Below are 70,374 nucleotides of genomic sequence, written 5' to 3'. Positions count from 1 at the left end.
ACACACACATTAAAAAACAAACAAACTAGAGATAGGGCCTTATTTAGCCCAGACTGGTCTGGGTCTCATTTAGCCCAGGCTAGCCCTGAATCATTAGGCTAGGATGACCTTGAACTTCTAGTCCTCTTATCTCCACTTTCCAAAAGCTGGGATTATAAAGCAAGAACTACCACACTCAGCCGGGCGGTGGTGGCACATGCCTATAATCCCAGCGCTCTGGGAAGCAGAGGCTTCTAAGTTTGAGGGCAGCCTGATCTACAGAGTGGGTTCCAGGACAGCCAGGGCTATACAGAGAAACTCTGTCTCACAAAAACCAAACCCAAAAAACAAAAACAACAACAAAAAAAAACCTACCACTCCCAACTACTTTTGATTGGTGACTTTATAGATCTAAGTAACTTTAACCACCAAGTTCCAACAGCTCCAGTGTGCAGAACTGAGTAAAATACTCCCTGGGGGGGGGGGGGAGGGGCACTACTGACACCATTTTGGCAGGTCCTTTTATGCTAGTTTGGATTGCTAGTTTGGCTTAGTTTGGTCTCAGTTTGGCCTGGCTTTTGGGTTGTTTATTTGTCTGTTTGTTTTGAGTCAGTGACCTCGAACTCTCCATCCCTTGGCCTCAGCCTCCAAGTGCTAGCACCCTGAGTATATCAGCACCCTGAGTGTATCAGCACCCCCTGAGTGTATCAGCACCCTGAGTGTATCAGCACCCTGAGTGTATCAGCACCCTGAGTGTATCAGTACACCCGACTGAAAGTGTTAGCTCCCACCAACGCTGCCAGGCACTGTTTTTACTGAGACCGTTACAAGACTTCACCTCCTTAATGGGTCCCTGCAAACAAAGGTGAATAGCACCCTTTAGAGCGAGTTGGCTATAATTTCCTACCTGGTGCTTAAACGGCTCTCTGAGTCTCTCTAAATATAAATACTTTATAGGCTAGGGAAACAGTACAGCAGGTCACTAAATACCCGCCAACCATGAAGATCCAACTTCAGATCCCCAGTGACAAAGCTAGTCACAGTGACACATGTCTGTAACCTCGGGGCTCCTCCATCAATAGGAGACTCAGACAGGAGAACCCCAGGAGGCTTGCAGGCCAGTTGGCCTATCTTACATGGAGGCAAACAAAATGGAAGGCAGGGGCTGACCTGGGAGGTGTTCTCTGACCACCACAAGTGTGCCGTGGCATGTGGGCATCTTGCACACGTGCACACACACATAGTTTTAAAATGATAGTAAAGCATCCTTGACCCGTAAAGTACAAATAGTGAGTCCCAGAAACAGCCTGTCCCCAAAGCATAGCCCTGCCATCCTTACCTGTGTCAAAACCTCCACAAGAAAATGTAGGCGCATCAACTATCTGAGAGCGGGCATGAGAACTGGGAGTCCAATGTGCTTTACTGCACACTAAGTCTGTTCAAGGGGTAAACATCTGCCACCCCACCTCAGAGCTGCTCGGTGCTTCCCGCGGCTGCCCTGCTACCGCGTGCTACAATTTATACTATAATCCTGGGTACCACTGACCTTCTGGCCTGGGGTTCTACCAAAAATAAATAAGATTCCTCTTTCTTCACTAACATTTTAGGATCTCAATTTTTTTTTTTTTTTTGGAGAAGACATTTAGTTACCACACCTGAATCATCCTTCAAGTCACCTATCAGAGAGCAACAAAGGCGAAAAAGTGTAAATCTATCTGACTGATTATATCCGACACACAAACAAGACTGGTGAGAAGACAAATAATCTTTCTACTTACCATACCTTTATAGTTGCTTATTTAAGTTCTTGTAGCTATGCAGAAGTCAGCTTTATAGAGGGGACTCCTCTGACTAGGATACACCCCCCCCCCAAAAAAAAAAAAAAAACACTAAAAATGAAAAGCTGGTCTCTGCCACTGAGTGTTGAGGGTTGTGTGCAGGACCGGGCCTTGCTGAGCCTCCACTCCACGCTGTAGGAAGCCACAGGATAAAGCTGCCCCATAAATCACCCCAGGACCAGCAGACACGTGCCAGGAAGCACACAGGCCCTGAAGATAAATCTTTATTCGAAGGCTGAATGAAAAACAGGTTCTTTATAGCCAAGATTCAACACGAATTGTAACATGGTATTCTACTCACGAGTAAATGAAATGCCACCGGGCTTATGGGCAATACGCCTTTAATCCCATCACTCAGGAGGCTGCAGCAGACGGATGGATCTCTGCATTACAGGCCAGCCTGGTCTACAAAGCAAGTTCCAGGGCAGCCAAGGCTATACAGTGAGACTGTCAAAAAAAAAAAAATTCCAGAGCAATGTAAAACTATATATTTATAGTTATTTAGCTGTTTCTTTTTCTTTCTTTGTTTCTTTCTTTGTTTCTTTCTTTCTTTGTTTCTTTCTTTCTTTCTTCTTCTTTTTTTTTTTTTGGTTTTTCGGGACAGGGTTTCTCTGTATAGCCCTGGCTGTCCTGGAACTCACTCTGTAGACCAGGCTGACCTCGAACTCAGAAATCCACCTGCCTCTGCCTCCCAGAAATTAAAGGCGTGCACCACCACTGCCCGGCTATTTAGCTGTTTCTTTAAGAGAGATCCCAACTAATCATGAGCTGGTAAGTGTTCATCTAGAGAAGAAATAAATAAATAAAGAAGCTAACCCCAGCACTTATTCCAGCAACTTAAAAAAAAAAAATCCTATTTTCTTTTTTTTTTTTTTTTTTTTTTTTTTTTTTTGAGACAGGGTTTCTCTGCAGCCCTGGCTGTCCTGGAACTCACTCTGTAGACCAGGCTGGCCTTGAACTCAGAAATCCGCCTGCCTCTGCCTCCCAAGTGCTGGGATTACAGGGGTGCGCCACAACGCCCGGCTAAAAAAAAAAAAAAAAAATCCTAAAACAAAGGCTGGGAATGCTTTAAAGTCAAGCACCATTCATCAGAATGCTAGACCAACAACTAACACTGCCTGCCCCAGACAGTAACACCACCCTCGCCATTCACAAGACTTGGGAAACTGGGGATCTCTCTTCCAGGGGGAAGGCTCACTCTGCTTGGCTACTGCACAGCGCACTCAGTGCTTCAAGCCTCTGATCACGCTGCCCACATCGAAAGCTTTCTAAACCAATCCGATCCCTGGCTGTCCTGGAACTTCCACTGTAGACCAAGGTTGTGTGTGTGTGCACTAGGGTGTGTGCAGAGGGTAACTCCTACCGGGAATGGATGCTCTCCCTTTCCCACACTGGTCAGGGACCTGATTCAGAGCATCGGGCGGGCTCAGCAGCATGCTCCTTTATGCACTGAGTGCTTAGCAGCAAGCGACTTCGCCCACCTCCCCAGCAGCCTGTGTATTTTGTAGTTTGTCATTTCACCTGAAACCTACCTTCCTTCCTTCCTCTCTTTCTCTCTTTCTTCCTTTCTCTTTTTTTTGGGAGGGGAAAGCAGTTCAGATCCTCCTGGAACCAGAGTTACAGGCAGGTGTGAGCCTCCTTGTGGGTGCTAAAACCCAAACCTTTGTCCTTGTGAGGGTAGCGGGTGCCCTGAACTGTCACACCATCTATCTCTCCAGCCCCGCATCTGTTAGGGTAGAGTAGAGGGCAAAGCCCGACAACCTTGAGCAGGAAGCATCTCTCAGCTCCGCAGCCGCAAAGGCAGAAGTCCCTTGGATTCTATTTTAAGAAAATTAGAAATTAGCATCTACAGCAGAACAGCTCCGGGAGACACATCTCCAGGCTGGCCCAGCTCTCAGCTGAGGGTGATGGCACTGGATCCCAGGAAGGATCCCAGGCAGCCTCAGATCCCTGCCACAGCCAATATTTCCACTGATCGCCGTCCACGCTGAGCTGCCTACCTGTGCTAATCAAGTTGTCCCACAAGATGACAATGATTGTTTCTGTTAGGACTTGCTTAATAAGTTTGTACAGGTTCACAGTGGCCTGTCAAAATACTGTTTTCTCATAAAACCCTATTATTTGGGGATTGTTCAGAACACACATAATGCACACTGACTAGAATTTATGAGTAAAGCTTCTATTCATAACTATTGATCATAAATTTTCTCTCAAACACATCATTACAACAAATACTCTGTCTGGTAGCTCTGAAACTCAGCTTTTAATTATTAAATATGAACACTTCTATTCTTTTTTTGTTGTTGTTTTTTGTTTTTTGTTTTTTTGTTTTTTGTTTTTTCGAGACAGGGTTTCTCTGTGTAGCCCCGGCTGTCCTGGAACTCACTCTGTAGACCAGACAGTCCTCAACTCAGAAATCTGCCTGCCTCTGCCTCCCAAGTGCTGGTATTAAAGGTGTGCACCACCAATGCCCAGCTGAACACCTCTATTCTTTAAAAAAAAAAAAAAAAAAAGCCAGGATATAGTGGTTCATGCCTTTAATCCCAGCACTCAGGAGGCAGAGGCAGTCAAACCTTCTGAGCTCAAGGCTAGCCTGGTCTACAGAGGAAGTTCTAGGACAGCCAGAGCCATACAGAGTAACTCTGTATCGAAAAACCAGAAAAAAAAATTGGCCCAGGTGTGGTGACATGTCTTTCCTTAATCCCAACACTCAGGAAGCAGAGGCAGGTGGATCTCTGACTTTGAAGCTATGTAATGAGTCCTAGGCCAGCCAGGGCTATATGGTGAGACCCTGACTCCAAAAAATAAGAGAGAAAAAAAAAAGAAGGAATCTTAGTTTCTCTCAGACGAGCCACAAACTCAAGGCTTAACAAGGCCCTCAGTCATTGCTACTAACAAATGGCTGGCTGGTGTCACAAGCTGAAGCACCGAGGAACACAGACCAGAGGTCAGTTCCGCCGAGGACTTTCCCAGACCAGAAGCATTGACTTCATTATCTTACATGGGAGTATAGCTAGGAGGCATACTAACATTCTCAACACAAAGGTAGTACAAAACAAACCAAAGCAGGGAGATGAGACGCAATCTCCAGGAAGTTAGGAGAGTTAAGACCTCTGCAGAGACCTTCCCCTGGGCCCCTCACACTCTCCCATCTTCCTCAGTCTCATAACTGTACATTTCCTGGGGACACAAAGAACCTCTAACACAGCAAACAAAGGGATAATAACTAACCTGGGTGATGTTTTCATTCAGATAACTGTCATCTGGCACAATACCAAGTCCGGTCTCCAAAAGGAGACACGAGTATTTGTATCTGCACATTTGTTGTTGGTGGTAGTAGTGGTGGTTTGGTTCTGTGTTTTCTGAAGGACAGGGCTTCATGAAGCCAAGGCTGCCCTCAAACTCACATGTAGCTGAAGCTAGCTCTTAACTTCTGATGCTCCTGAGGTAGTACCTCCCCAGGTACTAGAATTATAGGTAAGCATGCAACACTACACCTAGCCATGCACACGACTATTTGAACAGAAAGAAAAAAGGCACTTTTTTCTGATAAAAATTAAAAGTGATTTCACCCCCTTTGGGAAGAGGGTTTCTGTGTAGCCCTGGTTGTCCTGGTACTCACTCTGTAGACCAAGCTGTCTTCAAACTCAGAGATCGCCTGCTTCTGCCTCCAGAGCGCTGGGTTTAGAGGTGTGAGCCACTGCCATCTGGCCCCGGGTCACTATTTCTATTACAATATAGCCAGAAAACTCTTAACACTGTTGCCACTGTAGCATTTATCCACATGCTAACAAATGTTTCAAAGCCTACAGGTCTACACTAAGCTCTACCATTACCCCAACTTAAAGAGTTTCACTTCACTCCAACACTGTTTCTTTGCCTGCCTGCCTGCCTGCCTTTTCCTTCAGAGTTTTGCTTTGTAACCTTGGCTTGCCTGGTACTAGCCATGTATTATGTAGCCCAGGCTGCCTTGAACTCCCAGCAACCCTCTTGAATCAGCTTTCTGAGCATGGCAATCAGTCATGAACCATCACACCTGGATTTCATTATTATTATTTTATGGGGCTTTGTCAGCATTAATTGTAGTACGACAATTATCAGTCAAGATTAACTGCTACCCACCCTGGTCTACAGAATGAGTTTCAGGACACCCAGGGGTACACTGAGAAACCCTGTTTCAAAATAATTAATTAAAAGATTACCTGCTACTATTGAGAAGTTCCAATTAGGCATGAATTTAAATATACATTTTACCTGACCTACAAAATCCAAAGATCAAACTGAAGCTACAAATAAACGATGTGGGAAATCAGCAGACTTTCTATTCCGAAGCCCCAAATATGTTTTCTGGTTATTAAACCTCTAGGTTAGGAAAGAAAGGCTCATAGTCACGAATAGTCTTGCAGGACCCTAAAATTTTTCAAGAGTCAGCTCCAAACAGCCTCATGCTATTTCCACACCAGCACCCTAAATAAAGCAAAGTCGCTCTACCTCAGTCCTAAGGACGCACTTGAAGTTGTTCCTAACAAAGCTAAACCACAACAGGAAGCTGAGCCTGGATGAAAAAAAACTGTGATTTAAAATATTCTTTTTATATTAAGGAGAGAAGAGGAGACGAAAAAGAATGAATTGTTAGTATTTAGTCTACAAGGAAATCAGAGGATAGCGGCATAGACACTGGATGAAAACAAACCTCAGACTTCACAACCCTGAGCTATTCGCTGGGGCTGTTAAAATTAGGCAAGGTAAGTAAGATACACACAAAGTGCTAAGCAAAGTCATCACTCAACAATTCTTAACCGTTTATAAACTATACAACAAAACAGTTTGAAACCCCATCCACAAAGTCTTTTCTGGGCACAGCTTGTGCCTATGATGCAAAGAAATCATAAATAAAACACACTTTTTAAACTGCCATCTTGAAGACCAAAAACATAAATAAAAAGGCCTTTCAGTAACTTACAAACTGCTTTCCAAAACTGTGTGGGAGTGTCACGACCACGTACTCACAACCTGGTGAACTGGTTAGAGTTCTAACGCTCCAAACCAGGAATAGCTAAGGGTTAAAGACGCCCAAGCCGGGAGCGATTTGCTCCACCAGCAGCAACCCTGCCTCAAACGGGAAGACTGAAGGAAAGGCAGGCGCGGCCAAAGCGGGGCAAGCAGGCACCTCCTAACTGCTTGCAGAAATCAGGATACCTTCACCTTGGGCAGGGGAATTGCGCCCAAGACCCGGATCTCCGCGGTTCCACCTCCCTTGGCCCCAAGACTCCCCCCACCTTCAACCCAGCGCGCGCACCCCTCCACGCCCGGGCCAGGCCAGGACACACAGGATACTGAACACGGTTCGCTCCCAGGGCTCCAGCATGTAGAGCGCAGTGACCAGCAGGTACTGGTAGTAGAACCAGGACATCTGCTTCCATGCTCGCGCCAGCGCCATGCCCGCCATGCGCCTCCCGCGGTGCAGCAGCGTCAGGCGGGCTCGCGGCCCGCTCACCTCCTAAAGCCCCAGGCCTTGGGGCCCGCCCGCCACCACCCAGCGCCCATTGGTCCTGCCATGCCTGCGCGTCACCGTGTACGCCCAGCCCCGCGCGCACCCGAGCGGCCACCGCCGGCTCCGCCTGGCTTGCGCCTATTGGCCAGGCGGCCACTTCGCGTGCTCCCGTCCCGCCCCGCTCCTCGCTGGAGGGAGCTCCCCAGTCCTTGGAAACGGTCTGGAATTAAGTGCTGGCTCTGCATCTCCACGCGCACGCGTGGCGGTTGCAAGACCGGCTTCAGTCCCCACTGGTGTCCATGCGAGGACGTGCCCTTAGAGGCCGGATCCTTCAGACCAGCCCAGAAGAGTTCCTCTCGAAACCAGTGTATGTAATATCTCTCCTACCTCAGGAATCCCTCTGGGCCAGGAGATTATAGGACTGGGTAAGAATGCTACCAAAGAGTCAGGCATGCAAATAAATAGTGCCCTATGCAAGAGGGAATGAGGGGTCAAAGAGAATGAGAATGTTAAATGACACCCAGCCAAGAAGATGGTGAAAACTATAGAAGTAATATGTTCAGCAGCTCTTACCTTCCCCCAAGCACACGCATGAAAATGCACCTATCTAGGCCACACACACAGTATTCCTTAACCTAAAGACAAAAGAATTGGCCATAGACAGTTGCCAATATTTCGATGGCTGCACTTAGGAAACAACCACGTAGGCCAGGATCAAGAGAAGTGCACTTGATCTAGTGGGTTCTAAAGACAGCTTGAGGTCAGCGTATGATCTCCTAAAGCTACACTCCTATGATTTTTCGACCTGCAGCAGTACCACCTGTATCCCACTCCTCTAAAGCCTATGTACTGTGTGCTTGTGAAAAGACATAATTAAATGGCCTGCAACTTACATGTCTACAAGTTTCAAGCCTACTGCTCTAAGCTTTAAAACTTTCAAGGTTGGCAGATATTAACTTAAATTCCTTGCACTCCTTACAAGCAAAGACCTTACAAACAGCAATAAGCTTGAGATCTGCTTTCACAAAGTGCCTAGTCTACTAGAGAAGGCAGGCAAGGAGACTATAGTGAAGTGTGGAAAAGGTTATCTGTGTTCTGTTGTGAGTACTGGATTGGAAGGGTAAAGGTTTCTGGGAAACAGTACTTGAGCTAACTGCTGGAGGAGAAGTGCTAATGAAAACACTAATGGTAATGGATTAGGAGAAGAGGGTGGCAGGGGTTCCAAGCACAAAAGAAACAGCATCCCCACGTGAAAGTCTGGTGTTTGGTTCCAGGGCCAAGAATCCCACTAGTCCAGTGAGTAAGCCAAAGCCATTACTCATTCTCAGACCTTTAGTTGGTTTTTGTTTTTGGAGACTGTATGTTCTAGTTTGTTTTTCTGCTATTGTGGAAAAAAAACTATAACAAAAATAAAATTACAAATTACAAATTTTTTTTAACACCCAAGTTGGGAGTTGTAGGTTACAGAACATCACTGAGGGAAGCCACAGCAAGGACTCAAGGCAGGAGCGTGAAGCAAAAACCACAGAGGAAACTGCTTAGAAGCGTGCTCTCTCTGGCTTGCTCAGCTTGCTTTCTTCAACAGCCCAGGCCCACTTGCCTAGCAACGGCACTGCCCACAGTAGGGAGGACATTTGTGCCACAGAGCAATCTGATGTTACAGCTCCTCAGCTGAGGTTTCCTCTTCCCAAGTGATTCTAGTTTTTGTGGAAATGAAAAAAAAAAAAAAAACCCCAAAGACAAAAACAAAAATAACCTAACCAATATACAGGGCCTTATTATGTAGCCTAGGCTGGCCTCGAACTCACAGTAACTCACCTTTCTCAGACTCCTGAGGGCTACGATTACATGTATGCGCCACCCACACCGAGCCTGGACCCATCTTTCATGATGAGTAAGAAATAAGCTCAAAAACGTAACTGGATCTGAGCTGAAAGTTTCTTCTTGCTAGTTATCTCCTCCTACCTCCCCTTTCGAGACAGGGTTTCTTTGTGTGGCCTTTCCTGTCCTACAACTTGCTCTGTAGACCAGGCCAATCTCAACCAGGCTAACCTCAAACCCTCAGAGAGCCAGAATTCAAGGTGGCTTTAAAGCCATGCCTGGCTGCTGACGGTCTTTCATTGTGCCAAAAGATATAAACTGCTGAGAGAGACAATTGTCCAGTGGTCCTACCACTGTGAGGACCCTGTGGGTACTAAGCTGCCAGGCAAGACAAGCTCACTGGTACAAAAAAGGCATGACTGTTAGGGTGGTAATCAATTGCTTTCTAACAAGATTCTAGGCCTGCTCCACAAGAGAGAATTCTGATGCTCTAAATCTGGTCAAAAACCCATGGCTGGGGAGGTCATATGCCTAAGGAAGCAATCTATTACTGTTGTTTGCTGAATGTGCTTCTAGTTAAACTGGCTTAAATATCTACATTCATATCCAGCCTTGGTCAGACAAACCTTGGTTTCCAGGAAAAACTCATAACTAGTCAAAGTGCTAAGAATATGTTGAGTGTTCGGCCTTAAACAAAACACCTGTATCACCCATTCCAAGACTTTGGAACATTGTAGAAGAAGGGAAAGAAATGATATAAGAGCAGGGGATAGGATGGAATTATGTGAAACACTGTCTTCTGAACACGAAAGAGGAACTTCTCATTCAAACCACTGCAGGTAGTGAGAGAAGAGTAGCCCCTATGAGAGAAGTCATCTGGGGCGTGTCTTGGAAGAGGCACTAGACCCTGGCTTTCCTCCCTCCACAGCCTCTCTCACAGTTCCATCCTCCCTCAGGGGAACAGTTTGCTACATTGTTACAGGTCCAAAGCAACAAGGTTAATCAGCTATGGACTGAAAACTCCAAAACAGTGAGCCAGAACAAGCATCCCTCCTTTCATATTGACTGTCTCAGGTATTTTATCACAGAATCAGAAAACAAATACAATTAATCTTCACAATTTTGAATATTAAAGAATACTGTCAAATTTCCGAGAGTTACGGTTGTTAATCAGTTCCCAATAGGAATTAGAAGGGAGTGGGGCTGGAGAGATGGCTCAGCAGTTAAGAGCACTGACTGCCTGCTCTTCCAGACATCCTGAATTCAATTACCACATGGTGGCTCACGACCATCCATAACAAGAGCTGACGTCCTCTTCTGGAGTGTCTGAAGACAGCTACAGTGTACTTACATATAATAAATAAATAAGTCTTTTTTAAAAAAGGAATTAGAAGGGAGTTGTCTATTGTCAAGAGGTACCTCCCATGCCTGCTATATATGAGTCTCATACCTCGTCTTCCTTCTTTGTCCCCTAGCCCAGGCCTTTGTCTCTAATGCTGCAGTGAAACTTCTAAGTCTTACCACAACTTACATTGACTCCACAGAATAAGCATACTAAAGGCTCTGGGCTCTCCCTCAGGTACCTGGAATCACAACTGTTTGTAGCAGGAACTCTTTTCCCTTCCCTTGTACTTACTTAAAAAAAATAAGTCTTTTTTAAAAAAGGAATTAGAAGGGAGTTGTCTATTGTCAAGAGGTACCTCCCATGCCTGCTATATATGAGTCTCATACCTCGTCTTCCTTCTTTGTCCCCTAGCCCAGGCCTTTGTCTCTAATGCTGCAGTGAAACTTCTAAGTCTTACCACAACTTACATTGACTCCACAGAATAAGCATACTAAAGGCTCTGGGCTCTCCCTCAGGTACCTGGAATCACAACTGTTTGTAGCAGGAACTCTTTTCCCTTCCCTTGTACTTACTTAAAAAAAAAACAAAAATAAACAAAAAACCCTGTCTATCTTGGGAAGTCTTCTTGTCTCCCTACTCCTGTTCTCTTATTGGATTCCAGTTCATCTATCAAGGATCAACCCCAAGGGCAAAGGACACAGATTCCTACCTACCTAGGAAGGAATCTACCCCAAGTAGAACAGCCCTACCCTGGGGTTCCTGCTGCATGCACTGGCACTGTGTACCAAGGAGGTTGAACCTGTCATTCAATGAGTTCATGGAGAGGGAGTCTGGATTGGTTCATTTTTATACATCTGGCAGTGCCTGAGACGAAGTAGATTCTTGAACTGGAGCATGGCTCAGCAGGTAAAGGTGTTGTTACTAAGCCTGATGACCCCCACGCATTTGACCCCAGAAACCTCTGCTGGTAGTAGAAAATTGACTCCTGAAAGTTCTCCTCTGTGCAAGCACATGTACACTGAAGCTCACACACGCGTGCGCGCGCACACACATGTGTGTACACACATACACACACACACACAAATGTGATTTTAAAAAAAAAACAATACTTTTAAAGAGTTGGGTACGGTGAGACACCACTTTAATCCCAGAACTTGGGCCAGCCTGGTCTACATGTTGAGTTTCAGGACTGCCAAAGCTACATAATAGAAAGAGCCTGTCTCAAAAAAAAAAATTAAATATAAAAAGATTAAGTGCTCCAAGAACTGGGTATGGATCATGTTTGCTTTTTGTTTTGTTTTGTTTTTATGTAGTACTGACAGTAGAACTCAGTACCTCACACTAGCCCAAATCATACCACTGAGCCACAGCACATCACTCCAATATCTTTTAAAACTTGATTGTTTTTTACTTTTTTGTTTGGTTGCCTGATAACTTTCAGACATAGTTTCACTGAGCTTGCCAAGCTGGCCTTGAAGTCATACTGTAGTCCAGACTGACCCAGAACTTGAGCTATTACTCCCTTGTCCCCAAAATAGCTGTGATCACCAGCTACCAGACACAGCTTCTGAGAATGGGTTAGCAAGAATAGCATCAGAAAAAGACACACACCTCTTGCCCCAGCACTCAAGAAACTGAGACAAGAGAATCGCTTGAATCCAAGGTTGGAGAACCCTGAATTACAGAGATTCCATCTCAGAAGAGAAAGGGAACAGTTTCCCAAAGTCATAGCTATTAAAATAAAACTTATTATTCTGACCATACCACTCACACTTTGACCACTGTAAATAATGAAATGCAAGAAACTGAAAAAGTGAGATGCATATTTTTAGGGGCTTTTATCCATATGTTGTTGGGGTTTTTTTGTCTTTTTGTTTTTTTTAACCTGTGTGAATGTCTGTGTACCATGTGTATGCCTGGTATCTGTAGAGGCCCCACAGGCCATTGGATTGCCTGGGACTGGAGCTACGGACAGTCACGAGATGCCATGTAGGTTCTGGGATAAGAGTCCTCTGCAAGAACAGTGAGGGCTCTTAACAGCTGAGCCAACTTTCCAGGCCCAGGTGGACCTTTTTGTTTTGGTTTGGTTTTGTTTTTTTGTTTTTTTGTTTTTTTCGAGACAGGGTTTCTCTGTGTAGCCCTGGCTGTCCTGGAACTCACTCTGTAGACCAGGCTGGCCTCGAACTCAGAAATCTGCCTGCCTCTGCCTCTGTCTCCTAAGTGCTGGGGATTAAAGGCGTGCGCCACCACCGCCCAGCTCTGGTGGACACATTTTAATGTGTTATAGTATGCTTATACTGAATGCTACAGAAAAAAAATTGCATGAATAGAGAGATAGCAACTGAAGAGAAGGTTCGGTGGCTAAGAGCACTTGTTGCTCTTGCTGAGAACTCAGATTTGGTCCCCAGTGTCCACACTAGGAACTCCAATTCCAAAGGATCACATGCCCTCCCCCTTCTGACCTCCTCAGACACATAAGGCATACGTGTGGTGCCAGGACATACAAGTAGACAAAACACTCATACACATACAAATTATATATATGTGTGTTTTTCGAGACAGGATTTCTCTGTGTAGCCCTGGCTGTCCTGGAACTTACTCTGTAGACTAGGCTGGCCTTGAACTCAGAAATCTGCCTGCCTCTGCCTCCCAAGTGCTGGGATTAAAGCTTTATGCCACCACTGCCTGGCTACTATAAACAATCTTTTTTAAAGGTACAAAATAAAACTATAAAAATGTCAGCAAATTGATCCCCTGAATTAAAAGAATGAAAAGAGATATGTCTAAGCAATAATTGTAGCTTATTATGCTAGAAGTTATTTCTCATCCTCATGTTCTAGCTTAGGACAAGTCTATAGATCAGAAAATTTGAAAATCAGATGAGTGGCAAGGAGTTATTTTTTGAAAAGTTTCAGATTTTCTGGTATAATTTCAAGTACTTGCTAGAATGAATATGCACTCGCCTATAAACTAAGAGTCTCCCCCTCCCTTCTTTGCCTCCTCGATTGACTCCTTTCTTGCCTCTTGGGTCAGTACTGGACACTTGTGCAAGTAACACCCTCTCTGACCTAAGAAGCCTCAGTCTGGGGGACACTTCCCAGATGTCACTGTCCTGAAGAGGGGGCCTTGGAGAGCCTCAGATAACAGATGGGAGGCCCCAGCCAGCCTGAATCTCCACCCACCCACTCCCCCACAAAGATCACTGTGTGACCTTCATTCAGCAGCAGACAGTTCTTCACCTTCAAGCTCATTACTTCCACAAGACTTGCAAGTAATGGAACATAGGACCCCCAAGTCCAACTTAATTTTATTTAATAGCAACAAGTCTTACAGTGATCTCATTCTTAGATTCCTTTCATTCTGGTTTAAAAGATGAAGCTGATGGAATCCATCTGAAGGTCAGGATGGGAACAAAGTGTCCAGATATACAGATCTTTACCAGCCCTCAGTAATGTTTACTATAGTCAACTTTTACTATTTCAGGTACCCAAAAAAGCACTTGAGTCCAGATATGGTAACACACACCTTTGATCCTGACATTCAGGAGATAGTGGCTGATAAATCTCTGTGAATTTGAGGCTAGCCTAGTCTATATAGCAAGGTCCAGGCCAGCCAGAGTTATATAATAGAGCTGTCTTAAATTTTTTAAAAATGCACTTGAATTCCGATTCTTTTCAGTTTGGTTTGTTTGTTTTTTGAGACAGGGTTTCTCTGTTTAATCCTGGCTGTCCTGGAACTTACTCTGTAGACCAGGCTGGCCTCGAACTCAGAAATCCGCCTGCCTCTGCCTCCCAAGTGCTGGGATTAAAGGCATGCACCAACCCTGCCTGGCTTACCGATTCTTTTTAAAAGAGCTTTCACTGAGCAGTCATTTAGCAAGAATTAGACACACGAAGATTATGAGAGGTCATTCTGACTTCAGTGTAATTAGACTCTGCCATGCCAAATTATCCAGCTGAACATGGTACATTCATATCACAAACAAAATGGTGATGGCTCAGAGGGAGGGAATCCTTCCAAGCTCTGTGGTAAACTGAAGAAGGAAATGGATCAGGGAAGGCTTCGGGCAGACTGTACAGAGGTTAAGGTGAGCAGGTGTGAGACCTTTGGTTAGTTTATTCAATGAGCATGATATAAAAACTCGTGATTTATTTGGCTGTAAATTCATGATTTATTTGGCTGCAACCTACAAATACTTGGGTGAATGTAGGGGAAATGGGTAGGAAAGTCTGTCAAGTTTAAAAACATGGGTTTGAGGATCTTGTTTTGTGAGAAAATAATGAAAATTTTTTTTAAATATTTATTTTATGTGAGTACACTGTCGTCTTCAGACACACTGGGAGAGGGCGTCAGACCCCTTTACAGATGGTTGTGAACCACCACATTGTTGCTGAATTGAACTCAGGACCTCTGGAAGAGCGATCAGTGCTCTTAACCACTGAGTCATCTCTCCAGCCTCAATAGTGAAGTTTTATGAGGACTATGTGAGTTAGAACTAAAGCAATATAAATCTTGAGCTTAGGAAATGAGACTGGAGACAGAAAGGCCCACTAGGAAGTTATTTAAATCAGACAGTGAAGGAATGACAGCTATTCTAACTATATAGAGTTCACTGAGATGCATAGACTTTGGGTCTGGTTAATTTTGGTATGTGGTATGTATTTTATTTGCAGGTCTTTTTGATGATAAAATTATAAACAAACAAATAAATAAATAAATCCAGTTCAGGAGTCCCAGTCTGTTCCTGCATTGGAGTGCCCCCAAAAGGATCAGGAAACTTCTTGGAGCATAATATATCTTAGTGTTGGGTTCAGGAATCACCACACAAACCATACAAAGACCAATCCCAGAGAAGCAGGAATAGTTTATTGAATGCACACCCTATACTGGTTGGGCAGGTTGGGCACACTGACCGACTCCACCATTACACCGCCGGAATGGCACACATTGCTTCTTTAAAGTGACAGCCTTCAGATACTTCGTGGCTTTGCAGATATGCTTACCCTTGATGGCCTGGACAGTTTCCAGGGTGTTCTTAAGTGAACATGAAGGTTTGAACCTTTTGTTTGTTTGTTTGTTTGTTTGTTTGTTTTTTGGATTTTTTTTTTTCTCGAGACAGGGTTTCTTTCTCATTCTGTAGACTGGGCTCACCTCCAACTCATAAATCCGCCTGCCTCTGCCTCCGAAGAGCTGGGATTAAAGGCGTGTGCCACCACCGCCCAGTTGGAGCTTTTCTTAAGGGAACCTGCAAGCACAGGTTCGAAAGTTTAAAAGGCAAGGAAGGGAACAATATGACATGTTGGCTTACTAGACAAAGTTATTAGCAGCTGAGAAACAGTGGGGACCACAGCATCCAGGATCTGGCCTGGGGCCAAAGGGAAAGGGGCAGGGAGAAAAGCACTGGCTGGGCCCCACCAAGATGAGAGTATCCTTGGCTTGGTCAGCAGACAGTTTGGGTTGGTGGTAGCCATGGCTGGGAATGGCAGGAGGCCTTCCGCAGGAGACTAGATGGCTCTTTAGTGGAAGACCTGCCCCACTACTCCAGCACAGCAGGTCCAGATGAGAGGACGCAGTCCATGGTGGGTGAGAGAGAGAGAGAGAGAGAGAGAGAGAGGCCGGCCATGGCCATGTGGAGAGAAGAACAAGGGGGCAAGAGAGAGGGGGGAAAAAGGGAGCAAGGAGGGGACAAGCAGCCCCTTTTATAGTGACCTGGGTCTACCTGGCTGTTGCCAGGTAACCGTGGGGAGGAGGACACTTGGCAACAGCTGGAGTCCAGACAGAATACCAGGGGCTTGGGGCGTTGCCCTACATGACTGATGGGCACAGAATTATGGAGAGATGAGCTGAGGGCAGGGAACCTGGTGTCTGGGAGCATGGCCAACAAGTCCGTCCCTTATAGAATTAATCTGTGGGGTCACCAGAAGTTAAGCCTCGTTCAACCAGAACACAGACTGCCTTTCACGGTCCCACAGTATAGTATAGTTATTGGTTTGGTTTATTTTGGCTTGGCTTGGTATCTTTTGGTTTTGATTTTGATTTTGAGTTTGAGGCAGGGTTTCTCTGTGTAGCCTAGCTGTCCTGGAACTCTTTCTGTACACCAGGCTGGCCACATACTCAGAGATCTGCCTGCTTCCCTCCCAAGTGCTGGGATTAAAGATATGTATTACCAATGATCAGCTCAATATATTTTAAACTTGCCTTGCTTTATGACTTTCTTTGTTCTGTAAAACTATAAAAAACTTCATGAAATTGTTTCCATTGGACCACAAAATTTGGAGTAACCTAAATCTGTATTCCTGAATATGGCATGGTCACTCAAAATGGCTTCAGAATAAACTACCTCTTATTCCCATTAAGATGAGAACTGTGGGGCTGGAGAGATGGCTCAGTGGTTAAGAGCACTGACTGCTCTTCCGGAGATCATGAGTTCAAATCCCAGCAACCACATGGTGGCCCACAACCACATGTAGTGAGATCTGATGCTCTCTTCTGGTGCTGTCTGAAGACAGCTACAGTGTACTTAGATATAATAGTAAATAAAAATCTTTAAAAAAAAAGATGAGAGCTGTGGTTTTTGTGTTGACAATAGTGAGTTACAGACCATCTAACACTACATAGTAAGTCCTATCTCAAATAAAATAAGATAGAATAAAACAGTAATAAGCAATAGAAGACTCCCACCATTCTCTTCTGGCCCTCACATGTGTGCACACAAATATATACATAACACACATATATGTACATACCCCACAAATACACACCATAATAAATAAACAATCTTTAAAATTAATTGCATCAGTTCAAGTTTTCAAGACAGAGGCAGAATTGTACATAGCTTCTTCACAAAGGTGCAACATAGCCTCTAACCCAGACTCTGATACAGTTCTTGTTCCTCCCTGAAACCACATGGGCTGGGCCTTCACTGCTCATATTTCTCTTAGCATTCTGGTTTTCTAAACTTCCATAAGAATTGTCTGTTAGGCTCTGCTTACAGCATTGTAAGTCTCCTCTAGCCTGTAGCTCCAGACTCTTCTCCATCTCCCCTGCAAACTAGTCCAAAGGCCTAAGAACCATGTTTATCAGTTTTCTACATTAGTTATTTTTCTTGTAACAATGTATCTGATAAAAACCAACTTAAGGAACGCTTTGTTCTGTCTTGGAGTCTGTGGACACAGCCTACTAGGGTAGGGACAGTATGGTGGCAGAGGTGAGATGGTTGGCCAGGTCGCATCTGCAATCAGACATCGGCGAGAGATGGATGTGGGGGCTTAAGTTGCTTTCTCCTTTTTATTCATCCCGAGCCCCCAGTCTGTGAGGTGGTGCCAGGTCCTCCCTCTTGACTTAAATCTGGGAGCACACTCATAGACACACCCAAAGGTGTTTCCATGGTGATTCCAAATCTAGCCATTTTGACAAAGAAGAGCAACAATTACAGTAGCTGACCTCAGATGAATAGTAATAGACAAACAGCAAGAAAGACTTGGAAGGAATAGAAGGAAGAACTTACCTGAAGAGGCAACACTATGTTCTTGAAGATAAAGTTTCACATCCGGGAGGTGGTGATACACCATGACAAGATGTTTTGGGTTTTTGGGGGTGGGTGGTTGCAAGGGTGAAGAGCAGACACAAAGAGATGGGGAAATAAGCAGATTTGGGGTGCATGATGTGAGATGTGAAATTCATAAAGAACAAATAAAACGTTTAGAAAGATAAAAAGGCAGCAAATCAGTGAATCAGTGATAATCAAATATAAGGAATGGGAAGAAGCCACTCAAAAACCATTTACAAAAAAAAAAAAAACTATTCTAATTGAGATGTAGGTGTAGGCCACTGTTTTCTGTGTACAGCTTCCCTAATTACAGTGCCTCTGTCAGGATTCTTTCTACTCCAAATACCGTAAGGATCCAGAAAGCCTAAGGCAATGACCCCTCCCGGGGAGAGTGGGAAGATAAAGGCAAAGTGTCCTGGAGTTCAGATTAGGAACTGAGAAGGAAAAACTCATACTCAATCTCTGCCATAGAGAAACATATAGCATACAGTGTGTGGGTATGTGTGTATTCCTTTGAAACATAAAGTATTTAACAAGGGATTTTAATATTCTGTCTATTTCTACAACTAGAGGTAAGTAGCCTCTGGGAGCTGACAGAACTTCCTGGCTAATCAATCAGCACCAAAAAAAATATTTTTTTTAAAGGAAACTTCAATCCCTCTAGGCCAACAATTGGGGGGGAGGGAGGGCAGGCACTTCAGTCCTATGGCTATAAAGGTGCATGTTCTGCCAATAACCTGATACTTGGAACAGATACTTGCCTAGCCACATGAAAATATTACCTAATGTATATTACCTAATGTATACTGTAAAGGCTTTAAGGTTCCTTATAGCCTTTGTGAGGTAATCTTGAGTAAATACACTGCTTAACTATGGCCAGGCTCCTAATTAAAAAAAAAATTATACGACAGTGGATGTGTGTTTCTCTATGTCTGTGTCATGTTGTACAGCAATAGGGCATGGCACAATAAGCCAAGGGATGAAGGAGTGATTAGCTTCACTGGGATCAGCAAATAGAACTCCAGATCCAAATCTGTTTAAACCCCTTTAAACAAGAATTTTATTCTCCATTTAAAAAGGAGTTAAAGCTAGACATGCTGGTGAACACCTGTCTGTAAAGGCAGCAACACAACAGGGAGGGAGGAGCAGGAGCTCGAGGCCATCCTCAGCCACAAGGTGAGTCTGAGGACAACCTGGGCTACAGGAGACCATGTGGAGGGCAGGGAAGAGTTGAGGCACCGGACGGCCTTAAGTGATCTTCAGAAGTTTATGAGCAACTGCTTAATACAAAGAGAAAAAGCAGTGCAAAGTTAAAGAGGCTACGCTGATAAACACCATAATCTCAGGAACAACACTTACAGGTCAGTTACAGAAATCATCCCAAAGAAGGAAGAGAAAGAGAAAGGCTGGGCGGCGGTGGTGCATGCCTTTAATCCCAGCACTTGGGAGGCAGAGGCAGGAGGATTTCTGAGTTCGAGGCCAGCCTGGTCTACAGAGATCCAGGACAGCCAAGGGCTCCACAGAGAAACCCTGTCTCGAAAAAACTAAAATAAAAAAAAAAATAAAAAATAAAAAAAAAAAGAAGGAAGAGAAAGATACTCAAAGTTGTGCAGGGAAATCGGAGGGGAACACAGTGTCTAGCCCTACTGGCCTTGGGCAGTGTCTGATCTCAAGATCATCTTCTTCAGACACCCCAGAAGAGGGCATCTGATCTCATTACGGATGGTTGTGAGCCACCAAGTGGTTGCTGGGATTTGAACTCAGGACCTTCGAAAGAGCAGTCAGTGCTCTTATCCGCTGAGCCATCTCTCCAGCCCAAGATCTTTTTCTAAATGAAAGGACATCAACAACAGTTGCTAGCAGCGCTTTATTTAATGTGGTTTTAGTAAGCATACAAAACAGGCCTCCTTTATTGTGGCATTTTCATATGCACATAGCTAACTCTGCTCCTATTCGCTGCCCCACATCTGTCTGCTCGCCCCCACACAGTCAGTTGACACCCCCACTTTTCAGGTCCTGTGTGTGTGTATGTGTGTATTTCAACAGACTCAAGGAAAACAGTGTGCACATGAGAAAGCATGTCAAAGTTTGTCTTCCCCATGCCATACATACCTCTCCCTTTAGATCTTTCCCCTGTGTGGCAAATAGTTTTATGCTTAATATATTGTCTATTCTAAATTTTCAATTTATTTTATTTTGTGTATGTCTATGTGATGATTTAGAGTTACAGACAGTTGTAAGCTGTCATGTGGTGGCTACGAATTGAACCGAGGTCCTCAGGAAACGAAGTCAGTGCTCTTAATTGCTGAGCTATCTCTCTAACCCCTCATTTTCAATTTTTTTCCTGGTACTATTGCCATGAACATACTGGGGATTTACAACAAAGCAGCTCCACTGAGTATCGACTTAGTATAAACAGTGCAGGGATTCTCCTCTCTGTAGCTCTGGTCTCTCCCTCCTTACCATCAGCTTACATCTTTATACACTGGGATTCCTTGTTTGTTTCAGCATCATCTTCTCAGAGGGACCTAGGGCAGGCAAGTTTTTTTGCATTTTCTCCAGGTGATTTTTTTTTTTTAAGATTTATTTATTTCATTTATATGAGTACACTGTAGTTGTCTTCAGAGACACCAGAAGAGGGCATCGGATCTCATTACAGATGGCTGTGAGCCACCATGTGGCTGATAGAATTTGAACTCAAGACCTCTGAAAGAGCAGCCAGGGCTCTTTTTTTTTTTTTTTTAAGATTTATTTATTCATTTAATGTATATGAATATACTATTGTCTTCAGACACACCAGAAGAGAGCATCAGAGCCCATTACAGATGGTTGTGAGCCACCATGCAGTTGCTAGGAATTGAACTCAGGACCTCTGGAAGAGCAGCCAGTGCTCTTAACCACTGAGCCATCATCTCTCCAGCACTCTGTAGGTGATTTCATAAGACCCTGAGAACTTCCCACTGGACTGGAGGTGTGGTGCACTAGGCTGGTAGTGACCACCCTAAATCTGAGAAATAGAGCTTGCAATAACAATACCAGAGGAGATGCTACAAAGTTACAATAATCAGACTGGAGTATTACTCTATAACATACTTACATGTGCTAATTTGAAACTAAAAACATTAAGTACATATTGCCTCCATATAGATAACACATTTAAAAATTATCAAATATGCTAGCTACCAACACACTGAAACTAACTTCTTTCCCCCATTCCTTCCCTTCCTGTCTTTCCCAAGTGCTTGAATTATAGGCTACCATGCCCTCAGCACTGGGAGTTTCTTAGGAACTCACTTGTGTGCTTGTGTGTGTGCTGGCTATGCAGCCCAGGGACCTGCACATGTCAAGCATGCACTGGAGGTCCCTTCAGAGAAACGGAGGCGGAGGGGGAGCGAGCACCTATGTTTAGAAAATAGGAAAACCTTCAAGAGTTGATTCTCTTCTTCCACTGCAGATTCCAGGGACTGAACTCAGGTTATCAGGCTTGCATGCCAAGTGCAGAGCCATCTTTCCAACCACTAAAACTCATTTCTTTATAAAACACCCAACCTGTAGTATTTTGGTATAGCGATAGAAAATGGACCAAACACTAGGAAACAAATACTTATTCCAAAACTGTTTGATTCTAGGAAGCTTATTTAATAAATAAGAAGCCCCAAAGTCTCCAAATATGTACCAGAAATGGAATGAATAATCAGTCCAATCATTACTCATGGGAAAATTAAAAGGAAAAGAGATAGAGGTTGATAACCATTTTCATAAAGATGAAATACTGTTTTAATAACAACATCACTGAATGATATGAACAGGAAAGAGGAGAATAAGAGTCTATGTTTGCCTTATACACAGAGCTGGGCAGTTACCTGTCATATTGTTCAAGAATGGCTGGCTAAAACATTGAAAAAATGAAAGACTTCATCCTTGTCATAGACTGCCACTTCAGTTGAACACTCTGTGCACATGACAGGGTGATAGATTTCTTCCACTTCCCTCTCTGCAGGGTCTTCAGGATTAGACTTCATCTTCTTAGCATTCCGCCTTTTCTTCCTGTTTTCTGGATTCTTGTATCTTAGAACCTCTTCTCTGTTGATAGAACAATTCATCACAAACATTGCCCTGTATTGAGTCTTGTAGGATTCATGCCTATATGGAGAATAAAATTAAAGAGTTTGGATGTAATAGTGGTCAATTTTAGATCAAATTTGAGAATACCAAAACCTACACGAATATCCACCAAAATAAAGATAAGCGAATGAAATGTGAATGTAAGGCAATTTGAAAGTGTTGTTAGAATATGGAACATCTTTTATCTCTACTTATTTTTTTGAGACAGAGCTGCCAAAGCTAACCTGGAACTCACAATCCTCCTGTCTCAACTTCTCAAGTAATAAGATTGCAGGTATAAACCACCACTTCATGGAGAAACATATTCCTTAAATGGAATGCAAGGTATGCCACAGTGACACAGACCTTTGATCCCAACACGTGGGAGGCAGAGGCAAGAGGATCTCTGTGAGTTCAGGGCCAGTTTGATCTACATATTGAGTTCTAGGACACCCAGGGCTGCATAGAGATACTCTGCCTCAAAAAACTATAAACAAACAAATGGAAATGTATTGTTGGGCTGGGGTAAATGGTTAAGCATGAACAAAGTCTTGAGATTTAATCTCCAACACTGAAAAAAATTTTTGTTTTTAGGCAGGGTCTCACTAGCCAGGCCCTGACCAGCCTGGATCTCCATATGTAAACCAGGCTAGCCTCATAGTCACAGAAATTCTCCTGCTTCTGCCTCCTGACTACCAGGCTCAAAGGCAGGTGCCATCTAACACGCCTGGCTCCAGCTGTGAAAGTTTGTTTTGGTTTTGTGTTGTATTAGGCGATTAAACACAAGTTCCTTGCTACCTGACCCAATGCTGTTCTGAGTTCCTGATTGAAAGGCACGTGCATACATCTCTCTCTCTCTCTCTCTCTCTCTCTCTCTCTCTCTCTCTCTCTCTCTCTCTCTCTCTCTCTCACACACACACACACACACACAAACACGCACAGCCTTCTACTTAATATGCCTTAAACAGCTCAATGGCTGGGCCATTCTCAAACCTCTACAAGGCTGACACCTCCCCTCCGATACTCCTGAGTTATTACTTACTAAGATGACATTCCATCGTTGCCACCCTAGACCCCATGGGCTTCCCCGCTCTTCCGTGATTGCTATGCTCTCTTCTGCGGCTCTCAAGCCCGGACCTTATTCCTTTTCCAGCATGGCGATTCTCCTCCTCTCCTCTCTCAGTCCCTTGCCTGCAAATCCTAAAGTTCCCTCTCTGTCTCTCTGACCAGCCATCGGCCCCTGACAGCTTTATTTACCAATCAGAACCAACTGGGAGCAGGGACCTTCAGCGGCTCACATATGGATTCTCTCTCCTGAAATTTAGGGATCCCAAATAACATAATGCAAATGTTAGACCAAATCCACAATAGTTTTGTTTTTGTTTTTCGAGACAGAGTTTCTCTGTGTAGCCCTGGCTGTCCTCCACTCACTCTGTAGACCAGGCTGGCCTCGATCTCACAAAGATCCTCCTGCCTCTGCCTCCCAAGTACTGGGACAAAAGGTGTGTGCCACCATGCCTGTCTGAAGATTTGTTTTTAAAAGATATATTTATTTATTTTATGTATGTGAGAACACTGTGGCTATCTTCAGACACACCAGAAGAGGGCATCACCAGATCCCAGCACAGATGGTTGTGAGCCACCATGTGGTTGCTGGGATTTGAACTCAGGACCTCTGGAAGAGCAGTCAGTGCTCCTAACCGCTGAGCCATCTCCAGCCCCTGAAGATTTTTTAAATATACCTTTTTCTTTTTTTGAGTTAGGGTATATGCCACTATGTGTCCCTGGGTTGCCTGAAACTCTCAGGGGTCCACCTGCTTCTGTCACCTGAGTATAAAACTGAATTATTTTTCTATTGCTTTAAAAAACAAGTTTTAGGACTGAAAAGATGGCTTAGCAGTTTAAGAGTATTGACTGCTTTTCCAGAGGTCCTGAGTTTTGTTTTTTGTTTTAAAGATTTCTTTATTATATGTAAGTACACAGTTGCTGTCTTCAGACATATGTAAGACACAGTTGCTGATTCCAAAGGAGGGCGTCAGATCTCATTACAGATGGTTGTGAGCCACCATGTGGTTGCTGGGATTTGAACTCAGTACCCCGGAAGAGCAGTCAGTGCTCTTAACTGCTGAGCCATCTCTCCAGCAGATGTCCTGAGTTTAATCCCCAGCAACAACATGGTGGCTCACTACCATCTGTAATGGGATCTGATGTCCTCTTCTGGCACATAAGTATACATACAGATAGAGCATTCATATGCACAAAATAAATAAACCTTTGTTGTTGTTTTTTAAATATTTTTTAGACTTATTTATTTATTTTATTTTGATGTATAGGGGTACACTGTTACTCTTCTCAGACACACCAGAAAAAAGGCATCAGATCCCATTACTGATGTTTGTGAGCCACCATGGTTGCTGGGATTTGAACTCAGGACCTTCAGAAGAGCAGTCAGTGCTCTCTCTTAACTACCAAGCCATCTCTCCAGCTCAAATAAATAAATCTTTTTTTTTTTTCTTTTCTGTTTTTTTGAGACAGGGTTTCTCTGTGTAGCCCTGGCTGTCCTGGAACTCACTCTGTAGACCAGGCTGGCCTCGAACTCAGAAATCTGCCTGCTTCTGCCTCCCACAGTGCTGGGATTACAGGCGTGTGCCACCAACGCCTGGCTCTTTTCCTTTTTTTTTTTTGAGACAGGGTTTCTCTGTGTAGCCCTGGCTGTCCTGGAACTCACTTTGTAGACCAGGCTGGCCTCAAACTCAGAAATCTGCCTGCCTCTGCCTCCCAAGTGCTGGGATTAAAGGCATGCGCCATCACTGCCCGGCTAAATAAATCTTAAAAAAAAAAAAAAAAAGTCTTAGGCACTAGAGAAATGGCACTGGCTGCTCCTCCAGAGAACTTGGATTCAATTTCCACTGTCCACATAACAGCTTATAACCATCTGTAATTCCCGTCCCAGAGCATCTGACACCCTCTTCTGGCCTGCAGTCATACATGTAAGCAAAACATCAGTATTAGCCCAATGAAAGAGAAAGGCTGGCAGTGGTGGTGCACACCTACACTGAGAAACTGTCTTGGAAGATAAAAGGGGAAAGAACTACTTTTATCCCAGAAAAAAATAATTTATAGAACAATTTTTAAATTTATTTTTTAAATTTAAGACAAAAACAGTGCTAGAAACTTAATGGGTAATATTTAAGGTTTTTTTGTTTTGTTTTGTTTTGAGGCAGGTCCTTACATAACCTGGGCTGGCCTTGAACCTGTCATGTAACTAAAGCTGGCCTTTAACTCCTGATCTTTCTGCCTCTCTGCCTTTCTGGTCTTGGATAGCAGGTGTGCACCACTGCGCCAGGTCTGTATTTGTGGAGGTGGGGGTTGGAAAGGTGGGCACACATCGCAGTGTGTGCAGCCAAGAGGGAGCCACCTCTGCCCTGCACTGGGCGGCTCTTCCAGTCCAGCCCAGGTTGTCAGGCTCAGGAGCACTGCTATCATCTACATCATCTCACCAGACAATCAATCCAAGCTTTGGACTTGACCTGTAGCTGAAATAAGCTTAGAATTCAGGGTCCTCCTCTCTACCTCCCAAATGCTGCCATTATATTATGTGCTGTTCTGTTCAGTTTGAACCAAATTCTAGAGAACTCTTACAGGAGCTGGTAATCCCATTACACAGGAGATGAGAAAGGACTGCCCAAAGTTTGAGGCCTGTCTAGTCTACATATGGAGATGCTATTTCAAAAAACAACCAAGGGCACATCAACCAAAAAACAAAACCACAACAAAACACAGACATACTTTAAAGTGTCTGTATATGCAGAAATACTTAACTGGTTCAAGTCTAAAATCAAATTGGAGGAAGTAAAATGGAAATTGAGATAACACCAAGATACCCAGGCTCAAGGTAGCTGACACTTCAGTTATAATCAGAAATACTTAATCTCCTGTCTTTTTGAGATTTATATTGCTTTGTTTCCAAAAAAAATTTTTTTTGAAGATTCACTTATTTATTAAATGTAAATACACTGTAGCTGTCTTCAGACACATTGGAAGAGGGCACCAGACCTCACTACAGATGGTTGTGAGCCACCATGTGGTTGCTGGGAGTTGAACTCAGGACCTCCGGAAGAGCAGTCAGTGCTCTTAACTGCTGAGCCATCTCCAGCCCCCAAAATTTACTTTTCATGTGTGTAAATATTTTGCCTGTACTTGTATTCACATACATGCCTGACACCTGCAGAAGAGGGTATTGGATTACCTGTAAATTGCCTTCTGGTGCTGGGAATGTGCCTGCTTCTGCTATAACAGAACAACCTGCCCTCACTCCTGCTTTTCAAGCAATACACTACCAAAGAAATGAACTTTGGGCAAACTCCCAAAGTTTAAGTAAAACCCACTCTATTCTTTTGGTTCTTATAACCACATCATATATCATAGTTATCACTTTTTCTACAGTTTGGTCAAATACATTTTCACATAAACAACAACAGTAAAAAGTTTACTTCTAGCCAGGCACGCATATAATCCCAGCACTCTGGGAGGCAGAGGCAGGCGGATTTCTGAGTTCGAGGTCAGCCTGGTCTACAGAATGAGTTCCAGGACAGCCAGGGCTATAAAGAGAAACCCTGTCTCGAAAAACAAAACAAAACAACAACAACAACAAAAAAAAAGAAGTTTGTTTGGTTTTTTTTTTTGTTTTTTTTTTTTTTTTTTTTTTTTTTTAGGACAGGGTTTCTCTGTGTAGTCCTGGCTGACCTGGAACTCACTCTGTAGATCAGGCTGGCCTCAATCTCAGAATTCCACTTGCCTCTGCCTTCCAGAGTGCTGGGATTACAGGCGTGCGCTACCACCGCCCAACAGAAGCTTACTTCTGATTTAAGCAAAGCACCACCAAATTGTTTCTGGTTTCGGAGGAGACTTGCTCTAGGGTCGGGGTACACCCAGTTGTTCCCATGGGGTACGTTTACCTTTGTCCCTTACCTCTGGCAGTCAAGGCACAATGTAGTCATACAGGCTGGGCAATTCAAAACAGCATCACTGTTTGGAACAGGTTGTTGTTTCTGATTCGGTCTCTGCAATCCAAAAGCGTGATAACTAAAACAGAGAAATAAATTTAGGAAGGAAAAAATACATTAATCTACCAAATCCTGGTTTCTTCCTCTTCTTCTTCTTTTTTTTGAGAAACACTACGAAGACAAACAGTTTTATTAATACTTTACATATTTGAGGAGCTCATTAAAAAAACACATTTATCAGGTTTTTTAAAAGTCATATATAAAAGTAAGTAATGGAAAAATACCATTTTCAGATATTTTTTTCCTCATTCCAGCCCCACTCACTCCGGCCCAAAGATTTATTTATTTATTACATGTAAGTAGGAAGAGGGTGTCAGATCTCATTACAAACGGTTGTAAGTCACCATGTGGTTGCTGGGATTTGAACTCTGGATTTCCAGAAGAGCAGTCAGTGCTCTTAAGCACTGAGCCATCTCTCCAGCCCTCAGTTGTTTTTTGTTGTTTAAAAAAAAAAAAAAACACAATTTCATCTGGATCTGGGGGTTTAACTGAAAAATAATGGTTAAGCGCCTTTGGAATCTACAGCTTTAAAAATATCATGTGGAAATATTGTTTGGGGATCTACAGTCCAAGTAAGTTATGGTTTTTTTTCTTGCTACTACAGATTTAATAACATTGTTAGGAATATATAACTTCTGATACCGATTGGACACCAAGAGTCAAACCTAAACTAAAAATGGAAATGGATGCACTAATGTATTACATTACTGATCTGCTTAGCAGCCAAGCTGTCCAATCTTCCTAGAAGGCACAGCGCAGAGCTAATAAGGGCTGGTCCTCCTCACCATCCTCAGGCATTCTTCCTCGTTTATCTCTCCATCCCCAGCACAATCAGCTTCGTCAAGCATCCCTGAACTTCATCTTCGGCTAAGTTTCCCCCTAGCTCCTTGGCAATCCTCTTGATGATATTTAGTCATATGCTTCTAGTAGCATCATCATCAAATAACTTAAAGGTCTTCAGTGTTTCTTCCTTCTCGTCTTTTTCACTTATTTTTACATTCATAATGGCAACCAAAAAAAAAATCTTCAAAACCAATGGTGCCAGCCCTTCCTTGTCTATTTCAGTTATCATTTGTTTAACTTCTTTCTCTGGCTTAAATCCCAAGGCCCACATTGCAATCTTCAAGTCTTTCAGATCTATGGTTCCAGACCCATCAACATCAAAATAAGTCAAAGGCCTCTTTACTTTCTTGCTTTTGGGTGTCATTCAATTCAGTTTTTGCTGCTTTTTTTCTTCCACTGGTCTAAGGCTGTGTAATGGCTAGATGATATGTCCCCTGCCAGCACACTCCTCGCTGTGCAACAGCTCCCAAATCCTGTTTTTTGTTTGTTTGTTTGTTTGTTTGTTGTTTTTTCGAGGCAGGGTTTCTCTGTGCAGCCCTGGCTGTCCTAGAACTCACTTGGTAGACTAGGCTGGCCTCGAACTCAGAAATCCACCTGCCTCTGCCTCACAAGTGCTGGGATTAAAGGTGTGTGCCACCACAGCCAGGCTCAAATCCTAGTTTCTAATGTCACTGTTCAGAAAAGGAATCAGTACCCAGAGAAGTAATTAATTGCATAATTATTATTATTTATATTATTTTACTTTAAGTGCATGAATGTTTTATCTGCTTATATCTAAGTCTGGTGTTCTGGAAGGTCAGAGGTATGGGATCCCTATGAATTTGAGTTAAGGATGGTGGGTCTTAGAACCAAATTTATGTCCTCTACAAGAGAAACAAATGCTCTCAACCACTGAGGCATGTCTCCAGACCAATCTGAGAGAGTCTCTAAAACACAAAAAGAGGGCCCAGGAGGCCTGGGAAATGACTTAGTAAAGATAGTGTGCGCTGTTCAAGTGTGAGGAGCTAAGCCAAGATTCCCGCAGCCAGGGAAAGAGCAGGGCACAGAGGATGGAGACCGGCAGATCCCTGGAGCTCACTAGCCAGCCAGCTGTCACTAGAGAGACTCTGCCTCAACTAAAACTAAAGGCAGAGTTAAAATGGCTTAACATGTAAAGTTGCTTGCCACTAACCTGACAAGCTGAATTCAATCTGGAGAACTTGCATGATTCCTATAGGTTGTCTTCTAACCTCCACAAGCAAGCTTTGGCACATATGCACATAGTGATAAATAATTATAAATGAATGAATGAATGAATGAATGAATGTAAAGTGAAATAAATTCAGAAAGCTTAAGGCAGGAAGAACAAAAGTTCCCAATGCAACGCTGGGCAAATCCTCCCGTGTGCTTCCTCGGAGACCCTGCCTGAGAACATAAAACAAAGGAAGCTGCAGTAACTAAACACCAGAGGGTGCCGGAGGGAGCAGCACAGGAAGGGGGAGTGAGGGCGGTGGAAGAACTGAAGCTAAAGAAGTGTACAGTGATCCCAGAGCAAAGTCAACCCTCCAGACTGGAAAACAGACACACATCCGGGCTGACCTGAAGCCAAGCCTCCTAGGCACAGAGGGTGCATCTCAGCACAGCGCCTGCCTAGCATGTATAAAAGCATATACTCAATATCTAGACCACACGCACAAGCACACAGAAGTTAAAACACAGAATTACCACAAGATCCTCCCAGGTCTGTAACCAAAAAAATCAAAGCAGGGATTCGAACCAGCATCTGTACATCGGTGTTGACCTCACTATTCATGACAGTCAAAAGGCAGACAGAACACAAACTTCTCTCGATGGACAAAAAAATGAGAGACATATGTACAATGGCATTGTTCAGCCATCAAAAGAAGCGCTGTGCTACAATACAGATGAACTCAAAGGCATTCTGTTCTTGGGCCTGCAAGGTGACACAGCTTTTAATCCTAGCACTTGGATTACGAAACAAGAGCAAAAACGCTGGGGAAGCAGAGGTAGATGGATCTCTGTGTATTCAAAGTCAGCCTGGTCTGCACAGTTCCAGGATAGTTTAAAAAAAAAAGGGGGGGAAAATTAAAAATCTAGATGCTAAAAATAAAAATTTAGATGCTAAAACCCTAATCTCAAAATAATGTAAAATGATAAGATAAGCATATTCAAGTGCCAGCCCTCGGGAGGCTAAGCAGAATAGCCCTGGGACTTCAAGGCCAGTCTAGGAGAGCACTTATCTCAACAAACAAAAAAACTTAAAAAAAAAAATAATAATAATAAGAGTGTCTATTTGGGAAAAGTTCATTTTAAAAGACAAAAAAAAAAAAAAAAAAACAACCAACCACTGAAAAGTTAGTTTTATAATCAGGCTTATCAGTGTAGACCATAGTAGCTGTTTCTCAAGTGGCAGAGGTGGGGGGCTGCAAATTCCAGGCTGCAGAGTAGCTTCAAGGCCAGCCTGAACAACTTAAAGAGGCCTTGTTTTCAAAAGCAAAATGGGGGTTAAGGATGCATCTCTAGTGCAACCTCTAGTCCCATGGGCTAAGGACAAGACGGAAGGCCAGGCAGGAGGGTGCATACCCTTAGTCCCAGCACTTAGCTCGAGGCAGGGGTGCAGGCAGCCAGGGCTACACAGCAAGATACTGTCTCAGAAGAACAATAAAAAATATATTTCATTTCTTAAATGAAAAAGTTTAGATTCATCAATAACACAACAATTGTTGTGGTGTCATACACCTGTCACTTCAGACGTCATCTGGAAAGTAGAGGCAAGAGTTTAAGACTAGCCCCAAGTCCATAATAAGATTTGAAGCCAGTCTGGGTTACATGATAGTCTTTTTAAACAAAAATTCAGCCAGGCCGTGGTGGCGCCACAGCTTTGATCCCAGTGCTCAAGAGGTAGTGTGAGGGGGGCTGGAGAGATGGCCCAGTGGTTAAGAACACTGACTGTTCTTCTAAAGGTCCTGAGTTCAAATCCCAGCAACCACATGGTGGCTCACAACCATCTGTAATGAGATCTGACGCCCTCTTCCAGTGTGTCTGAAGGCAGGTACAGTGTACTTACATACAATAAATAAATCTTAAAAAAAAAAAAAAGAGGTAGAGTGAGAAGATCTCTGAGTTCTAGGACAGCCCCATCTACAGAGCAAACTCCAGGACATCCAGGACTACATAGAGAGATCTTGTCTCAAAAACAGAGAGGCAGTCAGTCAGAAAAAAAACTGACTTTAATTTGCTAGTTATCTTCAAATAATCTTCAAATAAAGTATTCAAGTTTTTCTCAAACTTTTTTGATGTGTTTGTGTGAAAACAAAGACACATAAGGTGAAACAGGAAAGCAATGACAAATCACTCTGGTTTTCTCTAAGGATTCTAAGTATAGATTTAAATTCTTACCCCCTCCTCTTTGCATCGACCCAGGCCTGGTCTCTGTTATCTTTCTCAGGATCATAGAGCAGCTCATCGTTGGTTGGAATCCTGTGCTGTTTCTTCTTCTTCTTCTTCTTGGTCACTTGTGTTAGTTTTAGAAAGGTTGAGAATATGAATTAGAGAATATCATGTCTAAAGTTTCCACTTCTTTAATATAAAATGACTCTCCTGTTTCCCATACTATTTATTCTATTTACATTATCTTTTTAAAAGTTGCCTAAACGGGAGGGAGTGACTGGGGGGGGGGGGGGGAAGCCAGTGAGTGGATATAAAATGATTAAGAATTAAATTTAAAAAAAAAAAAAAAACAGAGCCGGGCGGTGGCAGCGGCGCATGCCTTTAATCCTGGCGCTTGGAAGGCTGAGGCAGGTGGATTTCTAAGTTCGAGGCCAGCCTGGTCTACAGAGTGAGTTCCAGGACAGCCAGGGCTACACAGAGAAACCCTGTCTCGAAAAATATAAAACAAAACAAAACAAAAAACAAAAAAAAACAAAAAACAGAAAGAAAAGACACCTAAAGTGTTTCTTTAGCAGTCCCAGCATTTGGAAGGTTGAGGCAGGAGAACTGTCATGCCTGGGCTAAGCAGTGAGTCCCGGGTACCCTGACAACAAAAATAGAGCCTTATCCCTAAAAACAACGCACAAAATTAAACACAGCTCTTCTTCAAATGAGAGTCTTGCCCAATTAAGACACTAGAACAAAAGATAAAGGAAGGGCCAAGTACAAATAATAAAAGTTCAGTCTCACAAGCCCCACTTAAAACTCCAGGGACATGGTGACACGTCTGTAATCCCAGGGCCTGAGATACAGTCAGTTGGATCTCGAGTTCAAGGTCACCTTTGGCTACATACCAAGTATGAGACCAGCTTAGTCTACATGGGACCCTGTCTAGAATAGAAGGGAGGAGGGTGAGATAGCTCATTACCATGAGACTGACAATCTGAGTACAATTCCTGGGACTCAGAGGTGGCAGAAGAGAAAGGACTCTCACAAGTTGTCTTCTACAGCCATATGTGCACTGGAGAATGAGCTCCCATAAAACACATACACAGAATAATTAAGAAAAAAAAAAAAAACAATGCTAAGAATGTGACTTGGGTCTTGTGTAGCCAGAGCTGGTCTCCACCCCAGCCTTTACTTCCCACATACAGGGGTCACAGCTGTGGGCTGCTGCACCCAGTTTTATCCACTACTGAGGATCACATCTGGGGCTTTTTTTGTTTGTTTGTTTTGTTTTTTGAGACAGGGTTTCTCTGTATAGCCCTGGCTATCCTGGAACTCACTCTGTAGACCAGGCTGGCCAGAAATCCGCCTGCCTCTGCCTCCAGAGTGCTGGATTTTTTTCCCCACATCTGGGGCTTTGTGTATCCCAGGCAAGCACATCTCAGTCCATGAACTACTTCTCACATCCAAGATCACCACTAGTTCTCACATAAACCATTTCTACCCAGACGATGGCGGCTCACCCCGTAATTCTAACGTTTGCGAAGCAGAAGCGTGAGGTGAGAACCGCCATGAGCGAGGCCAGCGTGTGCTACAGTTACGTTTCCAGTCAGACGGGGCTGCTCTCTGAGACCATCTCTCAAACAAATACTCAAATCAGAACAAAACAACATTGAGGAACCAAATGGAGCCGGGTGGTAGTGGCGCAAGCCTTTAATCCCAGCACTTGGGAGGCAGAGGCAGGCGGATTTCTGAATTCAAGGCCAGTCTGGTCTACAAAGTGAGTTCCAGGACAGCCAGGGCTATACAGAGAAACCCTGTCTCGGAAAACAAAACAAAAAACAAAAAGAAAGAAAAACCAAATGGTAATCCTTTTAAGGTTTAGCTTATGTATATGAGTGCTTTATGAGAATGTATGTTAAGTACATTGCATGAATGTTAAGTACACTTGCTGAAGCCAAGAGGGACCCAGGTCCTCGGGAAGGGAGTCATGTGTAGATAGCTGTAGGGCGCAATGTGAGTTCTGGACACTGAATCCAGACCCTCTGCAAAATTCGCTGGGGCTCTTATCCTGTAGGCCATCCTCTAGCCCAGGGGTTCTCAGCCTGTGGGCTGTGACCCCTTTGCAGGCTGAAGGACCCTTTCTTTCACAGGGGTCGCTAAAGACCATCAGAAAACACATTTACATTTCAATTCACAACAGTAGCAAAATTAGTTATAAAGTAGCAACAAAAGTAAACTTTACAGTTGGTAGTCACCACAACATGAGAACTGTATTAAAGTCTTTCAGTATTTTCCTGAGAAGCACTGCTGTAGCCCCTTGCCTACCATTCTTAAGGGCCCAGAATATTAAAACAAAACAAAAAAGCAGACTTTGGAGTGGAGAGATGGCTCAGTGGTTAAGAGCACTGGCTGTCCTGCCAGAGGTCCTGAGTTCAAATCCCAGCAACACCATGGTGGTTTATAGTGGTGTCACACACCTTTGATCCTAGCACTAGAGAGGCAGAGGCAGATGGATTTCTGAGGGAGGCCAGCCTGGTCTACAGAGTGAGTTCCAGGATAGCCAGGGCTTTACAGAGAAACCCTGTCTCAAAAAAACAAAACAAAAAAACAAAGAAAGAGAGAGAGAGAGAAAGAGAGAGAAAGAAAGAAAGAAGAGGGCTGGAAAGCCGGCTCAGGAGTAGGAGCACTGGCGGCTCTTCCAGAGGACCTGGCTTGATTCCCAGCATCTACATGGTGGCTCATAAACATCTATGACTCCATTTCCAGGGAATCCAACACCCTATCCTGGCCTCTGAGGGCACTAGGCATGCACATGGTACACATACTGATATATGTGCAAGCAAAATACCCATTAACAGAAAATAAAATTTTAAATATAAATCTAAGGGAAAATCTATTACCAAATAACTGTTAAGGCAGATATTACTCATAAAATACACCTGCTAAGTAAGTAAAAGGTTACTCACCTGCTTTGTCTTCATCCTCAGAATCAGAATCAAAATATATCTCGTCATAGTACTTTGTTGTAACTCCTCCCACTTTGGCACGGCCTGAGGAAGACCCTACCAAAGCAGAAATTAAGTTTACAAACACACCAAACATGACCCACAGGAAAAGCCTCCACATACACTCCCATCACTTCAAATAGTAGTAACTCACTCACAGTCTTGTTAGTACAGTAAAGTACTTTTACAGCAGTCACCTCCTTGATCTCCCTGCCCTAAGCAACTGTAGGAAATCACTCCTTGATGAGTTCTCCAAATTAGAGGAGAATCATTGCCACAACCTAATTAAATTTAAATGTCCTTATTTCTGGGTTTCCACCATACACAGTATGCTTTAATATGTACACCAGCACACCTTTTAGTGGCAATACACCACAGAGAATAAGAAAGGGATATCTTGACTCAACGGGCATTAGGCAGGGCGCGGAACCAAGAACACACTTCCTCTCTCCAGCTTAGGTCTCACACACTTGTGTCCCTGACTCTCCCTCGGCCTCCATTACAGCTTTCAGTTTTTCAAGTTATAAACCATACCAATATGAAAAACAGTTCTGGCCAGGCAGTGGTGGCGCACACCTTTAATCCCAGCACTCTAGGAGGCAGAGGCAGGCGAATTTCTGAGTTCGAGGCCAGCCTGGTCTACAGAGTGAGTTCCAGGACAGTCAGGGCTATACAGAGAAACCCTGACTCGAAAAAACCAAATCCAAAAAACAAAACAAAACAAAACAAAAAAGATTTATTTATTATTACATATAAGTACACTGTAGCTGTCTTCAGACACACCAGAAGAGGGCATCAGATCTCACTACAAAAAAAAAAGAGGCGGGGCTGTACCTAAGTGGTAGAACAACTTGCCTAGCAAACATAAGACCCAGGTTTAAGCCCCCAGCACCACCAACTATTCATGCATTCATCTCACACACACACACACACACACACAAAGTAATTCCTCAACACCTACACAAAGGTCTAGAGACACAAAAGAACACAATCCTTTACAGGATATCTATGAAAACTAAGCCCAAAGATGACCTGTTCCCAGCGAGGATAACTTGTCCTCCATTGTCTTCATGGTGGAGTTTAGTTCAGCTTCCATTTCTTTTTCAAATTCATCTTCACTTGATTCACTTTCTCCAGTAAGACATTCCCGGATGAGTTTCCGCTTTTGGTCTGAGGTTCCGTGTAAAAGCACTTCCACCTCATCTTCAGAACTAGCACACATTTAAAGTACAGAGAGTGTGAATAGTAAAATCAGGGCCTGGGTGTGGCTCAGGGGACAGACTTACATGCACAAGGCCCTCAGTTTGAGGTATAGTACCACAAAATAAAATAAAATTACTTATAACTTCTATCATCATCTTACTGCTTGGCCCAGGGAGTAGCACTACTGGGAGGCATGGCCTTGTTGGAGTAGGTGTGTCACTATGGACATAGGCTTAAGACCTTCATCCTAGCTGCCTGGAAGTCAGTATTCTGCTAGCAGCCTTCAGGTGAAGATGTAGAACTCTCAGCTTCTCCTGCACCATGTCTGCCTGGATGCAATTAAATGTTGTCCTTGTAAGAGCTGCCTTGGTCATGGTGTCTGTTCACAACAGTAAAGCCCTAACTAAGACACTGCTCAACAGCAATTTTAAGTTTTACAAATTTACATGTGATATACCTACCATATTACATATAGGCAATGCTCATTAATAGGCAAGAGATTAGCTAATCCTTCCTATTTTCAGCTTTGGCTTTTGGGGTTTCTTTTTTGGTTTGGTAGACTGGGTTTCACCTTATAGCTCTGGCTAAGCTGAGATTTACTATATAGTAAATTTTGAATTTATACATATTATATATATATATATAGAGAGAGAGAGAGAGCAAGCCTCAAACCTGCAACAATCCTGCCTCTGCTTCCTGATGCTGCAGACACGAGGCATAAGTATAACCTGATCTCGTTCCTCTTGTGTGCGTACAGGCATTCTGCTTGTATGTGTATCTGTACATCAGTTGTATTGCTTGGTGCTCTCAGAGGCCAGAAAGGCATTGGATCCCCAGAGTTACAGTCAGACGCTGTGAGCTGCCCTGTGACTTCTGGGCATCTAATCCAGGTGCTCTGCCAGAACAGCCAATGCTCTTAACCACTGAGCCATCTTTCCAGCTTTCTTTTTGGCTTCTTGTATTATCACATTGCTTTCCAATACCATTATACCAATTCATTAGCTAATTCTATTAAGCTGAAAAAGCTTTCTTCAAAGAACTCAGTTTTATTTAAATAAAAACAATATAATTATATACAATTAATATCCCAACATAAAATATTTCACAGCAATTAAACATTATAATTTAATTTAAAAGACATGGGAGCTGGGCAGTCGTGGCGCACGCCTTTGATCCCAGTGCTCGGGAGGCAGAGGCAGGGGGATTTCTGAGTTCGAGGCCAGCCTGGTCTATAGATTGAGTTACAGGATAGCCAAGGCTACAGAGAAACCTTGTCTTCAAAAACCACAAAAAAGAAAAAAGAAAGAAAGAAAGAAAAAGGAAAGGAAGAAGGAAGATAAAAAGAAATACATCTCAGGGCTGGAGAAATGGCTCAGTGGTTAAGAGCACGGACTGCTCTTCCGAAGGTCCTGAGTTCAAATCCCAGCAACCACATGGTGGCTCACAACCATCTGTAATAAGATCTGATGCCCTCTTCTGGTGTGTCTGAAGACAGCTACAGTGTACTTAGATATAACAATAAATAAATCTTAAAAAAGAAAAAAGAAATACATCTCAGAACCCTGGCATGTACCTCTGGACAGAACGTTTGCCTAGCAGGTACTAAGCCCTGGGTCTGATCCTTATGATCCTTGGCACAGCAAAGAAAGGTAGGGATGGGGAGAACCAGAAGACCCACACAACGTACTATCACAGGTAGATATTCAGATAAAAAGCCAGATGCCCAAGGTTACACAGTGCACAGCTCCACTCCCACCGCATCCCTAGAAATGACAAAACTGTAGATGTGGAGAACACATGTGTGACATCTGGAGGTTCAGTAGGATGCAAGGACAGGAAGGAACTGACAGTGACTACTAAGGAACAGCAAGAGGGAGCTAGGTGTGATGGCACACACCTGTGGTCCCAGTTCTCAGGGGGCAGAAGGGAGAAAAGGGCAGCGTGATGGCAGACCTGTAAGGCACAAGACTACAGGAAGTGTGAGGTCAGCCTGAGGTACACGATGAGCACAGAGGACAGCGGAAGGAGGCCAGTACTGCAGGCAGTAACAGGCATCCCTGCAATGACACAATGTGCTGTCTTCACTGTTTTTAGCATTCACATAGTGTCTGTATGTATGCATAGTGCATTTGGAAGTTGGAAAATAACTCTGAGAACCTGTCTCTTGCTCTCTGCCTTGTCAAGGGTCTTTCTTGTTTCCTGCAGTGTCCTGCAGGCTAGCTGGTCCTCAAGCTTCTGATGACATCCCTGTCCCCACCTCTCACCACAGCAGAGGAGTGCTGGGATTAAAGACTCATACTAACACACCCAGCGTTTTACATGAGTTCAGGGGCTAGCACTCAGGTCCTCAGGGCTGCACAGCAAGGGCCTTTACGAGCTGAGCCATTTCCCCAGGCCCTGAACTATGTTCTACAGTGGTTCTCAGCATGTAGGTCATGATCCCCAAAGAAGCTGCATAGCAGATCTCCTGCAAATCAGACAGTTACATTATAATTCATGACAGTAGCAAAATTACAGTTATCAAGTAGGAATGAAAATAAGTTTATGGTTGAGGGCCACCACAACATGAGGAACTGTATTAAAGGGTCGCAACATTAGGAAGGTTGAGAACCTAGTTAATATAGGAAGAAAACAAGCCAGATGTCTTAGGGTTTCTATTCCTGCACAAACATCATAACCAAGAAGCAAGTTGGGGAGGAAAGGGTTTATTGAGCTTACACTTCCATGCTGCTATTCATCACTAAAGGAAGTCAGGACTGGAACTCAAGCAGGTCAGGAAGCAGGAGCTGATGCAGAGGCCATGGAGGGATGTTCCTTACTAACTTGCTTCCCCTGGCTTGCTCAGCCTGCTCTTTTAAAGAACCCAAGACTACCAGCCCAGGGATGGCACCACCTACAAGAGGCCCTCCTCCCTTGATCACTAATTGAGAAATGCCTTACAGCTGGATTTCACAGAGGTACTTCCCCAACTGAAGCTCCTTTCTCTGTGATAACTCCAGCTTGTATCAAGTTGACATAAAAACAGCCAGTACAGCAGGTGCGGATGCCCCCGCCCCCCCCCCCCACACACACCTTTAACCCTAGCACATAGAAGCAGAGGCAAGTGATCTCTGCGTTCAAGGCAAGCCTGGCCTACAGAGCAAGTTTCAGGCCAGGCAGAACTACACCCTGTCTCAAAAACTAAAATTAAAAAATGAAACATATGGGGCTAGAGAGATGGCAGTCAAGAGCACTGGCTGCTCTCCTAGAGGACCCAGGTTTAATTCCCAGAACCCATGCAGCAGCTCATAACTGTAACATCCATTCCAGGGGATCCGACATCGTCATACAGACATATGCAAAACACTAAATGTACACAAAAATGAATAAATTTTTAAATTAAATATATATACATATACATGATTTTAAAAATGCCGTGGGTTTAATACCCAGCAAGGGGAGAAAAGATAAGTGCTTCAGACTATGTATAAACATTACAAATTCCTCAAGTAGGATAAATACAACCTTTCCAGAATTATCACAGAACTTCATCAGTGCCTATCACAGGTCATCTTCTATGAAAATAGACACTTCCATTTCCCCTAGTTAAGGAAAACAACCCTATGGAAGACAAGAATTTTGTATTTATCTCTATCATAACCAAAAACAAACAAAAAATGCCCACTCACTATTCCCTAGTTCTATTTGACAGTCTTCAAGATAAGCCCTTCATGCTAAGGATTGTGGCCCTCGCTAGCTTAGGATAGTGTCCCACACTTGTATTTCCATTTACAGATGCGAAGCCGAGGGTAACTGACTTGCCTTCAGTCACAGTGCTAGTAAACGGTAAACAGGGTTCCTTCCATCTACGGATCTGGGGGCCCGCGTAATTGCGGAACATCCCTCTTCCCGCACCGCTGTCCGTCCTGGCTCCCTAGAAACCGAGCAGCCCCATCAGGCGCCCCGAGGCTCCCGCAAGTGAAGCGCGCAACACTGCGCCCAGGGACGGCAGACGCGACCAACACAGCGGCCTCAGCCAAGGCGGGGCGGATACGCGGCCCACCTGCTCAGAGTCGGCTCCTCGTCGCTCGGCTCTTCCACCGCATAGGGGTCATAGTCGTCCTGGAGTAGGTTCATGGCGGCCTAAGGACGCCTACACGGTCCGGGTGTCTGTGTACTCCCCCAATACCTTCCCTAAAGCCTCCCGGACACCCGACTTCCGCCCTTATTGCGAGTCCTTCCTGTGCGCCTGCGCAAGCCGTCCCCGGGACAGGGATGTAAGAGACGGAGTGTGCGGAGGGTCAAAGTTACCACGTCTCTTTACGTTTTCTTTTCCGCTGAAAATAGCAGTAATCTTTCTGTTCGTTTTTCTTCTTTCCTCCTCCTCCTCTTTCTTCTCCTCCGCCTTTCTCCTCTTCTTTTTTTAAAGCTTTATTTAGGTTTTGAGGCGGTCTCACTAGCCTAGCCCAGTCTAACATGCAACTAGTTATGTAGCCCAGGCTGACTTCACTCCGCCTACCGTGACCTGGAGAACTGAGATTACGGTTGTGTGTCACTATCCAGTCAGATTTATTACTTCAAAGTTGTTATCTTAGCCTTTCTCTCATGGTTTTTATTAGGTTTAGTGGCTCTGTGTAAATAAATAATGTATGGTAGACCTACTCAGAAAAATACCACGGAAAAACGATTTTTCTTTCACTAGTTAAACTTTTTTTTTTTTTTTTTTTTTTGGTTTTTTCCGAGACAGAGTTTCTCTGTATAGCCCTGGCTGTCCTGGAACTCACTCTGGAGACCAGGCTGGCCTCGAACTCAGAAATCCGCCTGCCTCTGCCTCCCAGAGTGCTGGGATTACAGGCGTGCGCCACCACCGCCCGGCTTCACTAGTTAAACTTAACAAGGGTGAATCTCTGGAATTCTGTCCAATGAAAATGAGTTCCCTCCACTAGAAGAAACTGAATGAGCTAAAATCCTCTTTGCCCACAGCCTGTGGAGCGTAGGCGGGCAGGCACAGGGTCTCCAAGCCTAGGTTTTGATTTCCAGATTTGATCTCCTCCGCCCTACCTAGAAACAAGCCCCGCCCCGCCCCGCCCCGCCCCGCCCCTACAGCCTTAGTGGGCGGGGTCTCATTAAAGAGCCTACGCCAGCGTTCCCGCGACGTCACCACAGAGGAGGGGATTATGTAGATGAAAAACTCGCAAAGGCTACCGGTTCCCCCTAAAAAGTTTTTTTTTTCACGCTATTATGATAATATATTCATTATATGAGGGTACTTTCAGGGTATAATGTGAGAAAAGAGAATAAAATGTAGAGAAAAATGCATTAAAGAAGAGACCATAAATAAAGAGTAATTGTAAAATAATGGAGAGGCTGGTGGCGGGGCGAGCAACTCATACTTACCTGGCAGGGGAGATACCATGATCACGAAGGTGGTTTTCCCAGGGCGAGGCTTATCCATTGCACTCCGGATGTGCTGACCCCTGCGATTTCCCCAAATGCGGGAAACTCGACTGCATAATTTGTGGTAGTGGGGGACTGCGTTCGCGCTCTCCCCTGGCTTTGTAGTTGCAAAAGCAGAAAATACTTACACATTCATTAGTCTTTAACATATAATTTTTTGACAAAGAGTTTACTGATTTAGAGAAGCTAAATGCTGATATTAGGGCTGATAAATACCAGTATTAAGTAGTCAGATACTAAACATTACGTGAAGCAAATCAAAAAGGACTTGAGAAAAGACAATTTCATGAAAACTTCAGTTTGAGAGGCTGGAACATCTCTTGGGGTTTTGTTTGTTTTTGGGTTTTTTTCGAGACAGGGTTTTTCTGTGTAGCCCTGGCTGTTATGGAACTTACTCTGTAGACCAGGCTGGCCTGTTTGCCTCTCAATGCAGGCATTAGACGTGTGCCCTGTCTCAAAAAAAAAAAAAAAAAAAACCCAAATCCAAGAAAACAAAACAATAAACAAAAACCCAAATCTTTAAAAAAAATTGGAAAAATAAAACTGTTAGTGAAGCTAGGTTACAATGTTTACAATGTTTTTGCTACTGAATCTGATGTAGAAAATCTTAGGGAACAATTTGATGTTCAGAAAGGTACACTTTTGTTGTTTTGTTTTGTTTTTTGTTTTGGTTTTTTGGATTTGTTTTTTTCGAGACAGGGTTTCTCTGTATAGCCCGGGCTGTCCTGGAACTCACTCTGTAGACCAGGCTGGCCTCGAACTCAGAAATCTGCCTGCCTCTGCCTCCCAGAGTGCTGGGAATACAGGCGTGTGCCACCACCGCCCGACTAGAGAGGCACACTCTTAATAGTTAAGCGATTATGGTCAGGGACATAGAACAACGGCCACACTGGCTGCCGGGACTCTCACTGAGGCTGGGCTGCTGCTGATTGGGTTCTTATACACATTTTGCCCTCGGCTTCCTGATGTGATTTATTAAGAATTGCTGATGAGTAGATGTGCATTCTGAGGATTTAAGGTAGCTATGTCTCATTTTTATATCAAAGTTTAGATTTGTGATTTTTTGATTCTTATGAGATTACTTTTATGAGATTCTTATGAGATAATACAACAATTAATCCTTTGTTTTTAACTGTACATTGCTGCCTGACAGTAAGAGAAGCTGGCTGAGAAAACTGCCTTGCTTATTTACACTTTGTTAATCTATAACAAGTTGCTTCGTTATGAATGCACGTGGGTCCTTGGGAATCATTTGTTTTCTTTGCCAGTACTATGTAATATTATTTCTTGTGAAGTTATTGGGGAACATCATTTTCTCATAGTCATTCACTAGAAGAAAACTAAAATGTAATCACATTGTAATTTTACACTGCTTGAAAGATTTTGATGAGATGTATAAGACAAGGGAGAAAAATAAAGTTCTGTATGAATATGTGTAAAGTTTGTATGAAAATGTGTTGGAACTATGCTCCATCCAATAAATCTTTATGCATATATGTATGTATGTATGTATGTATGCATGTATGTATATAAAGCTTGCCTGCCTGTGTGTTGGAGCGTGCTTCATCCAGTTGTGTGTATATGTTTGTATGTGTAAAGTGTGAAATTCTAGGAATCTGTTGGAACTTTGTTCCATACACCCACCAGGTATGTGTGCATATGTGTATGTATGCATATGTGTATATATACACATATGTGTATATGTGAAATGCTTGGAATGTGTGAATATGTATGTATTTGTCTGTCAGTCTAAACATTATGTATGAAGTTATTTGAATCTGCCTTTTGTTTCATCCATTCAGTGTGTGTGTGTGTGTGAATTTTATTTTCTTTCCTTTTCTTTCTCACTGGCCTCAAGACTTCAGAATGTTTCGCTGGCCACAGGAGTATAAGCCCCAGTAAATTAAGCTTTGTTCCCCAAGAGAAAGGTATGCTGAATAATTTCTCTAACCACTAGCCGCTTAAGGTATCGACCCGGACAATGTCAGGATAGACAGGTTCCTCTAAGCACTTACCCCTATGGGCTGCTGTGCTTTTATCCACCCCACAGATGCCAAAGCTGACTTCTGACAGGAAATCACGGGGAATTGGGACCGACCGTCACCCCTGGAATGGGTTTATTTACATTTCTCCAAATAATCCTGAAGATTCTGGGGTCGGGGTCCACCTAGCTGACGGTCAGTTGCCAAAGCCCATATGCAGCCTCTCTGGGCGCAGCCTCTCTGGGCGCAGCCTCTCTGGGCGCAGCCTCTCTGGGCGCAGCCTCTCTGGGCGCAGCCTCTCTGGGCGCAGCCTCTCTGGGCGCAGCCTCTCTGGGCGCAGCCTCTCTGGGCGCAGCCTCTCTGGGCGCAGCCTCTCTGGGCGCAGCCTCTCTGGGCGCAGCCTCTCTGGGCGCACACTCTCTCTCCTCCCTGTGCTGGTTGCAGTGCTTGCTCTCGTGACTGGCATGGTTCCCCGTGCCGGGCGAATGTTGGTTTTCCTGTGGTCAGCCGAGACATCGTTTTCTTCCTTTGTGTGCTGGGCCTTCATTGGTAGAAATACACCCACTCGGTGTCCCAGTGGGTGAGTGCGGACCTGGGGCCCTGCTTCTGGATTCGGTCCGGCCCTCACCAGCTGCTCTTGAAGCCTCAATCCAGTAAGGACATGCTGACCTACCTCGCGGGGATGTTGTGAGGTACCATGCTGAAATGTGATGGTGCTGTGTAAACACACACACACACACACACACACACACACACACACGGGGGGGGGGGGAGGGGAGGGGGCAAAGCACACGACGCTTCTCTTACCCGTGGGTGGAGTGAGTGCTCTGAAACTTTTTATTGGATTTGTGCTTACTTTTTATTTACTGTGTAGGAGTGCTTTCGCCTGCCCATCGGTCTGTGGGCCCCATGTGAGCAGTGCAGGAGAGGGCCAGAAAGGGGAGAGGTGGGGCAGAAGAGAACATAGGATCCCCCAGAACCGGAGCTTCAATGTGGGTGCCTGGAAACCGACCGGGTCCTAGGGAGGAGCAGCCAGCGCGCTCAGTCACTGAAACATGTCTCCAACCGCCGAGGTCTATTTTCAGATGAGTGTGTGTAGCGTGTGAGGAGGGACCTGGAGAAGGCCAGAGGCGTGCTTGTGGGAGTCAAATCTCTCCTTCCACCATGTGGATTGTGGGGCTCAAACTCCAGCTGCCAGCAATGGGGCAAGTGTGTTCACCCCTGAGGAGACTTGGCACGCCCAGGATTCATTGTGTGTGTCCTGGGGCGGGGGGTACTTGGTAGCAGCTGCATATACTCCCTTGGGGGCCTTGGGTAGGCCGCAAAGCCTACAGAACTAGAGGAGACTGTGCAGGGCTTTCTCACTAACGCCTGGGAAAAATAAAGTGTGCCGCATGCCTGTGACCCCAGGACTGCTGCTGTGAGTTTAAGACCAGGCAGGCCCCAGAGGTGAACAGCTGCCTCTGAGAACAAGGGAGTGCAGGTGTGGTGGGGCACCCCTGTAACATCAGCTGCGGCGACAGGGGGACCTCGAGTCTCCTGCCAGCCTAGTCTACACAGGAAGTTCCAGGCCAACCAGGACTACATATGTGTGGCACCCCATTCCCACACCAAACTGTGGAGCAGCAGACAGGGTGGCTCACTGGGTAGTTACCTGCTGCCAAGCCTGAGAACCTGGGTTTCATCCCCAGACCCCCTGGGGGGAGAACCAACTCCTAGAAGTCAGCGTCTGACCTGGACACGCACAGCACCCTCACATGCACAGGATTGGGGTTAGTTAATGAAACCCAAAGGAAAACGAATGTCCGTCCGTCCACACAATATACTGTCCGGGGCATAGCTAGGAAAGTATGGTGCACATAGAGCAGGCCACTGACTAGCTCTCTGCTAGTCCCCTGAAACACGCCCACCCACTCTGGATTCACTCCCGACGAGGCTGGCGGGTTTGCCTACCGTCCTGGCAGTCTGGGGAGAGGTGGCACCACCAGCAGTGGCCAGAGGCCCGCAGTGGCCAGAGCCCAGGGGCAGAATTTACCTCCCTGGTTGGGGAGGCCCAGGACATGAAACTGAGCCCTCAACGCCCTGGAAAAGCAGTGGGGATGGGAAGGAGTTGTGTTTGGTAGTGTGAAGAGGGAGATGCAGGCACGTGCACACACACACACACACACACACACACACTAGAACTGCTGGAGGGACTGGAATAGCTCCAGACACCCCATCCAAGAGCCAAGTATTCAGCACAAAAGAGACTTATTTACTTATTTGCCCCAGAGAGACAGAAGGCAGGGAATAAGAGACAGACAGGAGACGGAGGGCAGAGGGGAAGGGCTCCTTATCAGGGTGGGGCGACCACCAAAGGACTCCTTCTGGAAAGAGGAGACAGGCTTCACCCTGGCAAATGGCAGTTTATGGGGTAAAATGGGAAAGCCCACGTTAAAATGAACTGTTTCAACTTGATTGGACGTGGTAATTGGGGTGGTCAAAGGGGGGCTTTGGTTGCTGGACTTGAATACTTTCATAGCTGGACCTCGGTAGTCAGCCTCTGGAGGAGGAAGTGACCAAATAACCTTGGTGGCCAGCTTTAGGAATGTAATCTAAGGGTATTTTAGTAAGGCAGAGGGAATGGGGGAGAAGGGCAAGGCCTTCTTGCTTCCCGTGCACGCCCAATGCCTGCTGCGCTCTGGCTGCCTAGGCCTTCACTGGCTGGACTTATTTGGCCAGTGAGGTTGAAAAGCTGGGCCAAGGGGAGCACGGTGCAGAAAACGGATGGAGGAGGTCCCAGCAGCCCGATTTTAGCAAGCTACTGCTGTCGGGTAAGGGATTCATCTGCTGAGGGGAGGGAGGGTGGCATCTGCCAAGAGCCTGCCCCGCTCTCGCAGAGGACCAGAGCGGGATCATCATCTACTCTAGGCATCCCACCCAGGACAGCCTGTAACGCCCGCTTCCGGGGAGCCGACACCCTTCTCTCAGACTCCACGTGTAAGTGCACACAGCGCACGCGTACATTGTTGTGTAACCCTTTCTCCACACCATGGGAACTTCTTAGGCTGGAGGCAACAGAACTCAAAATAGCTTCAGGAAGTTGCTGAAACGGACCAGCTCTCCTAGCGCCCACCTCCACCCCACCGTCCCAGGAGTGAACTGTAAAGGCTGCTGAGTGTCACCCTCAGAGAAGCAAGCTGCAAAGGAGCCTCTGCGAGCCGAGCAGCAGAGGTGGACATCAACTGAGCCTCCTGGAAGGGATGCTCTCTAGCCTGCTCCACAGCGGCCGGCCAGAGGGAGGCCCTGTGGCCCTGTGAACTGTTTCCCAGGCCGGGGAGGGCGCTGGAGATGCAGCTTGAAAAGGCAGAATAACGACTCCGAGATTGAATTGTTTGGGAATAAATGCCTAGGCCAAAAGCTTCGGCTCGGTCCCACTAGCTTGTACTCAATTCTCCACCCTTCTCTTCCAGGGCCTGCCACGGGGCTAGTTCGGACTCCTCGGGGTCATGTGACAGTGTCCATCAGCATTCGGGGGAACGACTCTATCCCAGTATCCTCTCTCCGTGCCGGAACTCCTAAGAGAACGAATCTTTTGGGTTCAGACTCCATCACAGAGACCTAAGGTCAAACTCAAGTTAACAAGAGGGTATCTAGCACCCGTTTCCAGGTTACCCCCAGCAAGACCTGTGTCTAGCACCAGTTACCAGGTTACCCCCCAACAAAAGTTGCGTCTAGCATCAAGTCTCCAGGTTACTGCTGGACAAGGCTGCACCCCCAAGTTACAAGCCTACCCCTGACACTTCACTTCCTAAGAAGTGAAGCACCAGTGAGGAGGAAAACGGAAGTTTGAGGCTGGCATTAGCCAATTACGGTAAAGGCTGCAATGGCCCCACCCAATCAGAAGTGCACTAGGCAAGATACCCCTTTCCGGCCTCTACAAATGCTTGCCTCAAAGGAGTCTGCCAGGCTCCAGGCTCTGGGTCAAGTCCCGTTCTCCTGCCTCGCAGACGGTGATGTGACCCAAACTCGAGCTTAAATAAAGAAATCCTAATGTGATTGCATCCGACTCGGCTCCTTGCTGGTCTCCTGGGGGTTCACGGACATTTCTAGGCACACCACACCCACCTCCTTCCTATTTCCGGACTGAGCTAATAGGCCATCAGCTATTTTATTGACAGGTGATGCTTCCAAACAAGACCCAAGCGAGTGTCTCTATACAGCTGTCTTTGAGTCACCCCTGTTTCTTCCTGTAAGTCACCCCTCACCCTTATTCCTGTAATCAACTCCAATGAAACTCCTTGGTCCGCTGAGTTGGAGTTGGATTGTGGTGGTATCCAGACTTTGTCTGCTGTGGGCCCCCTATCCGGGGTGCATAGACCTGTGTGTTGCATCTCCCCGAGAACAGTCGTTTTGCACAACTCTTACTTAAAACAACAACAAAAGGAAACAAAACAAAAGTGTGTGACAGGAAGTGAGGTGAGACACTCGGTGTACTTTACATTGTGTGGTGGAGCACGTCCACCCGCATCCGTCTTTTTCCTTTGAAACTCGGGGCGCTGAAGAGGCGTCTGTTGGGATTTAACTGTGACTGGGGGTAACTAAAACTGAGCACCCTAGACAGGAAGGACCATCCCCCTCCCCACCTCACCGCCCTACACCCAGAAGAAGACCTATTGGAGAGAGCTGTGCGCTATAAACCAGTCAGCTGGGCCCGGAGCCGGCGACCGCCCTACCTCCCAAGGCCTCAGCCTGATCTCCAAGTAGAGCAGTTGGGGAGACAGAAAACTTGGAACGGGGCCTTTGATGTTCATTTCCTGGCAGATGCTCTCCCTGGGGACTGACTGGTGTCTTAACTGGTCAGAGCCCTGTCCTGTGGGTGGTCAAAGCTGTTTCAGCTGAGGAAAGAAGAAAGAAAGAAACAAACAAAACGACATGGCGATCCTGGAGACCAGAAGCAGGATCTGTGACGACTGGATAGCACCAAAACACCATCACCGTGCAGATCCTGCAAAATGACTCGGGGGTTGAGAGAGAGCTGAGCTACATACATGTCATGGCTGAGTTTGTGGGTCAGAGAGGAAGGAACCTCAGTTGAGGAAATGCCTCTGTGAGATCTGGCGTTTTCTCAATTAATGATCAGCCAGCCGTCCCTGGGCTGGTGTCCCTGGGCTGGTGTCCCTAGACTGGTGTCCCTGGGCTGGTATCCCTAGGCTGGTGTCCCTAGGCTGGTGTCCCTGGGCTGGTGTCCCTAGGCTGGTGTCCCTGGGTTCCACAAGAGAGCAAGGCATGTGAAGCAAGCCAGTAAGCAGCCCTCCCTCACGGCCTCTGCATCAGCGCCCACCTCTAGCCCTGCTCGAGTTCCTGTCCCTAGGATCTGAAAGTGTAAGCCAAATAAACCCTTTCTTTCTTCCCCAACTTACTTTTTGGTCACGGTGTTTTGTGGAAGAAATAGAAAAACCCTACCTAAACCAGTAGTGTGGGACTGGATATTAAAAGGAAGGCCATTCCCTTGCGTCTGGTTGGCAACCGTTAGGATACAGGCGTGAGCCTCCATAGTCAGTGTAGCAATGCTTTGTGCCTGAGAACCTGTAGCGAGTTTCTATGTGTAGCTCCTAGGGCTGAGTGTGTAGCTCGGCAGGGTAGACGAACTTACTTGCCTTGGCATGCACAACACCCCTCCCACCCCACCCCCCAGGGTCATCCCAGGCCATAAAGAAACCTTAGTCAGGCGGGAAGGGAAAGCTTGGGACAACACGGATGCTGCCAGAGAGAACGAAGAGCCGGTTCCCGTCCCACCCTCCCGAGTCCTAGGGCAACGACGATCATTGGAAATGGCTTGGGCCATGCGAGCGAGGCACCATGCGGACATCTATCTACTCTGCGTCCCGTGAAATTTTTGAGACACTCGGGGTAGATGTATCCGACCCAGAAGAACGCGAATCAGAATCGGCTAAGGAGAAGTGCAGACCATTCTGCTTAAAATGTGAAGGGATCGTAGAAGATTATAACTAAGGTACTTTACTACGACTGGGTGGTTGCCAGGGACTACACTGCAGAGAACCCCATCTTTGCAGCAGGATTCCATTTTTTGCCATTGAAATTCCTCGGAACCGGAAGGCTCTAACAAAGCAGTTTCTGTCAGTACTCAGGACAACCAAGGAGAGGAAGGAGCCGGTTATAAAGACGAGGAGGCTGAGAAAGGAGCCGATAGTGGAGAAGAAAAAGAGGAAGGAGTCAACAGAGACGGAGAAAAGTAGAAAACTAACGAGGGAGGAGAAAAAGAAGGCCAAGAAACCAGCTGAAGTCACACTGTGCTGCACGCACAGCGCCCTTTGGTTCCGTGGTGATAGCCTTGTGCAAGTGGAGGACTCGGACGGACACCTATCTAGCCAGCAAGAGAAGCTACTCTAGCCATAAACACGATTAGTGGAATCTCTGAGTTTATTATTGCTTGATACCCTGTTTCTTGGCTGTAACTGTTGTTGAAGTACGGCATATTGTAAATAATCTCCTTTTGTTTTATTTAAAAAAGAAAAGAAAAAGAAAAGAGAGGAAGGAAAGAAAGAAAGAAAGAAAGAAAGAAAGAAAGAAAAGAAACCTTAGTCAGTTTATTCCATACATACATAGTGTGCTAGAGGTCACTGTGTGTCACTGCATGCCAGTCTCTGTCTCCTGCAGGCCAGGGAAAACAAAAAGAAAAAAGCCTCCTGAGGGCGTGGCGAATGCAGATGAGGACGCGCAATGGCTGTCGGTCCCGCGGAACCCGACGGGCCATGTCTCGAGTGGAGTGTCCGGCGTGGCACGCGATTGATTTCCTTGAGGGAGAAGCATCGCATCAGAGTTGTGGAGGGCGTGAGAGCGAGGCGGTCGCGCGGAGGGGGCGACCGTGCGTTTGAAAGGAGTGCGTGTGGATGGAGAGGCTGGTGGCGAGTCGAGCAACTCATACTTACCTGGCAGGGGAGATACCATGATCACGAAGGTGGTTTTCCCAGGGCGAGGCTTATCCATTGCACTCCGGATGTGCTGACCCCTGCGATTTCCCCAAATGCGGGAAACTCGACTGCATAATTTGTGGTAGTGGGGGACTGCGTTCGCGCTCTCCCCTGAGATTTTAGTAACAAAAGTAGACTTTGGAAGATGTATCTTAAAAGTTTTCCTTCGCTTACTATGTGACTAAACAGTCTAGCCTAGTAGGCACGTTGGATTTTTAGAAAGAGTAAGTGCGGATACTAAAGCTGCTAAACGCTATTGAGTGTTCAGATACAAACCATTAGATGGATCAAACCCAAAAGGAGTGAGACAAACCAGTTTCATGAGAACTTCGGTTTGAGAAGCTTGGGGTTTTAATTTGTTTTTGCTTTTTTTCAAGACAGGGTTTTTCTGTGTAGCTCTGCCTGTTCTGGAACTCACCCTGTAGACCAGGATGGCCTCTTTGCCTCTCAATACAGGGATTAGACGAGTGCTACCACTACCCAGCCAAAATTGGACATCTTAATCAGTACTTGGTGTGGAAAGGCTCATTGTGGGCCTGAGCTGGCACTCCTGCCTGCTAAGGTGTGAGGGACCAGTAAAGTATACAATGTGCCTCCACGACCTTTTCTTCTGTTTCTGCCTTGATCCTACGTCTGAGCTGGCTTCCTTCAGTGATGTGGTACTGAAGGTTCTAAAAGAAACCCTTCCTCTCCAAGTTAGTGCCTTTGGTCCCGGGCCAGAAACCCTAAGACAGGCATCATTTGTTGTGACCCAATTAATTTCATTAGACTTGTCTGTGTGAAACGAAATGTAATGTAATATGGGGGGTTATGGGTCTCCCCTCTAATAATGTACTGCTGTTTTGCTACATTATCATGTTGTCAAGTTGCCTTCTAAATATTTATATTTATACCCAAGGATTTGTGTTGCTTTCAACTATCTGGTTGAAAACGTCAAACGTTTTTCCGCAGCGCATTAATGTGTTTACCACGGAGATCCACACCTCGTCAAAATGCAAAGAATAAGTAGCACAGAGTTGGGCGTGGTGGCGCACGCCTGTAATCTCAGCACTTGGGAGGCAGAGGCAGGTGGATTTCTGAGTTCGAGGCCAGCCTGGTCTACCAGGACAGCAGGGCTACACAGAGAAACCCTGTCTCGGAAAAAAAAAAAAAAAAAAAAAGAATAAGTAACAGCGCTCAGTTGCAGGTGAATGGTCTACATTGGGAACTCGGAAGAGGCCAGGCGGGAGGAGAGCTGTTAAGTGCTGTCTTCTGGACAGGACACAGCTGTGGCACGCATCACCTCACTGAAGCCGTGGTTACCAGCGCAGGAGGCTGAAGGGAAAGTTCAGTGGTTATGAACACTTGCAGAGGACTGGACTTTCCCTCCCAGTCCATCTCCCTGTAACTCCAGTTCCAGAAGTAGAGAAGGAGTATTTCCCAAGACAAAGTGCCAAGCTCAGCAAGAACATTAGTAAATACATTAGAGAAAAATCAAGGAAGATACTCTATCTTAACCTGTAACTTTTTCCCACACTCAAACACATGTGCTCATACATGTAAACTTGCAGGCGTATCACACATATCCACATGCTTTTTGCCTTTTTTTTTTTTTTAAATCCTCCTGGAACTCACTATGTAGATCAGGCTAGCTTTGAACTCACAGAGATCTGCTTGCCTCTGCCTCAGGCCCAGCCCAAAATAAATTTTAAATGTGTGTGTGTGTGTGTGTGTGTGTGTGTCTGCCTGCAGAGGCCAGGAGAGTGTGTTGGGCCCCCTGGAGTTATAGTTATAGGCAGTTGTGATGCCTGATGTAACCCTGGGAACCAAAGCTGGCCCTCTACATGAGAACCACGTGCTCCTTAAAAAAAAAAAAGATTTATTTATGTATTTATTTTATGTCTGTGACTACATGAGAGCTGTCTTCAGACTCACCAGAAAAGGGCACCGGATCCCATTACAGATGGCTGTGAGTCACCATGGCTTGACTGGGAATTGAACTCAGGACCTCTGGCAGAGCAGTCAGTGCTCTTAACCACTGAGGCATCTCTCCAGCCCCAGAACCAACTACTCTTAAGGGGTAAAGTGAGCTGTTTCTCCAGAATCCAAAACAAAATTTAAAAATTAGAGCTTGCTGGGTGGTGATGGCGCACACCTTTTTTTTTTTTTAAAGATTTATTTATTTAGATGATTACACTGTAGCTGTCTTCAGACACACCAGAAGGGGGCATCAGATCCCACTACAGATAGTTGTGAGCCATCATATGGTTGCTGGGAATTGAACTCAGGAACTCTGGAGGAGCAGTCAGTGCTCTTACCCACTGAGCCATCTCTCCAGCTTCCAATGGCGCACACCTTTAATCCCAGTACTTGGGAAGCAGAGGCAGGCCAGTCTCTGAGTTTGGGGCCAGCCTGGTCTACCAACTGAATTCCAAGAGAGCCAGGGATACAGAGAGAAACTATGTAAACCTCCCAAAACTAGAGAACCTCCTCCAAACTAAAGCGTTCTTGGGCCAATGGTGGTGGGATACACCTGAAAGGCAGATTGACATTATCCTACTCTAAGGACAAACTTTCCATCCCACTTAGTGACTTCTGCCAACAGAGGAATGTGTCACCACACCATAGCTAAGCCCTGCCACTTTAAACCTGAGGTGAGGGTGTTGGGGGGCAGGGAAGACTCAACAGGCAAAAAAGCATTTGCTCACAAGCCTGATGACCTGAGTCCAGTCTCTAGATTCTCCTTCCTTCCTTCCTTCCTTCGTTCCTTCCTTCCTTCCTTCCTTCCTTCCTTTCCTCTTCTTCCTCCCCCTTCCTTTCCTTTCCTTATTTCTTTTGAAATGGCGAATCAAAATCCATGGAATGCTTTACCACACGTACAGTGACCGGGTTTTCTGGATGTAATACACTGGGTGCGGCTGGACAGAGGCAGACGACACTTAGCTCCAAAATGCAGGCACAGCATAGTTGCCTGGATCCCATCCCTAGCTTGGCCAGTAGACGCTCGTCAACAGAGCCACTGGGAAGCTACCACGACCGCATAGAAGAAAAGCTGTCTGCTAGAAAGAAGAGCTCTTGCCCAGGTGCCCTAGGACCCAAGGTGGGGTGCAAACCGCACACGGAGTCGGTGGTTCTGTCAGCTGGGCCTGGTCTTTCTCATGGGAGCGCATGTAATTCCCGTTGTTCCCAGTCTAAAGTTATGTTGGATGAGGGACTTTTTCCTTCTTAGTCCTCTCCTATTTGGAAACGGCTGAGGGCCATGCAGGAGGAAGGGCTTTAGAACTCAGGGAATGCTGCCCACGGGTTAGCACAGCTGCGATGGGTACACCTTGGTTGAGGCCAACTCTGACGACTAACATCTCCCGAGGACTCCATGCTGTTAAGGAGTTCTCTGCTTGCTGCCCTCACTTCCCTCTTAACCCAAGAATTGTATGGAAACTCTAAGGGGGCGTCCAGCCCCTCACTTCACTGGGCAGCATCTCTGGCTCTCACAACAATCGTGCTGGATCGCTTTCAGTCATCGCTGCTGGAGTAGATCAATGATTCAATCACCACCCTAGGAAATGACTTAGAGATGGCGATTGTCCACAATGACCTCTACCCTTAGTAAAACATTTGGAGGGCTGGAGAGATGGCTCAGTGGTTAAGAGCACTGACTGCTCTTCCAGAGGTCCTGAGTTCATTTCCCAGCACCCACATGGTGGCTCACAACCTTTTATAATGGGATCTGATGCACTCTTCTGGTGTGTCTGAAGACAGCAACAATGTACTTAACGTATAATAAATAAATAAATCTTAAAAAATAAAAAATAAAAATAAACAAATCAGCCAGGCGGTGGTAGCACACGCCTGTAATCCCAGCACCCTGGGAGGCAGAGGCCTGCGGATTTCTGAGTTTAAGGCCAGCCTGGTTTACAGAGTGAGTTCCAGGACAGCCAGGGCTATACAGAGAAACCCTGTCTCAAAAAAAAACAAAACAAAAAACAAACAAAACAAAAACAAAAACAAAAACAAAAAATCCAAAAAACCAAAACAACAGCAATAACAAAAACCCAAATCTTTAAAAAAAAATTTGGAAAAATAAAACTGTTAGTGAAGCTAGGTTACAATATTTTTGCTACTGAATCTGATGTAGAAAATCTTAGGGAACAATTTGAAGTTCAGAAAGGTACACTTTTTTTTTTTTGGATTTTTTTTTTTTTTTTTTTTTTTTTTTTTTTTTGAGACAGGGTTCCTCTGTATAGCCCTGGCTGTCCTGGAACTCACTCTATAGACCAGGCTGGCCTCGAACTCAGAAATCTGCCTGCCTCTGCCTCCCAGGGTGCTGGGATTATGGCGTGCGCCACCACTGCACGGCTAAAGAGGCACACTCTTAATAGTTAAGCGATTATGGTCAGGGACCAAGAACAGCGGCCACACTGGCTACCTGGACTCTCACTGAAGCTGGGCTGCTGCTGATTGAGTTCTTATACACATTTTGCCCTCGGCTTCCTGATGTGATTTATTAAGAATTGCTGATGAGTAGATGTGCATTCTGAGGATTTAAGGTAGCTATGTCTCATTTTTATATCAAAGTTTAGATTTGTGATTTTTTTTGATTCTTATGAGATTACTTTTAAAGACAGATAGTACAATAATCAATCCTTTGTTTTTAACTGTACATTGCTGCCTGACAGTAAGAGAAGCTGGCTGAGAAAACTGCCTTGCTTATTTACACTTTGTTAATCTATAACAAGTTGCTTCATTATGAATGCACGTGGGTCCTTGGGAATCATTTGTTTTCTTTGCCAGTATTATGTAATATTATTCCTTGTGAAGTTATTGGGGAACATCATTTTCTCATAGTCATTCACTAGAAGAAAACTAAAATGTAATCACATGGTAATTTTACACTGCTTGAAAGATTTTGCTGAAATGTATAAGACAAGGGAGAAAAAATAAAGTTCTGTATGAATATGTGTAAAGTTTGTATGAAAATGTGTTGGAACTATGCTCCATCCAATAAATCTTTATACATATATGTATGCGTGTATGTATATAAAGCTTGCCTGCCTGTGTGTTGGAGCGTGCTTCATCCAGTTGTGTGTATATGTTTGTATGTGTAAAGTGTGAAATTCTAGGAATCTGTTGGAACTTTGTTCCATACACCCACCAGGTATGTGTGCATATGTGTATGTGTGCATATGTGTATGTATACACATATGTGTATATGTGAAATGCTTGGAATGTGTGAATATGTATGTGTTTTTCTGTCTGCCTAAACATATTATTATTTGAATATGCCACTCTAGGCATCCCACCCAGGACAGCCTGTAGCGCAAAGAGAATACTTGACATTGGTCAAGGTGAACTTCTCCCAGCCCTTGTTGAGCATGGATTCCTTCAGGATCCTGCTCCACCTGGGCTGGAGAAGCTCTGAGTAAAGGTTAAGCTCATTGTTCTTCAAGGTCCATGAATTCCTGAATTAAGCAGGTGACCCACCCAGCTGCCCAAGCAGTAGAGTCAAGAACCACCAGATGGCTTCACCGGAACTCAGCCTGGGGGGTCTGGGGGGAAGGGCTTGCCCAAACTGGTAAAAGGTCTGACTGACATTAAAGTTCCAGCAACCCAGTTCGTAGTAGTGGCAGGCAGCTACGGAATACAACATTAAGTGTTAATTCTGACAGTCTTTTAAGATAATACAGATAAAAAGGGTTCTGTTTAATTGACAGGATGATAAACTAGGTGTTATGTCTATCTTATAGTTTATAATTTACAAAATGGTAATAATTATGCTCAATTGATATTTAGAGAAGACCACAGAATGGAGCAGGAGAGGACCTGAGACCACCTATCCTGATACCATGGTAGCTCTCTCACTAAGGGTATATTTCCCAAGAGACTAATTAATCTCTTTGGGACTGTTTTATTTGTAATACAGGAAGCCAAAAAGATTACCCCCTCAGACAAAAGGTAAGAGGCATCTGACAGACCAACACCAGACTCCATTGGCAGGTCTCGAGGGCATGGCAGCCCACGAATTTGACCAAGGTATGTAAGGTTAAGCAGGGACCAGATGAGTCACCTGCAGCTTTTCTAGAGCAGCTCATAGAGGCATTCTGCCAATATACATGCTATGAATGCAGGGGCTCGGAATATAAAGCTACTATGACAATGGCTCTTATAGACAGGGCTAGTAGAAATATCAGGAAAAAGCTTCAGAGGCTAGAGGGATTTGGTGCAGGTTGCTGAGAAGGTCTGTAGAAGGATTTAGTAGTGCAGGTTATTGAGAAAGTCTGTAGAGAGATTTAGTAGTTTGCTGAGACAGGGAGACAGAGGAGAAGAAACAGAGAAAAAGAAAGAAAATGACAGAGAAGGAAGGAAGCTACAGAGAATCCTGGCTGTAATAGTTAGAAAAAGCAGAAAAGGGAGACAGAAAAGGACCAATGTGCATACTATAAGGAAAGAGGCCACTGAGCCAGAGTGTGCCCTAAGAAATAAAAGCCGGGAGCAGGAATTCCCAGGTCTTGGGAAAAGTGCCCCCAAATGGCAAACCCAAGTGTTAGCCCTGGGTGAAGACAGCGACTAGGGGAGATGGATTTCCTGACCACCTCCCCCAACCCAGGATAACAGTGGGAGTGAAAGAGAAACCCACTCAGTTCTTGGTGGACACAGGGGCTCAACACTCGGTCTTCCAAGCCAATGGCGCTGTTTCCAAGAAAAGATCTTGGATCCAAGAAGCCCCTGGCACCAAAATGTATTCATGGACTACCCGAAGAACAGCGGACCTACGGATGGGATGGGTAAGCCCATTCATTTAGGGTCACCCCAGACTGTTCCTACTCTCTGTTGGAGTAAGACATACTCTCCAAAATGGGGAGGGGGACAGATATGCTTCCTGCCCAACGGGCTGCAGCTAACTGGCCCAAAAAGAGAGACTGACCCTTGCTGAAAGTCGCTACAGACCAGAGCAGTTTTCTCCATGATGGAAGCAGGTGCTGCTATGGTGGACAGCACAAATGTCATCTGGGTAGAAGAATCTTTACCCCCTGGCATGTCAATGCAGAAAGTAGAGCTCGTTGCCCTCACCAAGACCTTGGATCTTGGAACCAGCAAGAAAATCAACAGCCACATGGGTAACAGGTATGCCTTTGCCACAGCCCACATCCACAGGGATATATGCCAAGAGGACTGCTCACATCAGAGGAAACCAACAGGAAATCTTGGACCTCTTAGATGTCCTAATGAAGTCAGCCACTGTGAGTATTCACTGCCCAGGATGTCCAAAGGGAAAAGATTCAATGGGCAATAACCAGGCAGAGCAAGTACCTCCAGGAATGGATATGCAGGAGCCTATACTGATTATGGGTCTGTAAGAGACACCCATTGGGAAATGGGACAGAATTAAGAAACAGCCTCACTTTAAAAAAGGACTGAGATTGCTAACCACCCTAACCAACTATTACCGAGAGAGGGTGCACACAAGAAGGGAGAACTATACTCCCCAGAAAGTAAGCCAAAGAGTCACTAGTCCAAATGCACAGATGGACTCATTTAGGGGGATTAAAAAAAACTTTTTCCTGGCAGTTAAGGGACCAAATGTATATATTTATGACTCAGGTTTTAGGCTAGAGAGATAATGGAACAGTGTAAGATATGCCAGCAAGTAAATGCTTATGCAGTAAAGAGTAAACAGGGCAAAAGACCTAGAAGAGAACAGCCTAGAATATATTAAGAGATTTTATAAAAGCTAAGGCAGGAGAATATGGTTATAAAATATCTTCCGGCATTTATAGATACTTTTCTCTAGATGGATTGAAGCAGGAAACAGCTGCCAAGGTTAGAAGAAATTTTCCCCGAGTTTCAGAGTGCTCAAGGTAATTGGATCAGATCATGGTTCTGTTTTTGTTTCTAAGGTAAGTCAGAAATTGACAGAGATATTGGGGACTAATTGGAAACATTATTGGATGTACTGTCCCCAGGGCTCAAGGCAGGTAGAGAGAATAAACAAAACCCTATGAGAGACCTTAACTAAATTGACCTTGGAGACTGGCTCAGGCTGGGTGGTGCCTCTCCCCTCGTTTCTGAAGAGCCCCTACCATTTTAACCTGACCCCCCCTAGAGATCCTCTTTGATACCTCAACTCCTTTGGTGTCCACTGGGCCCTCCCAGGAGGTGTCCCACAATATGAGATTTGTCGTAAATGCTCCAGGCATGCCAGAAACTCCTCACTGCTTCCAGATGGGCACTGGATCTGTATAAGAAGGCTTCAAGAACTGTTGCTGGAACCCTGATGAAAGAAACCCTCACCAAATTGACCACAGAGACTGGTGTTAATGATTAGATAGTTCTCCTACCCTTTGTGCTCTTAAGGCCTTTTTTCTCTAGGCTCAAGACCCTCGAGTGGGTGAGGCAGCAAGCGTGGAAGGCCTACTCAGGAGAAAGAGACTTGCAAGTCGTTTCCAAGTTGGAGGTTCGGTCTACGTTAGACACCACTGCGCAGAATACCTTGAGACTTGATGGAAAGGCTCTTATCCTGTACTCTTGACCACCCTGCTTTCTGCTTTGATGAGACCCTTTGTAACTTTACTCCTTTTGCTTACAATTGGAACCTGTGTGATTAACCGGTTAATAGTTTTTATTAGGGAACGAATAAGTGCTGTGCAGATTCTTATGCTATGCCAACAATATCAGAGATTTAGGGTAGGACAATCCAGAATATATAGAGTCAGAGATTTAGCTTTATAGTTCTAAGATTAGAACTATTAACAAGAGAAGAACTGGGGAATGAAAGGATAAAAAATTATACAGCCTAACTCTAATGACCCCAAGAACTCAGAAGTTTAAAATGCTATCTGGCTTTGTTAGAAACTAGGTAAAAGGTCACATTCCAGAGCCCGCCCTTTGTTGAGACCTAGCAGAAAGGCCTTGAATAGGTGATCCTGGCCCCATAAGGTAACTGGAAATGGGCTAAGCTTATCTTGCTTCTGTAAACTTATGCCATTACCCCTATGCAGGAGTTCACGCAACTATAGACATTCAAGAAAATAGGAAGCTAATTGGTCCACTGAGTGCTGGGCTCTGATAATTTAAACTGATTGGCCTAAAAACTATAGAGTGGTACAAATCATTGGCTCGCATTTCGCGGGCTCTCCATGCTAAGAAATGATTGGTTTGTGATTCGAGGGCTTTGTCATAAACTTATAAAAGCTGTCGCAATTCGGCACTTGTGGTCCACAGTCCTCTAGCCCTGCGCGGTGTATGGCTGTGGAACCCAGAATTCTGGAATAAAGAAATCCTCATGTTATTGCATCGAGACCGTTTCTCGTGAGTCATTTGGGTGTCGCCTTCCGGGGCGTGGGGTGCTGGGGCACCCTCATTTTGGGGGGTCTTACAGTATCCGGACTTTTGTCTGCTGTAGGCCCCCTATCCGGGGTGCATAGACCTGTGTGTTGCATCTCCCCGAGAACAGTCTTGTTGCACAACAACTCTTACTTAAAACAACAACAAAACGAAACAAAACAAAAGTGTGTGACAGGAAGTGAGGTGAGAAACTCTGTGTACTTTACGTTGTGTGGTGTGGTGGAGCATGTCTACCCACATCTGTCTTTTTCGTTTGAAACTCGGGGCGCTGAAGAAGCATCTGTTGGGATTTAACTGTGACTGGGGGTAACTAAAACTGAGCACCCCAGACAGGAAGGACTATCCCCCACCCCACCCAACCGCCCTACACTCAGAGAAGACCTATTGGAGAGAGCTGTGCACTATAAACCAGCCAACTGGGCCCGGAGCCGGCCGCCGTACCTCCCAAGGCCTCAGCCTGATCTCCAAGTAGAGCAGCTGGGGAGGCAGAAAACTTGGAAAGGGGCCTTTGATGTTCATTTCCTGGCAGATGCTCTCCCTGGGGACTGACTGGTGTCTTAACTGATCATAGCCGTGTCCTGTGCTTGGCCAAAGCTGTTTCAGCTGAGGAAAGAACTGACTGGTGTCTTAACTGGTCAGAGCCGTGTCCTGTGGGTGGTCAAAGCTGTTTCAGCTGAGGAAAGAAGAAAGAAAGAAACAAACAAAACGACATGGCGATCCTGGAGACCAGAAGCAGGATCTGTGTCGACTGGATAGCACCAAAACACCATCACCGTGCAGATCCCGCAAAATGACTCGGGTGTTGAGAGAGAGCTGAGCTACATGTCATGGCTGGGTTTGTGCATCAGTTTGATGTCTGCCGGGAGCCAGCCCCAGCAGAGGTGTTTCTTCTTGGTCCTTCTTGAGGCAGAGAAGGGGGGAAGAGTGTCGTCAGGGGCACGACTTTGTGTTACAAACTTCTGGGGTAAGACTTCGTCTCAAGGAAAATTTAGGGTTGCTTGATACCCTGTTTCTTGGTTGTAACTGTTGTTGAAGTACGACATATTGTAAATAAACTCCTTTTGTTTTATTTAAAAAAAAGAAAAGAAAAGAAAAAGAAAAGAGAGAAAGAAAGAAAGAAAGAAAGAAAGAAAGAAAGAAAGAAAGAAAGAAAAGAAACCTTAGTCAGTTTATCCCATACACACAAAGGGTGCTAGAGGTCTCTGTCACTGTGCACGAGTCTCTGTCTCCTGCAGGCCAGGGGAAGGAAAAAGAAAAAAAAAAAAGCCGCCTGTGGGCGTGGCGTATGCAGATGAGATAGCGCAATGGCTGCCGGTGCCGCGGAACCCGACAGGCCGTGTCTCGGGTGGAGTATCCGGCGTGGCACGCGATTGATTTCCTTGAGGGAGAAGCATCGCATCAGAGTTGTGGAGGGCGTGAGGGCGAGGTGGTCGCGCGGTGGGGGAGACCGTGCGTTTGAAAGGAGTGCGTGTGGAGGGAGAGGCTGGTGGCGGGGCGAGCAACTCATACTTACCTGGCAGGGGAGATACCATGATCACGAAGGTGGTTTTCCCAGGGCGAGGCTTATCCATTGCACTCCGGATGTGCTGACCCCTGCGATTTCCCCAAATGCGGGAAACTCGACTGCATAATTTGTGGTAGTGGGGGACTGCGTTCGCGCTCTCCCCTGATTTTTACGGTTCCTAAAGACAAAGCAAATTCGGTGGAGGTTGCTCATGCTATCTATCAGCTCCTTAGTGCTTCCTGCTTTCGTTTTTCCTTCTGTTTCTCTCTAGGTCCTAGGACAGCGCCAAGTCTCTCTCTTTTCTTCCTGTTAATAAATAGCTCCTTTGCTCCAAGCACCAGCGCCCACGTGCCCTTACAATCAGCTCGGGCACCCCAGAGAAAGGAGACGTAGGACTTCTCAGCCAACTTCACCTGGAGGACCCGCAAGCCGGCCAGCAGGGACGAGGGCTTTTCCTCGAAGGGTTTCATCCTCAGCCGATATGCAGGGTACATCTGTGCAGTTCCTCTCTGATCAACCTTCTAATCCAGCACCTCTACTTTTTCTGAGGTCCCCAGGTCAGATGACTGCCACCCAGCCTGACAGTTCCTTCCTTCCTTCCTTCCTTCCTTCCTTCCTTCCTTCCTTCCTTCCTTCCTTCCTTCCTTCCTTCCTTCCTTCCTTCCTTCCTTCCTTCCTCTGGCCTCTGCGCACAGGTGGCAGACACAAACACATGAACATCTAAATCCCGATGAGGGGATGGTTCTCGTTGGTAGAACACTTGGCAGGAAGCGCATGATGTGCTTGCTGGGAGCGGAGCGGAGCGGGGCGACACCTTAATCTCATACTGCATACTGTTGTCAGTCAGGTGAGGGAGGTCGCTACCAGTTCCAGGCCAGCCTAGGTCGCTGAGTGACAACACCCTGTCTTGAATTCCCTCCCAAAAGCTGGTTGAAATGATCCCAAGAAAAGGGAATAAGTACCCCCTCTTTTCTAGGTAGGTCAGGTGGCAGTCGCTTCTCCCAAGATGGAGTGAGTAGAGAGCACGGTCAACCCTGGGGGCTGGCTGAGACCACAGTTGAACCTGTCCACACACTCAAACTCCAGGCCTCCGAGGCCGCACCTTCGTTATCCCTAAGGCTGGGCTCTGGGGCTGCTTCTAGGTCAGCGATCTCTTTGGTTCAAGCTTCTAGTGTCCGTCGTGCAGAATCAAAAGCTAGTTCTAGGTGCTGGAAGTCGATATATTCGGACGCCAGAGTGGTCATTTCCATGAGGGCCCTCTTCTAGGTTCAAGTCACTTCTTAGTAACCTCACCTGCCGGAAAATGGCCGTCCAGCTTTATCACTAGGGCAAACCTATGGTTGGAACATCGGATTTTTGGGTCCAGAAGGTATCTATATCCTGGGAGTGAAAATGAACAGGGGACACGTACTTAGATGGTTGTCACCGGAACAGAAAGGGAGATGACACGTCCCTTTAAAAAAAAAAAAGTTAGGGCGGTGTCTCAGCAGTTAATAGTGTTGGGCTGCTCTTCCAGAGAACCCGGGTTCAAATGCCAGCACCCACACAGTAGTAACTCACAACTCTAGCTCCAGTTCTAGAGGATCTGATGCTCTCTTCTGTCCTCTATTGGGCACTGTACACATGTGATACAAAGACAGACACACAGGCAAAACACTTAAACACTCAACAAATCTCTTAAGTAATAATACTAATAATAATTTATTATAGCCGTGCCGTGGTGGCACGCGCCTTTAATCTCAGCACCCGGGAGGCAGAGGCAGGCAGAATTCTGAGTTCGAGGCCAGCCTGGTCTACATACAGAGTGAATTCCAGGACAACCAGGGCTACACAGAGAAACCCTGTCTCGAAAAAACAAACAAACAAACAAACAAACAAACCAATAATTTATTATAGCCAAGACCGTGGTGGTGCATGCCTTTAATCCTAGCTCTTGGGAGGCAGAGGCAGGTGGATTTCTGAGTTCGAGGCCAGCCTGGTCTACAAAGTGAGTTCCAGGACAGCCGTGACTACACAGAGAAACCCTGTCTCGAAAAAAACCAAAATAATAATAATAATAATAATAATAATAATAATAATAAATGTATTAGTAGTAGTATTGTTATTAATTTTGTTTTTTTTTTCAGACAGGGTTTGTCTATATAGCCATAACCATTCTGGAACTCTCTCTAGAGACCAGGCTGGCGTGGAACTCAGAGATGCACCTGGCTCTGCCTTCCAAGTACTGGGAAGAAAGGAAGGGAGAGAGAGAGAGAGAGAGAGAGAGAGAGAGAGAGAGAGAGAGAGAGAGAGAAGGGAGGGAGGGAGATAGGAAAGAAAAAGAAAGTAAAGAGAAAGGAAGGAAGGATGGAAGGAAGGGGGAAGAAAGAGGGAAAGGAAAGAAAGAAAAAGAAAAAGAAACAAAAAGAACGGAAGGAAGGAAAGAGAAAGAAAGGAAAGGGGAAACAAAAAGAAAGGAAAGAAGGAAAGGAAAGGAAGATCGTTTCCTGTGTGTGGATGTTTTGCCTGCATGTATGATTGCGACTTGAGCCCCGTTTCCATGGAAGAGCAGCCACTGCTCTTAACCTCTGAGCCATGTTCCCAGCTTCAGGAGACTCTCAAAAGTCGAGTTCAGTATAATCTCAATTAACCTGGGCTGCTGAAGTCGGGAGAACCACACCCCAGTTCTCCTGACATGCTGGTTTCAAGTTTGAAGCACTGGTCCTGTGTTTTGTTTTTCACCTTGGTCGCAATTAAATCAAGGGTCCCAAGGTAACGTCAACAAGTCTGGTGGCCAGTGCCTCCGTTTAGAAGCACTACCGGGGTCCCGGCACCCGGGGCCTGTCAAATGTGGTGCTGGTCAAAAGCCTGATCCCGGGATTTTTGATTGAGCATTTTTATCTATTTAATTCGTTGGTGCTGTGGATCGACCTCAATGCTAGGCATGTCCTCTCCCACCAAGCCCCTACCCAAGCCCTAGTTCTTGTTCGTCAGCGATTTGAGACAGGGTCTCACTGTGTAGCTCTGGCTGTCCTGGAACTCGTTTCAAAGATCAGCCTGGCCTGGAACTCCCAGAGATCCCACTGCCTCTGCCTCCTGAGTGCTGGGAGGGATTATCTGGCACAAAGTCCAAGTTTTTTCATTGAAATTTCAGGAGCAGGCCGCACTCTTGTTTCTGCTGCCTCACAATATGCTCAACAAATTATGTTTATATATATATATATATATATATATATATATATATATATATATATATATATATATATATATATATATATATGTGTGTGTGTGTGTGTGTGTGTGTGTACATATATACATAAACATATATACACAAACATATACACACATATACATATATATCATGTACATATATATACACACACATACACATACATACGCACAAATTCTTTTACAAAAGTTTCTTTTTTTTTTTAAAGATTTATTTATTTCATTTATATGAGCACACTGTAGCTGTCTTCAGACCCACCAGAAGAGGGCATCAGATCCCATTACAGCTGGTTGTGAGCCACCAGGTGGTTGCTGAAAATTGAACTCAGGACCTCTGGAAGAGCGGTGTTCTTAACCGCTGAACCATCTCTCCAGCCCTTTACAAAAGTTTCTTGAACATTGCCTTGTTGTCATGACAAAAACATGGAAAAGTCGAACGTGGATCCCCAAAGTTGAGAAAGTGACAATAATTTCCTTTGCCTATTTGTAATCATCAGCATACGGCAGTTATACGCAATAGTGGATTCATTATGACGTTTTCATGCTCGTATACACAATGTATTTCAACCGTGCTGTGCTCACGGCTCTGGCCACTCTCCTGGTCTCCCTCACACTCTTGCAGATTCCTTTCCTCTTCCCAACCGGTTTTCCTCCTCCACTTAATTTTTTTTTTTTTTTTTTTTTTTTTTTTTTTTACTTAATGTGTATCCATGTACTCCTGAGCGTATGTAAGTATGTACATACGTATGTATGTGCAGCATACCAACCTGTGTGCCAGGACCTGTGCACGTCAGAGGAAGATACGGGATCCCCTGGAACAGGGGTTGTGCTGGCTTGTGCTAGATACAAGTAATCGTCCTGTGAGAGGAGGGAACCTCAGTTGAGAAACTGCCTCACCCAAAAGATCAGGCAGGAAAGCGCCAAGGGCCTTTTCTTAATCCGTGGTGACTATGGGAAGGTCCAGCCCAGAGTGGGGCGGTGCTACGCCCTGGGCTGGAGGTCCCGGGTGCAGTAAGAAACCTTGGCATATACAAATCCCCTATGGATGATGGCATCTACGCAGGATCAGAAGTTTAGGGTCATCTCAGGCTCCCGATTGCATAGTGCAACCAAAAGTTTAGCATCGTCTTAGGCTATAGGCTACATAGTGAGGTCACCCTAAGCCGGTCTCAATCCCTTGCCCGCCAAAAAAGAGCGAGAGAGCCAGAGCGCGAGAGCGCGAGGGCGTGGCGTATGCAGATAAATGCGCGCAATGGCTGCCGGTCCCGCGGAACCCGACGGGCCGCGTCTCGGGTGGAGTGTCCGGCGTGGCACGCGTGTGATTTTCGTGAGGGAGGTGCATCGCGTCAGAAGTGCGGAGGGCGTGAGGTCGAGGCGGTCGCGCGTAGGGGGCGACCGTGCGTTTGAAAGGAGTGCGTGTGGAGGGAGAGGCTGGTGGCGGGGCGAGCAACTCATACTTACCTGGCAGGGGAGATACCATGATCATGAAGGTGGTTTTCCCAGGGCGAGGCTTATCCATTGCACTCCGGATGTGCTGACCCCTGCGATTTCCCCAAATGCGGGAAACTCGACTGCATAATTTGTGGTAGTGGGGGACTGCGTTCGCGCTCTCCCCTGGCTTTTTCCTGTTGAAAGATAAAGAGTTCTTAGCTTACCCGCAGGTTCATACATGGGGTGAAATGTTGCTCTTCTACGTTGTGGTTGGAGGAGAATCCTGCTCGTGAGTATTATTTTGGTCCTGTTCTGTACGACCACAGGCTGAGTAGGGGCTCAAGCTACACGCTTCCCTGGTCTATGCACCAGCTCTTTTGGGTTTCTGTTCTCAATCCCATCAGTGGCATGGACTACCACGTGGAAGTATATATATAACCCACCTAAACCTTTCCTCCCCAAGTTCATTCTCGCTGTGGTGGTTCCAACAGAAACCCTAACTAGACAGTATTGGGAATCATGGTCGCCAGTACAGAAAGGAAAACAATGCATCAGTATGGCTGTGTACTGCATTTATACAGTGACCCCGGAAAGAGGATAGCTTCATGGATTCCCCAAGAATTCGAGATATAGATAGGTACAGCCACCGTGTAGGTGTTGGGAATCAAACCCCGATCCTCTGCAAAGAGCAGCCAGTGCTTTTAACGACTGAGTCACTTCTTCGGTACCCCTCCTCTACCTAAATGTCTTGTTTGGTCTGGGTGGGTTTGACTGGTTTGGGGTTTGCTGGCTGGCTGGCTGGCTGGCTGGTTGGTTTCGTTTGTCCAGGCTCAGAACACGAAAGATGATGTGTACGCAATCGGCCGAAGAAGACTCGGACCAAGGAGTACTGTTCACACACTGGCACTGACACAACTCAGGCCACCTGGCGTCTCCCCGCGTCCTAATCAGGAGATCTAAATCCTCTAACGCCCAGGGTTTCTTGGCAAACTCGTAACCGGAGTCAGTCCCTCATTCTTGCTCGGCTCGCTTCTGAATGTTCTTACTGAGGCTTGAAGCCAACGATCCAGCAAGCCCCGTCTAACTTTCTGATAATCACCCACCTAACTGTTGTTTGGAGCAGGTCGGTGGGCAAACTGTTGACAGAACCAAGTTCCCATCAGGAGAGAGCCTCTGGACATTAGCTGATGGACCCAGACCGGGGCCTCTCATGTTGACTCCCTCCTCCTCCTCCTCCTCCTCCTCCTCCTCCTCCTCCTCCTCCTCCTCCTCCTCCTCCTCCTCCTCCTCCTCCTCCTCCTCCCCCTCCTCCTCCTCCCCCTCCTCCTCTTCTTCCACCACCACCACCACCACCACCACCACCACCACCACCACCACCACCACCACCACCACAAGCAAAGGAGTAGTGATCTGTCTGTTCCATTCTCTCAGAGACAAATAGGAACGAATCACTGCCCAAGCTTTCTGATTCTGGGGAAATGTCTGTTACAGACAAAGCGAAAATAAAAACTGCCAACAGCAAAGCCAAAATGAAAACGCAAGGCAAAAGCGAACCAAGCATTCCCTCGGAAAGGTCTGCACGAATATCCCCACAGGTCTTTGCCACGTGGGGACCCAACTCCTCAGGCCTTGCTGTAAGGAGAGCCGTCTGCATTCCATGTGTGCGCCTTTCCTCAGAAGAGGCCTGGTCACCGCCGGTTTTGGCTTGGTGACCCGGACCTAATAAGTAAAGCAGGTGTCTCAGTCAGGGTTCCTATTACTGCGACAAAACACCACGAGCAAGGCCACCTGGGGAGGAAAGGGTTTATCTGTCTACGCTTCCACACTGAAGGAACTCGGGACCGTGACTGCTGTGTACTGGCTTGTTCCGGATTCATGCCTTGCTCAGCCTACTTTCATATAAAACCCAGGACTGCCAGTCCAGGAGTGGCCCCACCCACAATGGGCTGGGCCCTCCCCCACCAAACACTCATTAAGAAAATGCCTTACAGGCAGATGTTTTTCTTTTTCTTAAAGATTTATTTATTTGTTATATGTAAGTACACTGTAGCTGTCTTCAGACACACCAGAAGAGTCTCCTTATGTCAGATCTCCTTACGGATGGCTGTGAGCCACCATGTGGTTGCTGGAATTTGAACTCAGGACCTAGGGGGGAGCAGTCAGTGCTCTTAACTGCTGGGTCATCTCAGCCCAAGAAAATATTGGATCTTGCGTGTATGGACATTTTGCCTGTGTGTGTGTTTGTGTGTGTGTCTGCGTGTATGTCTTTGCACCACATGTATGCAATGCTTGTGACTGCTAGAAGAGTGTGTTGGGACTTACAAACAGTTGAGAGCTGCCATGTGAATGCAGCTTCCTCTGGAAGAGCAACTCATACTCCTAACCGTGAAATTTTCTCTCCGGTCCTTGCCAATGCCATAACTTTTGGTTGGTTGGGTTGCTTGTCTATATTGCTTTTTAGCAGGCCTGGAACACAGAAAACTTTCTACTTCTCTCTCACACGTGTATCCCCATGTCCAACACTGGCTACCTGTGCTGTATTGGGGGTGAGTGGGGGGAGCAAGGCCGGACTTGCAAGGTACGCTCTTCAAGTCAGAATACAGTCTACTCCCCCCCTTTGCTCTGCAAGTCAGAATACAGTCTACTCTCTCGTCTAAAGGCTTGCCTAGCTAGGGCTGCTTTCCAAACTTGATATCAAGGCTGGTGCTGTGCAGAAGCCACCACAGCAGATCTTCTTTTGCAAACCGCATGAGATCAGGGGAGAGCGCGAACGCAGTCCCCCACTACCACAAATTATGCAGTCGAGTTTCCCGCATTTGGGGAAATCGCAGGGGTCAGCACATCCGGAGTGCAATGGATAAGCCTCGCCCTGGGAAAACCACCTTCGTGATCATGGTATCTCCCCTGCCAGGTAAGTATGAGCTGTAGTCGCCGCGTGCACATTTTCCCTTACTACACACCCACTTCCAACATACGGTCCCCGCGTCCGCGCGTCCGCTTCGCCGTCATGACCTCCAGACTCGATGCTGTCTTATCCTCCCTTACGCAAATCACACCCACCTCGTACGACTATATACGCGGGACACAGCCCGCCTCCATCCACGGGACCGGCAGCCTCTGCGCGTGACCTCATCTGCATACGCCCCGCCTTCGCCCTCACAGCGGAGGCCCTGCGGTCCGGCCTCCCTGCCGCTCTGCGGCCCCGCCCCGGGACTCCGCCCACTGTGCGCGCAACGCCAAGGGACAGCCCCTACGGAACCTGAAGGGACTCCGACACTGGGCCGACACCGGAGCCGAAGGACCGACCACCCTTTAGACAACATCCGTGGGGACACTGTCCGGATCTCGTTTGCGCTCAACTTCCAGAAACACGCTACGCCGGGGTGTCCATGAGGTGTCGACCAGAGCCTATATTTCCAGCACAGTGCAGCACAAGGAGGAACAAGAGTTCAGAGTCACCTTCGGCCAGGTAGAGACTGTGAGGCCTGCTTGGGCTCACAGGGGCTATGTCTCAAAAGAAAAAAATAATTCACCTGAAGGGCTGATGGCTTAGCCCGTTCAAGTGCTTGCTACAGAGGCATTGATGCTGAGGGAACGGCAAATCTCAGTAAGGTCCAGGACAACCAAGGCGGTTACACAGAATAACCCAAAAAGAAAATCAAAAACCAAAAAGAAAACAAAAAGAGAGAGAAGAATACTTTTAACAAAATTCCCATTAAGATCGACCAAGGGATGGACAGAGTAGCCCCTTCCTCTGCTTTGCCAGTAAAGTTAAACACACAGCTCACCTCCCCAGGGGAATGAGGTGCTGAAGTGGTCTTCTTGAAACGCCAGGAATGCTGTGGTTTTACAACCTGGTGATTCTTGGATGTCTGCTGAGACAGGCTCTTCCCATATCGTCCAGAATTTTTTGTATTTACTTATCCCAGGCCCTTTCCCCTAAATCTTGAGCATTGCTTTTAGGCCATAAAACCCATTCTTATGAGATAGTCACCTGTGCTTTCCAACAGCTTGAGTGACTTCTGTGCTAGCTTAGGGCCAGGCCAACCCTGAGTCCCACAGGCGTTGTGTTTACTTCAGTCAGGATACACACACCAAATCTTGCACGCCCTGTCTGTGTCAAGAGTGGCCATTCTTGTGAAAGAACCCACGTGGACTATGTAAATGACCTCAATGTAAACATGTACACGTGTAATGTAAACTTGTAACATGTAAAATTGTACACTTGGGACTGAGTTAAATGGTATCTGACTGTGGGGGTGGTGTCCAGCCAGAACACTCCGGACCTGACCCTACTGATGGCCACAGGATTGTGGAGTTGAGGAATCAGGAGTGTGAAGCTGGGGTCAGGAGCATTGCTCACAGTTCCATCCCTTGTATAATATTCTACTGGGTCTCTGGAGTAAGCCTCACTCAACCAGGCCGCAGACTGCCTTTCACAGTCCCACAGGGGGTGGGGTGAGGAGACGAATCACCCCCCTTTTTCAGAGGAACCCCAACGCCTGACAGGGCTGGTGGAGTCTCTCATGTTTCCCCATCACACATCCTGGGGTGGCTGTCAGCAATTGTTGCAGACAGTCTTCACTACTGAAGAGCGTGAAAGAATTCTTCTGAAAGCAAGGAAAAATGTCCCTGGGAATGACAGGCACCCCACCCAACTGCAAAATGAGATAGATGCAGGTTTCCCCTGATCCATCCCGGATGAGACTACAATGCAGCTGAAGGTAGGGAGAGCTTGAAAGCCTGTCACCAGGCTCTAGTGGCGGGTCTCCATGGTGCCACAAGGAGGCACTAATTTGGCAAAGGTAAGAGAAGTTCACCAGGGCCTACCGAGCCCCCATCAGTATTCCGAGAAAGGCTGATGGGAGACTTCAGGAAATACACCTTTCGACCC

At 45.7% G+C, this 70,374-nt stretch overlaps 2 protein-coding genes, 1 long non-coding RNA gene, 5 other non-coding genes and 1 pseudogene across 10 annotated transcripts in view; 5 read left to right on the top strand and 4 right to left on the bottom strand.

Moving 5' to 3' along the window:
* The window catches only part of Sptssa (serine palmitoyltransferase small subunit A), a 12,178-nt gene extending 4,820 nt beyond the window's left edge, over positions 1 to 7,358 (bottom strand). Inside the window, exon 1 of the mRNA XM_052185862.1 lies at positions 7,155 to 7,358. Within this exon, the coding sequence (XP_052041822.1) occupies positions 7,155 to 7,266 (112 nt within the window). The 5' untranslated portion in view covers positions 7,267 to 7,358. The remainder of the gene's footprint in view (positions 1 to 7,154) is intronic.
* A 12,516-nt stretch (positions 7,359 to 19,874) lies between these two features.
* On the bottom strand, positions 19,875 to 39,847 carry Eapp (E2F associated phosphoprotein). Of its 2 annotated transcripts, none has more exons than XM_052185861.1 (6): positions 39,668 to 39,847; positions 35,455 to 35,633; positions 34,384 to 34,467; positions 31,439 to 31,553; positions 27,102 to 27,215; positions 19,875 to 22,169 (listed from the first exon to the last, which is right to left on the bottom strand). In XM_052185861.1, the coding sequence occupies exons 1-6, from the start codon at positions 39,739 to 39,741 to the stop codon at positions 21,902 to 21,904; spliced, it is 834 nt and encodes a 277-aa protein (XP_052041821.1). In that variant the 5' UTR covers positions 39,742 to 39,847; the 3' UTR covers positions 19,875 to 21,901. The 2 variants fall into 2 exon arrangements, with proteins under 2 accessions (XP_052041821.1, XP_052041820.1); XM_052185860.1 differs by having other exon boundaries at positions 34,384 to 34,479; positions 39,668 to 39,846.
* LOC127687736 (centrin-4-like) lies at positions 27,222 to 29,244 on the bottom strand (annotated as a pseudogene).
* Positions 39,848 to 40,993: 1,146 nt separating the features above from the next.
* On the top strand, positions 40,994 to 41,157 carry LOC127688153 (U1 spliceosomal RNA). Its single transcript, XR_007978572.1, has one exon. It is a non-coding gene; the product is annotated as a U1 spliceosomal RNA (small nuclear RNA).
* A 2,112-nt stretch (positions 41,158 to 43,269) lies between these two features.
* On the top strand, positions 43,270 to 47,081 carry LOC127687338 (uncharacterized). Of its 2 annotated transcripts, XR_007978372.1 has the most exons (3): positions 43,270 to 43,696; positions 43,918 to 46,022; positions 46,496 to 47,081. It is a non-coding gene; the product is annotated as an uncharacterized LOC127687338 (long non-coding RNA). The 2 variants fall into 2 exon arrangements; XR_007978373.1 differs by having other exon boundaries at positions 43,918 to 47,081.
* Positions 47,082 to 49,967: 2,886 nt separating this feature from the next.
* LOC127688141 (U1 spliceosomal RNA) lies at positions 49,968 to 50,131 on the top strand. The gene has a single exon (XR_007978569.1). It is a non-coding gene; the product is annotated as a U1 spliceosomal RNA (small nuclear RNA).
* Positions 50,132 to 60,843: 10,712 nt separating this feature from the next.
* LOC127688130 (U1 spliceosomal RNA) lies at positions 60,844 to 61,007 on the top strand. The gene has a single exon (XR_007978568.1). It is a non-coding gene; the product is annotated as a U1 spliceosomal RNA (small nuclear RNA).
* A 4,495-nt stretch (positions 61,008 to 65,502) lies between these two features.
* On the top strand, positions 65,503 to 65,666 carry LOC127688071 (U1 spliceosomal RNA). Its single transcript, XR_007978536.1, has one exon. It is a non-coding gene; the product is annotated as a U1 spliceosomal RNA (small nuclear RNA).
* Positions 65,667 to 68,235: 2,569 nt separating this feature from the next.
* LOC127688118 (U1 spliceosomal RNA) lies at positions 68,236 to 68,399 on the bottom strand. The gene has a single exon (XR_007978567.1). It is a non-coding gene; the product is annotated as a U1 spliceosomal RNA (small nuclear RNA).
* Positions 68,400 to 70,374: the final 1,975 nt, after the last annotated feature.

The sequence above is a fragment of the Apodemus sylvaticus genome, chromosome 6 (assembly GCF_947179515.1).
Source record: "Apodemus sylvaticus chromosome 6, mApoSyl1.1, whole genome shotgun sequence".
NCBI classification, from domain to species: Eukaryota; Metazoa; Chordata; class Mammalia; order Rodentia; family Muridae; genus Apodemus; species Apodemus sylvaticus.
The sequence above is the reverse complement of the archived record's forward strand: the minus strand, read 5'-3'. Positions and strand labels throughout refer to the sequence as shown.

Excerpts from the sequence above, each read along its gene's own strand:
- Eapp (XM_052185860.1), bottom strand. The coding sequence starts at position 39,741 with ATGAACCTACTCCAGGACGACTATGACCCCTATGCGGTGGAAGAGCCG. Across the intron at positions 34,480-35,454 it reads GTTATCCTCGCTGGGAACAG|GGTCTTCCTCAGGCCGTGCC; the intron begins GTCATCTTTGGG and ends CTGCTTTGGTAG. Across the intron at positions 27,216-31,438 it reads GTCGATGCAAAGAGGAGGGG|TTATCACGCTTTTGGATTGC; the intron begins GTAAGAATTTAA and ends TCTCTGTTTTAG.